Genomic DNA, 57180 nt, shown 5'->3' on the forward strand with positions numbered 1-57180 from the left:
CATCTAAATAAACTAAACCATAGTAAACTAAGCAAAGTTTTCATGTTCATCAACAAAAAACCACCAAAATGTATCTATTTATAAGACTAACAAACAACTTACCGAACCATAGCTGTTTTAAACAAAATGTATACCAGTCTTCCTTAGATCGAAGTTACATCATTCAATACAATTTTCCTTTGTGAAGTTACATATACGAAGTGCAGCATGTGTCCAAACTGCAACTGGTTATCTTCCATGAATTTCCTCCAACCATCAACGGTGTAACGTAACGTACCACCGTTTAACTCAGTCTTTGTTTCGTAAACTTCAACATCACCATTCATGTTTTGCACAGATATAGGTTGCAAGATTTGAGACAGGCCTACTCTATTTACAACCTCAACAGGAAGCCGCTAAATGCGTTGAAAGAAAACAAAACATAAGTGAACAGAAAAAATGAAAAAAATATGACGGTAAATCATGAAAAAAAAAACCTACCAGCCTATGTTCTCCTTTACGACTAAAGTTGAAGAATTCAGGATCCATGCCGACACCGGAAACTTTGCGTGCATTCCTTGTAACCTTCTTACGATGCTTCACCTTTTGAACAGCAGTTGACAGTTTCTTTGGCTTGTTTAAGATAAAAAAATATATAGAGGTAGTTAACACCAAATATAGTGTATATTGTACAATTAAAGTTATCATGTACAAAGAATACTTATGAAATTGGATAACATACTGCTATGGATGGCAAAGAATTTTTTTACTTAAAGAAATTTAGACATAATAAATACACTTTGTACGACTTATAAACAATTTAGAACATTGAATCTAAACGAATTCACTTTTTACTAAATTTATACTCTTTTCATTCTACTCAAACATGAATCTCAACGGATTCAAGATTACCACAAAAGGCTAAAATATCAAAGATTATATAATTTGAATATTAAAAGTGTTATTGACCAACAATTATAAACTTTCTATGAAACCTTATGAATTTGACTAAGCAAATAATGACAATAAAAACGGATATTAGTAAAATTAATAAAAAGAATTTAAATATTTAATACCTTGACGGTTTCAGCAGATGGACGACACAGAATAGAATCAGATTTTGTAGAACGTTTTCGGCCTTTGCTTTCTTTGTTCAAATTCTCGACTGTGTCGGATCCGTCGGCAAAAATTTTAGCTTTTCCTTTTCATTTAACCTGTTGTAAAATAATAGATTTAGCATATCCAATATAACCTCTTATATGTTTTAATAAATTTAAAGCTAAAACTATAGTGCATCATATTTGATATACAAAATATTATATATTTAGAAAAAAACGGCTAGAAACCAACACATACAGACTTTAAATTCGATCTAATCAAGATGCAGTTTATTTTTCTAATATACTAAACTTATTAAATTAATAGTACAATGTCATCAGTACTTAAATACTATTTGATTGGTGGTAAACTTACATCTTGCATTGTCTCTTGAACATGAACATTCTTCGATGTACGTGACAGGACTGTTCCTGGTGGACTTTCATCCTCCTGTATGTCCTATGTCCTGGAAAACATAATTTTGAAAAAAATAAAAGTCGGGTAAACATGGATACAAAATGTATTAATTAATATATACAAACCTTCAAAAGCGTTTTAAAGTAATCGGCCTTAGAGATCTAAAATACATCATCATCATCAGATTCAACTTTCTTGCTCAACCTTATCTCAACCTCATCTCGATACACGGTTAAGCCAAACATAACATCATCAAGTTTTTCAAATACCAGTAAATCATCTTCTTGAACGCCAAGATCATTGCAAAGTTGACTCCAACCTTGTGAAAATACATAGTTTGAATTAAACTTACTGGTTGACATTGTCCACGGAGAACCCTTATAGTTTATTTCATATGAGCCAGCCAATACATTGTCTTCAAAACATTGTTGAACAAAAGAATCTTCAATGATCTACATAATATGAAACATAACACATTGAATGTTCATTTGTACGTTAGATTATAATGTGTGAAAAAACATGTTAACGATAAAATGAAAAGAAAATCAATGAGATTAAGTACCGTAAAACCCAATCTTAGATAACGATTAATTGTAAAATAAGATTGATCACAGACGCCGTTAACATAAGATGAAAGATAGAGACCAAAATGGTTAACTGGAAGAAAGGTCAACAGACAATCCTTTTGAAGTTTGAGTTCTGAAACAACTGTTTGCCAGCCATCAGTTAAGGACTGGCATACATTGTACTCGTTTCAACATTACGACCCATTTTTTCCCACTTGAGTGATATATACGAAGCTTCCGATCGGCCCAATCCTCTCCATAGAATTGAGTAACAAAGATGATCGGGACATCCTGTATATATATTAATATTAACTATATTTAGTATTATAAGTTTCAAACATCAAAATAATAAAAAATATTACTCAAAAAACTTAATTATAGATGACATAAAGAATGCTTACTATACTCAATGATGATGGGTTCAGAAGATACTTTACAAACGAAGTATACATTTTGAAACCTGCAACAATAAATGATTTTCAAATTCTCGTACCTTACCGAACACTACTCTATACAGTATACAAAAAAAAAACACTATAGACAGACCACTGATTGGACAATAAATACTGAAGATTCAAATAATGAAAAAACCAAAGTTATATGGTTAAAAAAAATCAAATTTTCTATGAACTTACAGACAATATTATAACTAACTTTAATGAATCTGAAATTTAAAGTTCTTATACCATTATCTATCAAATTTTAAGTGAATGATTAAATACAGAATCATCATTAAACGTTTATGTCTAAATTAGGATCGGTATATACACACAAGTTGAACATAGCATAACAAAAATAAACTACAAACACTAATTTTCTAACAATTAAAGACTCAATCTTACAAAAAACAACAATATAAACGGTTAAGTTTAGAAGTACATCAATGTAATAGTAAAAAATCAACGATAGAAACGATTAAATCAAAAATTTATGAATTATCACAGGAACTTAAATGTTGTTACCTTTAAGTAAAGTTTCCAAGCCCTAGTTCTGGTGCCGAAAACCTAAAGAAGGATGATTCCGGCGATAATGCGATATGAAGTTTCGGTCGCCGATCTGCTTTCTCCTTGGGATGATAAGAGCGATGATTTGATGGTAGAGTATGGTAAGGAAAATGTCCTTATTTACAACCGCCATAATGAAATGTTACATAAACATCCCCTATAGTTTGAAATTTGACAACAATAAAATGGATTTAACCATAAATTATAACAACGCCCTTTTATGTTCCACTAATGGTTAATAAATATTGAAGAAAGTGTTAAATTATTAGTATTATTAGTACATTAGTACATATGTAATAAATTAGTGAATTCATAAATGTTGTTTAAATTTTTTGTATTCAATTTTCCATTTTTTATATTAAATTTATATAATTAAGTATAATAAAGGGTAACATACAATTATGACAGATGTTAATATAACATCTAGTGTAACCTGTAATATATCAAGAGGGAATAATGAAAGGTTGTTAATCTATTTTATAAACAAAAAATAAATCGAGATATATTAATAATTAAAGAATGTATGAAAGGTGGGTTAATAAACGATAAAAAGGAATGTATGAGTAAATATTGATAAAATTCAATACTAAGGAAACAAATAATTTTCTACTTCATTATGTATCCTAAAACAATTTAAGGAGCACCTTCTTCAATAACTTCTTCTTTACATTCTATTTTAACACGTGCAAGACGACGTTCAGGAATACGGACCAAATCTTCTGTGCCTCTAAAAACCATCATATCAAATTTTGATAACGAAATCATCTCAAAAATAATATAGTGTTCGTATGTAGTTTTCTTGTCTTATTTAATTTGATTCCATCCAGTAGTGAAATACAAATTTTGACCATGCTTCTCCATAAAAACCAACCATGTACGGTTTGGAAAAGCAGTTATAGTAACATGGCTGGTAGGTTCCGTGTTCTTCAACTTATGATGAACAAAAAATCTATTGATAAGGTAGAAGTCAAAAATAAATAATTATGTTAAAAAAAGTTTAATAAAATTAGCCAAAAGCTAATATAGTATCAATATAAAAAAAATAATTACCAAATGCTCTTTATGTTCACAAAACTGTGATGTTTGACAGTATAAGAAATCATCTTGAGCAACTGCCAAATCTTAATAGAAGTGTATGAGTCGAAAAGTTAAACTACATTCATACAAAAATAAAAGCAATGACTTATTTGGTAATAGTAGTGACTGTATCATGTTAAACATTACATCATGAAAAAAATATGAAGACCTTGCTTTTCTAACCATAACAGAAAAAACTATTCGATCAGTCGTGATGATTTGAACCATACAATCAGGAGGTAAGTTGAAATCAGCTACCTAATTGTGGTAATTCCTTGGTAAAATATGTATACAAATAGTAATATAAAAATTAAATATTAAAATTAAATTAATATATATGTTTAGAATAAATTATGGTAACTGTATATAAAAGAAACTAGTTTAAGATCCCGCGAGTTTCGCGGGTGGCTTAACACAAACATATAATATATACTGGTAATGAGATGAACTTTGTAATGAAAGAATTTTTCAATATAAACGTATAAAAATATGATTTTTCTCACTTAGGTAAATATGTTTTGATTCATTTTTATAGGTATTGAGATGTTATTGTACAAATGATTTTATAGCAATTTTTAGAACCCGGATAGATTTCATTTTTTTAATTATTTTTAATAGCTTTGGTTATTTGATATATATTTTCTTAAATAAAGCATTTTAACCAGTTTTGACCTTAACATATATTGAGCAGAACACATATTGACATGATTTGGTTTTTAGAACCCGTTTTGACTGACCCGAACCAAATTGGGATTATTTAAAATCGGTCCATTATGACCAAAACCTATTTTGAGTTTAACCGGTTTTGACCTAAGTCATATTGGACTTGTCTAAAATCAATATGTTCTAACCCATACTTATTTTATTTTGATCATAACCCATTGAGACCAGAACCAAATTGTACCTGTTTTAATGTGACCCCGACCCATTATCCAACCCGCCCGTTTTGCAAATGAAATCAGTTTATTAATACCCTTAGCATGAAAACTTACGAATATTAAAAAACCATTTTATAAGAAGTTGGCCCTTAGAAAATGGATCCCCTAATTTACTCCAAACTTGTCATTATTCATATTCTCATTTCAGTTTTAGATGTGATCTTTCCTGTTAAATCTAGAGTGCTTCCTTTTACTTGAGGTCTAAACCAGATAAATCATACAAAATATGATTATTCCTTCCAAGTTTTATTTCAACATCATATTTAAACACTTTCACTCAAAACACATAAACAAACACCAAAAATTAGCCACTAATAAATATAATTTAGTGAATCTTTATCTTTAAGCTAACAAAAAAAAATATCATTTCCAAAGAATATGCCATTTCCCAGTCTTTGGGGCGTCTGCAACACTCCTAGGTTTACTAATTAAACTAAGGTTACCAGTTGTACGCCGAAACGGTGTCACATTGGCGAGGCGTGAGTATCGAACTGAGATGAACAACTACTTTAGCAAGCTTCTTTTTAAACTTCTCAATCGCATTCGCCACTTTCGCAGGCATAGACTCCTTATCATGCTGAGCCAAAACCTCACTTGCCAAAAAATAACAATCAATACTCCTCACCTTACCGGACAATACTCTTTTTCGGTCACCTCACTTCTAATTCCTCTGTAATCAGCTTCACGAAACCATCAACCATAACATAATGATGTTGCAGTATTTATTTTTAAGCGTCCATTTAAGTTGTAACTATATGTATATGTTTAAATCTATGTCAAAAAAAATATGCTTAGCCATATATGTTTAGCAAGATTTGCTTTTTTTCTAATAGGAATACCTTTTAGAGGCTTGCCTAATAATCAAGGCTGCTGATTATCCTAAATAGGATTGAAAACCTGTGAAGAGTTTCGGGTTGACAACAAAAGAGGCTGCAAAGACTCTTAGATATGATTCTTTTGAGCTACAGTCAAATTTAGGCTAGAATCCACAGAGCAACCAATTTAACTCCCTTGAGACTTCATTCGTATCCACCAAATCCAGTTTGAAAAAATCAATTTGATTAAAAATTAAGATTAAATTAACTTAAAAATCAAATGAGTTTAATTATATTAAAACCAATTAATTAATAAGAGAATTTCTTCATTCTTATTCATGTAAATAGATAAAGTTTTCAGTCATGGAACTAAAAAAGGATTTACAATTCACCTTTAGGTGCTAATACTGCATATTTCAAAGAGTTCAAAAGGATTAATGCATTTGGTTATATTTCAAAGGGTTTTCACCTGTTTGACCCACCCATCCCATTTAGCACATTTCCTTTAGTTATAAATAATTTAGCTCAACTCATTTGACCCAATGAGGTAGAGCATAACATAAACCAACCTATTTGTATATAAACGGGTCAAGACTGCCAAAAAAAATAAAAAAAAAAACTAAACAACCAGCAAATACCAGACCCTTGTATTCTATGCCTGATGATGATATTTAGTAGCTGATTCAAGAAACTTCCCGCAACCAATAACCACCTCCTTTGTGTAATGTGCCACTGTTTCCCGAGCTTTATCAAGATGAGCCTTTGTTGCAGTGGAAATTTGGTCAATGTACAGCTTGGAGACCTTCTTGACAGTCTGTCACCGCATAGTTGTAATAATTAGAACGCATTAAAATGTCTACATAGTCATGCAAACATATAAATAAATACCTCAAAGTGAGTGTAGGATCGTTTTCGACCTGAATGAGTCGGTCGGAAGAGCTCTAGTTCGTTTCAGAGGCGGAAACTAAGAAACGAATGTGAAAAATAGCTGAAAATACACTTTAATACTCTTTTGCATTGATATGACAGTGTTTACAGCGAGAAACAATACCGGCAGCACTTCGGTACAACTTTTCTAACCGTTACAAATGACAAAGACATGAAAGCTATTTATACTAGTTGCCTATCCGTTTGAACCTTTTCAAACGGTCATCTCTTCAAACGACGGAACCTACTGTTCAAACGATCACACCCTCAAACGGAAGTCTTCAAACGGTTACCTTTAATTGGACCATTCAAACGGAAGTCAACATAAATTTCATTTTCATGTGCAATCTTGAATTCACGTGAGTATATTGACTTTGATGTAAACTTGAGATGTCATCTTATTAGACCATATATATTTTGTCTCATATGAGGCTATGCAATGATGATGTCATCATTGTGATGTCATCATCAAAGATGATGACATCATGTTTGATCCAAAACCGCAACGAACCCGAGACTCGATATTAAGACGAAGACGACAGATGACTGCACCAACAGTGAGGGTCTACAAGGGGTTAGGTGCGAAACCGTGAGAGCTCAGGTCAGAACTTCCGTTCAGCAGAGAGATGACGGCTCGACTTTTGGTGTGTCCCCTTTAGAGGATCTTTTAATTACAACAGCAGCGACTATCAATTTTATTGTTTCATCAGCTTGCTGAGGGCGGCGCTTATGTTTCAAAGCTTTGCGGAAAGCATTATCCGGGGACTAGGTCAGTACTTCCATACAGCAGAAGTCCCGGGATAATACCCCAGATATCACTGAGCATAAAGACCTAGTATCTCAGAATAAGGGACCTTTCAAACAAGATTTCAGGGGTTACCTATATATCCAAGTTTGTGTTAACCCACAGAACAAGCAAGTTTGAAATTTAGGTTTATATCTCGTCACAATTTACTAAATGTGTAAAAACCTACTGACATATCCACAGTAAGACTGTTTATCACATTTTATCTTTTCATTTCTTTAGCATGTTGTGACAGCCTACTGATGTACTATCATTTCCTCTTTTCACAACGAAACTCATTTTTGAATTTTATCATGTTTTTGACTTTTTCAAATTTTCTAATGTTTTTGGATTTTCTGAAATTTTCTACTCCCCCTAAAATGCAAACACATTTCAAAGGAAATTTGAAAACTACTAGACTCTTGACCTACTTGAAAACATAGAAAACAACACAAACTGTACAGAAACTTGACAACTGATATTGAATCACATCAAATCTCCATTCACTCGGCATAAACAATCAGAACTCCCCCTTTCAACAAACCATTTTCTCATTTAGATTTCAAAACACTTAAGTTTGTTTTAATCAAAATGATTTTTCCGGAAAATGAGTTTGTGTTTACCATTTTTAAGTTTACCACTTATAAAGCATGGGGATATGGTTCATCATTTTGTTTATCAATCTCATATGAATAATAAATCAAGTACAACTTAATGTCCCTGATTTATCATTTGCAGTTCAAAATCACTGTACCACTTGTAAATGTAAATTCTTCAAGGTATAACCACAAATACCACTTGTAGATTTTACTGTAGGAATGAAACATCTACAGAAACCTCTTTACCACTTGTCAAATTAGACAGAAAGATGCCGATTCCTGCTTCTCAATTACCAACCTGGAAGCTCCGGCGTAGTCCTTTAACCTGCAAAAATTCAAACACTATTCAAAATCTTTCAAACAATCTTTTTAACCACTAGAATGATGCCGATTCCTGATCCACGATACAAACTTGGGATCTCCGGCGTAGTCCTTAGACTATCATGGAAAGCAGACTTCCATCCAAGTCTTCTCAGACTTGATGGATTTCAACTCTTGAGCAGTAGGGTTGTATGTTGCCTTTTTAGTCGCGTAAAAATCTTTAACGCCCTTTGCCCTCCCACTCAACATTTTCCCAAATATCTTTTTAACATTCCCGTTGAATGTTTTCTCGACATCAAAATCTTTTTTCTCATGATAAAACTGATTTGAAATCTCAGTTTTTCCAACTTTCTTTTTAACTTCCTCAAACTTCAGTGATGGAAACTCTTCATCATTCACTGAAATTTTCTCCTCAACCTGTGGCTCTTCTGGCTTTGTGGAACCAGATTCATCGCCGACATTCACATCAACCTTCTTAGCAACCCACTTTTGGTTGTCTTTTTCTTTCTTTTTGTAAAAATTATTCTTCGAACACTCACCAACCTCATATTTTGAATTTTCAAAAATTTTAAGTCTATTGGTTGGTGGTTCAACATCGACAACTTTTTCTTTCAATTTCTGAGAAACTCCCTGTTTTGTTTTTGCATCTTTAGAACAATTCCATGCAATGTGACCAACTTCATTGCATCGGTAACAGGTACGAGTTTCTCTTTGATAACACACTTCAGCTCCATTTTTCTTCTTCTCAGCAAGAAACTCCTGGTTTGACTGTCTCCAGAACGGTTTCTTATGTTCCTCATCTGAGCTTCCACCTGACACAAATTTTGTTTTTGTTTTAGAATTTTTATCATTTTTATTGTTTTCTGGTGGAATGAAACCTAATCCTTTCTTTTTGTAGCTATGATTTTGGTTAGGTTTCTTTCGAAAACCAGGACCAGAATTGTAACCCTTTTTCTTGTTTAGACGTTGTTGAACTCTTGAAGTGTACTTTTTAGGTTTTTCAGTAAGATTTAAGTCTTTTATTTCAGAAATATTGATTTCTGTCATTTTGAAAACCTTTTTGATCATGTCAAAACGAACACTTCTTATTGGAAATTCTTTGTCATAGTATAATTTATCCGTTTTCGTTTTCGAATGAGTCGGTCGGAAGAGCTCTAGTTCGTTTCAAAGGTGGAAACTAAGAAACGAATGTGAAAAACAGCTGAAAATACACTTTAATACTCTTTTGCATTGATATGACAGTGTTTACAGCGAGAAACAATACTGGCAGCACTTCGGTACAACTTTTCTAACCGTTACAAATGACAAAGACATGAAAGCTATTTATACTAGTTGCCTATCCGTTTGAACCTTTTCAAACGGTCATCTCTTCAAACGACGGAACCTACTGTTCAAACGATCACACCCTCAAACGGAAGTCTTCAAACGGTTACCTTTAATTGGACCATCCAAACGGAAGTCAACATAAATTTCATTTTCATGTGCAATCTTGAATTCACGTGAGTATATTGACTTTGATGTAAACTTGAGATGTCATCTTATTGGACCATATATATTTTGTCTCATATGAGGCTATGCAATGATGATGTCATCATTGTGATGTCATCATCAAAGATGATGACATCATGTTTGATCCAAAACCGCAACGAACCCGAGACTCGATATTAAGACGAAGACGACAGATGACTGCACCAACAGTGAGGGTCTACAATTTCCTTAATTTTGATCACAGGTGGAGTTATAGCATTCTTAAACTGAATATAAACCTCTTTGGTCTTCTTGGTTAATGATTGTAGTTGCGGTTCGACGTTAGTTACCACCAACACCCATTGTTCCCTGACAGCTAGGATCCATTTTTGCGTATATTAAGAATTAGAAAATCAAATTGCGTAAAAAATTAAAAAATTAACTGATCGAACAATATGATACTAATGTAATCAGACCTGATACTAATGTAATCAGACCTGATTGTTTAGCTACAAATGGCAAATTTGAGAAAAAAATAAAATAAAATAAACTACCTGAAAACCAGCCAAACGGGCTGCAAGCCAAGGTGGCAGCCATGCACTATGGACCTGAATACAGTTTACAGAACGCAGAATAAGGTTTCTAAAATGCAAGTAAAATCACTGAAATCTATTTAGGAAACATAGTAAAAGAACATGTACATTTGAAAGAGCTAATGATATTGTGGTATAGCTAAGTTTCACTTTCAGGTTTTACCTCAGTCAGTTCTTTAATCTCTTGTACATTTACAAAATAATTTAGTTGAACAGAACCGTCTTTTCGGTACTTAGACCTCAAACCAAGAACCATGACTTCAAGATCTTCCTGTAATTCGGTAAATACCCTTTTATGGGATATTGTTACAAATCAGAATGCATCTAGAAAAACAATACTAAATGTATTAGAATCATACAAACAGATTTGAACATCAGATTCACATTTCATTCAGGCAATTTCACAAACACTTGATATGCGTCCAAAATGTTATCTTTTTTTTCTATTTAAGCACGTGGATCATTTTTATACCTCTCATAGACGGTCACAGCAGAGCAAAGTAGCCTCACATCTATCTGAATCACATCCTTTTCATTTCATCCGCGTCTTTTTCTTTTCATGCCACAGATGCCTGCTTACATTCCCTTAAGAAGAAGCAATAAACAGTCGATAATACATGGTGTAGAAAGTCATAGGATTGTCTTTTACAACCCACAAAACTCGAATCCTAAGACCATATTTTGAGAAAAAATTAAGGGGTTTTTTTTCAAAAATTAAGGGGATTGTCTGTAGGGCGTGAGTATCGAACTGAGATGAATAAAAATAGATATGCAACTTGATACCATTTTTTGTAAAATATAAGGGTTTTTTTTCAAACAAATTTCCAATTACCTGATCTTGCAACTTGCACCAGCTCTGTAGAGATATCGTTCGAGATGAACAACGCCTAACAACTTGCTCAGGATCAACTTGTCGGAAGTATAGCCTTCAACATAAAAAAACTTATAAAAAAGGTTAAATCCAATAACTATGATAAATACACAATAAAAATAATTAAAAAAATACCCTGATGAGGCAACATACCAAAATCCACTCGAAGAAACTACTCCATACGACGTCGTTCGACAATCAACCGCTAATTACGGCATCATTTTCCTCTATCTCTCATCGATTTCTCCATGAATCAATCCCGATGCCAATCCAAACACAAATCCTCAATCGTAATCTCACAAAAACCTAATAATCTTATTGAATCTGATTAAAAAACCAAAAACAACAAAACGACGTAATCTCACAAAAACATAATAATCTTATTGAATCTGATTAAAAAAAGCAAAAACAACAAAACGACACAGAATTAGGTTTAGATCGTCATTACAGATGATCTATTGAGTTGAGATGATAATATTAACGAATCAGAGGGGGTGAATTGTGTATGTATACCTGATGATCTTTCGCATCCTCTTAAAACTTCATCTCTATAATTCTTCGCAAAAGATGGCGGTGGAGAAGAAGACGATTTCAAGAAATAAAAGATCAGTATACAGATTTGAAACCCTAAATCTTACCTTGTTGAGATTAGAGATGGAAGGCAAGGGTTCAGTAAGTTAGGAAACTCCAATTTCATGAAAGAATGGGGATTGGAGAGATGTAGTGATAGAACTTGAGAAAATAAAAGGGAAACGGCTTAAGGGAATTGGCGCTCAATCTCTTTGAGGGGATGGTTTTAAAGTGACAGGTGGCAATAATAGGAGTAAGAATATGCCAAGTGGCATAAGTTTGTTTTGTTTTATTATAAGATATAGATTGATAATGTATTAACTACATTCCTTAAATACATTACATTACATTTATAATTAAATTGAATTTAAAAATGAACCAAAAATTGAATTTTATGTTTTATTTACATATATTATCAAATAATATTAATATTTTAGATAATATAAAAATATCGATTTTTAAATGTTCCAGATTATCGAAATATATATTGGGTCTTATATTTTTAGTAACATTATTTATTTAAAAAACGGATTGTATTTTTTTGATTTTGTATTATTTAAAAAACTTAAAATTTTGTTATCTTATTAGTATGTAATACTTTCTATAACCTGATTAATATATATGTAATTAATAAATTATACGTTTTTTAAATGATGTAGAGTACACAAAATGATATTAGCTCTTATATTTTAAGTAACAATATAAATAATCAAACGATATATTATTACAATGATAGTTAGCAAAAAGAATAATGATGACATATATATAAGAAACAAAAAGTAGAATTAACAAAATCAATTAGCAAAAAACAATTGTTATTCAAAACAAAAAACTAAACCATGAAACAATCATGTTCATATAAAACAACCACACAAGTCAAATCATTGTCAAATTGCAAAAAAAAAACAAAACAAAACAAACAAAAATATCCAAATACTTAAGAAAAAACAAACGATGATATCAAATGTTTGAATTATAGGTGACTAATTTTCTTTCTTTGGAATTAGAAGCACCGCATCGACACCACCATCTTTACGCATTTTTGATGAAGACTGCGAAGAAACATCATCCACGTCATACACGGTATCCAAATTGCGCTTCAAGTCACCTTCGCACATAGTATCCAACTTAGCATCCTTCTGATCAAACGATGTTGTAAAGCCAACTTTAAAAACATTTGAGCAAGGGGTTACATCGTCTCCCGTTTGGGATATAGAATCCTACAAAAATAAAATAATTAAAGATGGATTAGTTATTAATATATATTTAACAAATAATGAGTAAAAATTAAATAATATATAAACTAAAAGATAGTAAACCTTAACAGGCCAATCGACATTACGATTTGAATCGGATGGTTCGACATTGACGGCTTCCTCATCAATAGGCTGATTTTATTTTAAAAAGGTAAAAAAAAAATTATAATAATTATAAGTTAAACATTGTTGGAAAATTGTAATAATAGTATAAAGGTGATATGGAATAAATATACCTGAATAGTGTCAAAATGTTTATCAAGCTCAGACAAAATCACCGGGTTATCAGTCATCTTGGAGACTGAGTAGCCATCAGACTTCTTGCTAATGTTAAATGAAGAAACAGCAATCTTGAACGCAAACTTCATATTAAGTAAAGAATTTAGCTCATTTGGAAAGTTTCCGTCGTTTGCTAACCGATGAAAAACATAATATACTTCAATGTTGTATAATAACCAAACATATGATAAAAGCAATTATTTATTACATACTTCAATGTTGTTGTCTAACAACTGATTCGCATTAACCTTCAAAAGCTTTGTCACCTCATGCTCAAACAATGTCAGAGTCACAATGCCAGTACAATCTTGGACACGTATAGAAAGCCTAATTCTGAATAATATATTAATAAGATTTAGTTTTTTTGAAAAACAAAGCTTAATATGGATAATATTTACCTTGGAATTGATGAAACGGTCCTTGTATTACAAACATCAGTCTTGCATTCCAAGACAGTAACCTCTTCAAAACCATCAGTACCATCCTGCTTATCTTTAACAACAGTAATAGTTGAAACCTTTTTGTTGCAGGTTGTGCACGCGTTGTAAAACCACTCATTGTTCGATGCAAAACTCTTTATAGTCCCAAGAATGACAACAAACTTCGTCTATGAATAAGGAATAGATAATGTATAAAAAGAAAGATAAAGGAAAACATATTAAAACAATTTCAATCCGTGTTACCGTATCTATTGCGTTTAATGACCCAATGGGATAAAAAGTCAAGTCAGAAAGGAACTCATCAGTTGCAGACTTCACAACAGAAGAACTTAAGCCAGAATAACTGGAAGAAATTTCGGGAGAAAGTTTCTCGATAAACCTAATCAAACATGAAATATAAGTCATTACACTCACAAAGCTGTATACATAATTATAAAAAAAAAAATTATGATAGTGCACCTTTTTTTAAACTCAGAAACTTCATCAATATCACTATTGATTAGGACTCGAGTGACGGTATACAAATTAGAAACAGACAAATGTCCAGTACATAATAATAAAAAATATTTATGATTATTTTAAACAAATATTAAAATTTGTGACAACTCGTATTTCCGAACCTATTTTTGTGCTTTGATATAACGTATGTGAACGATATGAATGTTATGTGATATGTGCTCTTATTGAATGAATGTATGACATGTGTTACATGATCCGATCGCACAACAACCCACACACCCACTCGACCGCACAAGCCCATTTGGGCCGTAATTGCTTGTACTCGGACATATGGGCAAGCCCATGTGTAGGTTCGGCCCATTCTCCTCTTACACGCATACAAGCAATCACCCCTAGGGTGTTACTCCTCATTTGTTACTAAACACCCACACACACAAAACCCTAGCTCTCCCTCTCTCCCTCAAACCCGACAGCAAGCATCCCCCTTCTCGCGAAGATCGTTCCTTGAATCGGATCACCTTTTGTTAATCGGTTAGTGTTTAATATTGATGTTGTGTTGAATGATGTTACGTGTTCTTGGATTGTTTGCATCTTGGTTTGGATAGTAAGTTTGTAATCGGCTCACACATGTACATCGAGCATATTCATGATAATCGGGTATGCATATTACGAATTTAAAACTCAATGTCTGTTAATCGGTTGATGTGTGTTCTTAAAATCGGTTTGTATGTGTGTATTAGAATAGGTTCATATTAATCGGATGTTATGCCATAGATCTAGATTCATGTATTAAAAACTAATCGGCTATGAAGTTGTTAAGTGTAGGGTTGATCCGATTGATTGTTGATGAGTATGCTATTGTTCATGAATGTTTTGATTAGGGTTCATGAGAAACCGGTTGATAATTGCCTGTTTGATCGATGTTATGTTAACCGAATGAATAGATATTATGTTGATTGACTGATGTAAAATTGGAAACTGTTAGATAATTGTAACCGATTCGCATAACATCCGGAATGTGTAAACAATCGCACAAGTTCAAATTATACAAAATCAGATCACACAAATCTGATCCGAACGCACAAGAGACCCACACTCGCACAAGGGTACTGGACCGCACAAGTGGCAATGTTGTTATGCTGTTGGACCGAATGGCCCAACTCAGTCGCACAAAGCCATCCGGATCGTACAAGGCTTTTGCATGGGCCGAGTATGTTATGTTTGGATTTCCTCTATGTTGGACTAGTCTGATCGCACAAATCCAACAGATCGCACAAGATAGATATTTACTTTTGGGCCGTATATGCTTGGACTATTTACTTATGTTGTTGGGCCGGGTGTTATGTTGGGTTGGGCTGGGCTGGTTTGGGACGCACAACCCAAAGGATTCGCACAAGACCTAGGTGTTAATTAATTGGGCCGGGTATTGTTTGGGCCTAGATTTATATCGCACAAGATGGTTGGCTCGCACAAGCTCAACGGCCCAACCTTCCGAGTCGCACAAGTTTGAAAGTGTTATGATTTGACTGTTAATATGAGATTCTGTGCTTGCCATGATATATACGTGTTAGTAACGTGTTAACTTATATGATACATACGTGCACTGTTTGAGTTAAAACCTGACTTGTATAATAACCATGATAGGACGTGGTTGATCACATTGTAGCTTAACTGAACCTTTTCGTGTATCATACCGAGCAACCCCAGGTGAGTTCATTGCATTTTCTCAAGCATGCGTCCCGGTGGTTTGGGACAACTGGTAAACATTTGGAAGGGAAACTTGGGGTAAACAACTGGAACATAGAAACAATCATCTACCGGATTGCCTGTAAGGTAATGGGGTAATTAGTTGATAGCGCTATTAGGTTTGGCACTCTCACACCGGGCCGTAAGGACGGGCGTGAACTAATTACTGGGACAACTTGTGAATACAACGCGGATATAAGACCTCCTACAGCTTGTCAAGGTTGTTTGATACCTTGACTTTGACCAATGACTGGTTATGGGCATTGGGGTTAGGCATTCCCATCATTGACGCTGCATACGGTACAATAATCAAATCGGTCGTTAAGGGGTACCCACTCCCCGGATACATATGGGCACACTCCCTAGGGTATCTAACGTGAACAACATCGTAACGCAACATTGAATCGCATTAACATACATCTGGTAACTCAACACGTTAACAAAACCTTGAACTCACCAGCGTAGTCTGACACACTTGTTTGCATGCTTGTAGGTCGTTAACATTTGGAACATGGACTTGTTATCTGGGAGTGCTGGAGTGGTCATGGATCGAGGCTTTCGGATTATCTTATATTGATACTTTGGTTTAAGTGTTATTACGAAACATTTGCTAAACAATTTATTATATGCTTCCGCTACACAACTTTTGAGAATTGATATCATGTTGACTTCTTATTTTAGTAATTAATGTCATGACTTATTTAAATATTTATCATTGGTTCAATGTGATTGGTGGCTCGAACTCTGATGCGTAACACGCCTCGCGGGGTTTCCGCAGGTGGAATTTTGGGGGTGTTACAGTTGGTATCAGAGCCACTGGTTATAGTGAACTAGGTTTTAAAACGTTTTTTTGTAAAACCAGACTATAACCGAACACCTTCGAAAATCGATCATGACACTCAGCTCCAGATTGCAAGGTTCGTCTTTCGTATACTCATTGTACTACGTAACTAGTGGACACTTACATATGATATTGCATGCTGGTGCACGTTAAACACGATAGTATGAACTTACGTATCCCTTGCACGTGTTATATGACTGATAGGGTGGTAATTCCCTAAACATTTGTGACTTAAGTTATGTGATGCTCTTTGTTTGCTATTCGAGTTGGGGGAACCATTCGACATGAGTTAGGAGGAGCTGATATGAGCATGCAAATCACAATATTGTTGTGGGTGCACACATAATAATAGTGTGGGGTGCATGCGAGTCCCAGTGAGGCTTAACAAGTGAAGGAGGGGTTCCGCTCTGTTAATTGATCAGTGTGAAACGTAACAAACTAATAGGAGTCATAACAGTGATCGTCTCCTACTCGAATGTGACTTTCTCACCTCTCTTTGAATCCTTTTGAAATCGCAATGCTATCGAGTATTACTTGAACGTCCCTTTGAACGCCTAGCGAACTAAGTAGAATGCTAGGTGCTTGTACGAACGTCCCTGAGTGGATGTTGCAGCGTCCATGATTGGTTTATACCCCTTTTCTTTCCCCCTCACTCCTCTTTGTTGTTGGAACTCAATATACTCACATCTCAGACCCTGAAGGGCGGTCACACCTGCAACACTCTGGAAACCTACAGTGCTTTACCCAGTCAACTTGTAAGAACGATGGGCATAAGGGTAAATTTAGTACTCTACCGACTTCAGCATTTGAACGACTCCAATTATTGACAATGAACATCAACGATTTGACTCCAAACGAATCCTTAATTCTAGTCAGCAACTTATGGGAGCCGACTTTTATGAATCAATCGAAACGTAAACGATGACAATCGACCAGGATGTGGACTGTGTAACTTCCAACCCAACGAGTAGCACTCTGGAACTTAGCACGAAATATGAAGAGATGGACATTGTTGGTGAAGGATCGTAGAGTCCTGTTTCGAGCAACAACATTAGAAGCAACAACTATCGTGACATCAAGGTACTTGTAATAGTAGCTTATAGTATGGAAATGAAGGTGCCTACGGCATGTAATGGCAGTTGATAATTCAAGACGACAACAACCAAGGGAGCGATGACAGTATGGTAGAAATCCGTGTGATTGTAACAATAACACCGGCAGTGGTGCTCGCGAAAGGGTATTTAGGATTGACGTGGGCGACGACAGGACAATAACAACATGGTAGTTTGGATGGATAGCCAATCGCTTCGGCTCGATTCCGTTTAACCCTGATGCTTCTTGAAACCAAACCTGTTATGAAACCGGCTGATGGCAGGTCAGCGGAAACCGCATACGTTAGTTGGGATGCAAACTCGATATTGCGGGGGACAGACATTCGACACCGGTGTTACCTCTGCTATCCTTGGCAGTTACGGCGCAATAGTTAGTGTTGGTGGGTTATTAGGACATATCGCCCGAACGTACCCTGTGAGAAGAAATTTAGCGTCACTATATGCTCTAAAGTACCAGAGTGGTGAAAAGATTAGCATCATGTCAGTAATGACAGCCTCGAAAGCGCCTATGGAAGGAGGACCTCACTGTATTAGCAACTATATCTAAGGATCAGACTAAGTAAGATAGGATCGAGGACCCACCGATTGTTATGACTCATCTCAAAGTGCAATTGGAGGAGCTTTCAGGTCTACTACCACAACTATCAGTCAGAAACTCAGTGATCTCGCGATTAGAGGGAGCTCCGAATACTCATACTCGTACCGTCTTACACCAGGAGGGTTGCAAGAACTGTGTAATCTATTGCGAGAACTGTTGAACAGGAGTTTGTCGGACCTAATTCTCACGTTGGGAAGCCCAGTTATATCCGTGAAGATAAGCCTTTTTGTGTGTACGTACCAATTATCGAGCACTCATCAAGACGACAGTTGAGGACCGTTTGCCGCGGCCATGTATCGAAAACCGATCGACTAGTTACAAGAGACGAGCTTTCATTCGAGGATTAAATTACGAGCGCATTATTATCAGATGGAAATCCGAGGGAAGAAAGTTCCTAAAGAAGCCTACCAGACACAAAACGACCATGCGACTCTGCAATCCATGACTGTTAGAATGATCATCACACCAGCAGCTTCATGGATCATGTGAACCGACCATGCCATTGAGTGATATTTCGAATCCCTTCCAAGAGGAAAGAACAGCACGGACAACTTTTTATCCTATTTGAGAGCTCCTGAGGGAGGAGCCACACCGCGCGAAGTCTTGATAAAAGTAACTTCTGAATGCGAGATGTACCCTTTTTGGGTCATATAACCAACGAAGTGGGAATGCACGTAAATCTCGCCAAGATGCATCCTATTAGAAACTGACCGACACCAAAGGTTCCTTCGGGGACGCAGCAACTCCTTGACCTTGCTAGATACTATCGCAGCTTACTCACCGGATATTCGAAGGTTGCACAGCTTAAATCTCTTTAGTGCAGCAGGGTGTTGCGTTTGTGAAAGGCAAAACAGCAAGGCGTCTTTTCAGCTTTTGAATTCCAACCCTACAACTCACCGAGCATCATCTTTACCCGAGGGTGCGGGTGATTCAGTGGTATACCACGATGGTCCGAATCAGAGTCCCAGTTACACGACGACGCAACACGAGAGAGTAACGACTTACGTACTGAAATTACAAAGAAGAACTGCAAGACACACAACTGGTGGTGGAAACCGTGGTCTTTGGAGTTACACGGAGGCATTACTTGGACGGTACCAAATGCGTTACTTAGACCGATCACAAGGGTCTTCCGTATACTCTGGTTTCGAAAGAGCTAAATCAGTAAATGGCATCGTAGGATGGAACTTCTGGGTGGATTACAACTGTGGAACCTGAACGTGCATGGACTTTGCAGCTCTCCATCGACTCTAACCCACCTGACCCAACTCGTTCTGTACAAACTAGGGAACTAACGGGAGAGAATTTTTAAGTTGGGTCCATGCGGGGCATGGAAGAGCAACCTTGGTGAAACGAACGATATTCATTAACTCATAGAACGATTATATAAATCTCATTTCACAGCAACGGTAGGGAAGTTGTGGTTAGCAAAACACACCGGCTTCGAAAATTCTATTCAACTGGATTTTAAAGAAAGACGTTTGGACATGTAAATCTTGTACTGATGATTGGGCATGAAAACCCGTCTAACAATGTATGGGTATAACTTTTGACTTTGGGAAAAGTCAAGGCGAAGTATAAGAAACTGGCAACACTTATGTGGAAGATGGGAGCAGACTGCTATGAATGCTGCCACTAGTCTATTTACAACTCGAAATGGAAACACAAACAGTAACAATCGTTGATCACTGAATGTGACCAGCACACCTCCTTGCAGACAAGGGAACTGATGAGTCTTCTCAGCTTGTGAAAATTTCTCTGGAAGAGACGGATATTAGGCATGAGATGCCAACTCCTATTACCGATTGGACCATACCTAATTTAAGGCGGGCATGGCGCACACCTTTGACTCACGTCTTGACATGAACATTGCTTATTACTGTAGGACAATCGAGCAAAGTGACGAACCATCTGAGCACACGGAGGCATGTTGTAAGTATGTGCATAACTGACTTTAGTAAACGTTTGGGAAGGACACTTATCTTGGGGAGAAACTCTAATGCAGCTGCACCATGATAGTATGCATACAGCCCATGCTGAGGCATAACCTAGACAGTAACTCTAATCTCCTTGTTGGACTAATGTAGTTGACAACGTAATCGCAGGTCCAGGACTTGAGCTCAAAACTCTCGAACATTGCTTAGATCGGAAATTGTTTGATGGCAGCGCATGAGCGCTAGGAAAGCTGATTAGCTTAGAGAACACTGGGGGTTTGTTGTAGACAAACGTGTCATAATCGAAAGCATCACCCTGGGGGGGTGCGGTATGCTATAGAAAGCATGGCAAGCTTACTTTACGACGCGTGAGACATTCGGATTACTGGAACAAACGGTGACTTGGCTCACAAACTCAGGCTAATTGATGAAACGGGATAACTATCGTAATGGTACGTATGCCCTAGGTTTAAGGCAGTGGTTGCCCGATGAAACCCTGGTGATACCCTTACCGGAATGTGAGGTCATCGGATCAGTTGTATATATCAGGGAGTCTATCGAAAACATGGGCTAAGAAGTCAAGGTTCGCTAGCATGAGTCATATGACAATCGTGAGGGCTTGTTAAACTTCAATACGTGGACTGAAGTTCACATAGGAACGGAAGGATATGTTAAAACTTCAATGTTCTCAATTGTGCACGGGATTGAACCAACTCTTGATATCACTGGTGAATTTCGGGACGAAATTTCTTTCAAGTTGGGGAGGATGTGACACCCCAGGAAAACCAGCAAACGATATAACTTACCTAGCTTTAACTTATCTAGCTTTCTCAGTGAGTGCGTACCAAATTTCGGGACGAAATTTCTTTTTAGTTGGGGATACTGTGACAACTCGTATTTCCGAACCTATTTTTATGCTTTGATGTAACGTATGTGAACGATATGAATGTTATGTGATATGTGCTCTTATTGAATGAATGTATGACATGTGTTACATGATCCGATCGCACAACAACCCACACACCCACTCGACCGCACAAGCCCATTTGGGCCGTAATTGCTTGTACTCGGACATATGGGCAAGCCCATGTGTAGGTTCGGCCCATTCTCCTCTTACACGCATACAAGCAATCACCCCTAGGGTGCTACTCCTCATTTGTTACTAAACACCCACACACACAAAACCCTAGCTCTCCCTCTCTCCCTCAAACCCGATGGCAAGCATCCCCCTTCTCGCGAAGATCGTTCCTTGAATCGGATCACCTTTTGTCAATCGGTTAGTGTTTAATATTGATGTTGTGTTGAATGATGTTACGTGTTCTTGGATTGTTTGCATCTTGGTTTGGATAGTAAGTTTGTAATCGGCTCACACATGTACATCGAGCATATTCATGATAATCGGGTATGCATATTACGAATTTAAAACTCAATGTCTGTTAATCGGTTGATGTGTGTTCTTAAAATCGGTTTGTATGTGTGTATTAGAATAGGTTCATATTAATCGGATGTTATGCCATAGATCTAGATTCATGTATTAAAAACTAATCGGCTATGAAGTTGTTAAGTGTAGGGTTGATCCGATTGATTGTTGATGAGTATGCTATTGTTCATGAATGTTTTGATTAGGGTTCATGAGAAACCGGTTGATAATTGCCTGTTTGATCGATGTTATGTTAACCGAATGAATAGATATTATGTTGATTGACTGGTGTAAAATTGGAAACTGTTAGATAATTGTAACCGATTCGCATAACATCCGGAATGTGTAAACAATCGCACAAGTTCAAATTAAACAAAATCAGATCAAACAAATCTGATCCGAACGCACAAGAGACCCACACTCGCACAAGGGTACTGGACCGCACAAGTGGCAATGTTGTTATGCTGTTGGACCGAATGGCCCAACTCAGTCGCACAAAGCCATCCGGATCGTACAAGGCTTTTGTATGGGCCGAGTATGTTATGTTTGGATTTCCTCTATGTTGGACTAGTCTGATCGCACAAATCCAACGGATCGCACAAGATAGATATTTACTTTTGGGCCGTATATGCTTGGACTATTTACTTATGTTGTTGGGCCGGGTGTTATGTTGGGTCGGGCTGGTTTGGGACGCACAACCCAAACGATTCGCACAAGACCTAGGTGTTAATTAATTGGGTCGGGTATTGTTTGGGCCTAGATTTATATCGCACAAGATGGTTGGGCTCGCACAAGCTCAACGGCCCAACCTTCCGAGTCGCACAAGTTTGAAAGTGTTATGATTTGACTGTTAATATGAGATTTTGTGCTTGCCATGATATATACGTGTTAGTAACGTGTTAACTTATATGATACATACGTGCACTGTTTGAGTTAAAACCTGACTTGTATAATAACCATGATAGGACGTGGTTGATCACATTGTAGCTTAACTGAACCTTTTCGTGTATCATACCGAGCAACCCCAGGTGAGTTCATTGCATTTTCTCAAGCATGCGTCCCGGTGGTTTGGGACAACTGGTAAACATTTGGAAGGGAAACTTGGGGTAAACAACTGGAACATAGAAACAATCATCTACCGGATTGCCTGTAAGGCAATGGGGTAATTAGTTGATAGCGCTATTAGGTTTGGCACCCTCACACCGGGCCGTAAGGACGGGCGTGAACTAATTACTGGGATAACTTGTGAATACAACGCGGATATAAGACCTCCTACAGCTTGTCAAGGTTGTTTGATACCTTGACTTTGACCAATGCCTGGTTATGGGCATTGGGGTTAGGCATTCCCATCATTGACGCTGCATACGGTACAATAATCAAATCGGTCGTTAAGGGGTACCCACTCCCCGGATACATATGGGCACACTCCCTAGGGTATCTAACGTGAACAACATCGTAACGCAACATTGAATCGCATTAACATACATCTGGTAACTCAACACGTTAACAAAACCTTGAACTCACCAGCGTAGTCTGACACACTTGTTTGCATGCTTGTAGGTCGTTAACATTTGGAACATGGACTTGCTATCTGGGAGTGCTGGAGTGGTCATGGATCGAGGCTTTCGGATTATCTTATATTGATACTTTGGTTTAAGTGTTATTACGAAACATTTGCTAAACAATTTATTATATGCTTCCGCTACACAACTTTTGAGAATTGATATCATGTTGACTTCTTATTTTAGTAATTAATGTCATGACTTATTTAAATATTTATCATTGGTTCAATGTGATTGGTGGCTCGAACTCTGATGCGTAACACGCCTCGCGGGGTTTCCGCAGGTGGAATTTTGGGGGTGTTACAAAATTGATACAGTAAATAAAATACATAATAGATTTAAAGTAGTTATATACCTCCCCAGAATTTGTATTTTCCAAACTGAATGATTACGACCACGTTTTTTTCACCTCGATTGCTGCTCTCATACTCCATTATTTGATCAGCATAACCGTCCCAAAGTGTCACAAAAATCTGCTTATTGCTGAACATTAAAGGTAGTTAAAAATAAAATTATTAGTGTATAAAATATAACATAACAAAGATAATAGTATCAGGAATAAAAGTGGAAAAAATTAAATAAATACTTCAAGTCTTCAAGCATAAACGTGACTTTCTTCTGGTTCTTTCCATTATTAGTTTCCATGTCTACCTCGAAGGGAAAACTTTTGACCACAAATCCAATTACATCTGAGGAAAATATAAATGGTGTCATAAAAATAAATATGTGTTATGTTGCATGGATATAGTGTATAATGTATATGATACCAATTGGACTTTTAAAAAACTTGTTGTCATCTGTGGGATCCTCCACAACAGAATCAAACGAAGTAAAATCAAAACCCCATTCAGAACCAATAGCCTCGTGGCATTCCTCGACAACGGTGTTCTTGTTAAAGTTAATCTTCAAACCACCGTGAGCGTATTTGACCTTCTAACGATTCTCACCCAAGGAAGGATTTCAAATCGTCAAACAACGCTTTTCTTCTAAAAGATGTTGATATTCAGTTGCGTTTTTAGCTAAAACAAAAGCTTGCATTTTTGTTCCCTGTCAAAAAAAAAGAATTATTCTCAACAAATAATAGGTACTTTAAAAATTAATTTTAAATTAAAACATAAGTCTATGAACGCTTACCTCACTGTCCATTACTATCATAGCAATAAACTTTTCTAGCGTTATTGAAATCAGCTCTTGTCCACAAACGAACAATGCGAATTCTGATGGTGTAGTTATCAACGTTGAGGTCCAAATTATTCAACAGAGTTATTGCAGGTGGTTCCATTTATGCATAAAATACAAAGGAAAAATTAGTAAAACAAACACAACAATATATACTAACACATTATAATATATAACCAACCAATCTCTTAAAAAACAGTCAATGATATTCTTACCTATGGTAATGAAAATTGATAGACACTTTTCTGATAAAAGAAGAATGAAGTCAACTTGAAATGTTTAAAGAATATTTATAATTAGGTAGGAAATGTTAATTAAAGAAACAATGAAAATTAACCAAAAATATAATACATAAAAAATCAATTATAAACGCAATTAAACATGGAAATATGAGAAAGAATGGCATTTTCTAAAAATACAGTCAATCAGATTAAATATCCATAAATAGATTAAGTTAAACATTCATAAAGATTCTCATATAATCAATAAAATTCGTAATTAAAAGTATAAAAAGAGGAAAAAAACTTACTTATTATTTGCAACTGAATATCAATGAAATTGATATCTATTGATTTCACGTATGAACATAAGACTTTTTTATCGGCATTTATTTTATGTTGTAAAATGCATATGGAATGTATTGCGGAAATATTAAATCTCAAGAATATCTTCACATCCGAATCCTACAACTACTATCACATAAAGTTTAAGGTTAAAACATAAAAAGTTAAGAAGATTAAAGGGTTCTGATAAAAAAATGTTATATACTATACAACAGTATTCTGCTAATTTTTTCTTTAGTAAACAAATCAACCGGACAAAAAGGGAGGATATTACATCAATGGATGTAGTAAAGGTTGTCCAATTGTTAAATTCAAGAATGACCTATAACATCGATAACAAAAAAATAATAATAAAGTTAGTTTAAATATCAAAAAAAGAACAACAATAATACGTTAAGATAGATAAAAGTAAGAAAATAATTTACATAAAAATGAGATGATCCATGGTGATCAAAACTGAATGGATCATTTTTAAAAAACAAACAAATAATAATTGAATCTTGATGTAACAACACATACAGGGTCAGTCAACACAGTTGAGATGATACAGGTTCAGGTAACAAAAAGAAATCCTCTGTTGTAGAAGCAGCCAGTGAGAGAGATTTGATGGAATTTTTAAGAGGGGTCGGTGACATTGTCGAGGAGTGTAAGGAAATGATATCACTTAGCATTTACTGACGCTCCTCGACGACATCACCGACACATCCATGTTTCCAGCAAAACACTCTCACTGGTTGCTTCTCCAACAGAGCATTTCTTCTTATTACCTTGAACATGTATCATCTAAAATGTATTTGACACATCTTTTGTGTCTTCCTCTCTTCCTTAATAGCTAAAAACATGACACGTAGGCAAATCGAGATCATCCCGTAATCTCCCTTAATAGATAGTATAGATTCCGAAAACACTACATGGAATTAAAATCCACAAATTAGAAATGTAAATTTCAAAATTACTACAAAAAGGTAGTAACATTATATAAAACTGAATACTTATAATTAGATAAAACATTAAACTCATTCAAATTGTACCACAAATAGCAACGGAGTCATATCCAAATTACTTTGTAGTCATCAGAAATCAGGATAACATTAAAATAACTAAATTTATATTAATATCAAAACATAGCATGAGCATCCACAAAACAAATCAGTAGATTAAAAGGGTTTTAAATATGGATCCATTAATATCAAACATACCATTAGCTTCCACAAGTGTTTGTAATTGACATATAAAAAATGAGTTTTAATAAAAATTGATAAACAATACATATTAAACATTTTACACATTGGGTTTTTAATAATATGATATTATCATATAGATTGCAATTATAGTGGTTCAAATATAACTTAAGATATCATAAAATGTACTATCTTGATATTGAAAACAATAACAATGTTAAAAACCAAAAACCATTTAAGAAGTAATTATCTAACTGATCAAAAAGGAAAAAACAAAAACCATGTCAAAAAAAACTATTTACTACTCATAACATAAGGTACAACCTTTTCAACACTTAGCACTTGCTCATTTTCGTCAAAAGAAAAGTCAACGGTGTCACGGGCCTTAATTCCATCAATTTTCATGAACTCCGACCATCGACTTAAAGCATATCGAAAACCTTCACGTTTCCATTCACGTCTAGTACCGTTGGTAAACTGCACTGTGGGATCCCGATTCAAAAGTCTGACAGTTATTTCTTTTAAACCAAGATCAAGTTTGGCCATTTCAGAAACACGATCGGGAAGCATCTGTATTGTTAAAAAAATATAATTAATAATAAAAATAAAAATAAAAAATATATTAACAGTTAAATTATTGTAGTTTATAAAATGATATTAGAACTTACAAAATCGGTATCAGCCATACGGGAAAACCGATGAACAGGACCATGTGGTTCTTCATAAATTTCATTTACAACATCAATAGGTGCAACTGAAGGCTGGAAATTAAATAGAACATTTATTAGATGAAAAAATATATAAAAATATATAGAAGTACCCAAATGTATACTTACCACCAAGGTTTTGAAAACCGGACCGGACCGGCCGGTCCGGCCGGTTTAACCGGAGACCGGTGGTTTCAGCGGTCCGGTCACCCCATTTGAACCGTTTGTGCACGAACCGCCCGGCCGGATCGGTGGCCGGTAGTTGAACCGGAAAACCGGTGTAAAAAAGGTTGGGCCGGCATCTCTTTTTTGGTTCTGACGAGTCGGGAAAACTAGATATGGGTTGATAATATGGCATCAATTATCAAAAAAGTTCTTACAAAAGTAGAGGTGAAGAAGAACGTGAAGAGTGAAGACTAAAAGTAAAAGATATCTGAACCGTTTTTTTCTGGGGTCCGGCGATGAGGGTCCGGCGACGAGGGCTTCAATAGCTGCAATTGGTAACTTTGAACATAGAAGAAAGATGAATAATGTATTTTGGTTAAAAGGATTAGTGGGAGGTGTTGAAAGTCAAACTATAACACTTACCAATAAAAGCTGCAAAAAGTTGTCATAATGGAGTGTAAGGTCATTTATCAAATTATTTTATATAAAAAAAAATGTTATTTCAAACTCTACGTATGTTTATTCTCATTTAATATATATCATTTGTATATTTTAAACCATTAAAATCTAAAACATCCTATATATTCTTTTGTTAGTTCCATATTATATTAATTTAATTACGTGTATATATATAGAATAGTCCGGTTTTTTAACCCGGTCCGACCGGTTAGACCGGTCCGACCAATGGACCGGTAAAGACACCGGTTCGATGTCCGGTCCGTAGGGGTGTTCATCGGGTTTTTTCTTCGGGTTTCGGGTTTTTCGGGTCGGGTTGTTCGGGTTTTTCTCTGAGAAAAATTGACCCGATAACCAACCCATTTAAAGTTCGGGTTAGTCGGGTTTGGGTTATTCGGGTTCGGGTTAGTTCGGGTAGGGTTATTCGGTTTTCGGGTTTAGATGTAAAATGAAAATAAATGTTTTCTTTTTACAAAATATCATCAAAATTCATATTGTTACATTATAAATATCATCAAAATTCAAAGATTAATTGACAATATGCTATTATAATATTTAAAAAACCCAAAACTTAGTGTTCCATCTGTTATAATATTCGGTTTTTGGGTTTAGATGTAAAATGAAAATAAAGGTTTTTTTTTTCAGGTTTCGTGTTTCGGGTCGGGTTGTTCGGGTTTTTGGCCTGGAAAAAGTGACCCCATAACCGAACCATTTAAATTTCAGGTTGGTCGGGTTCGGGTTTCTCAGGTTTGGGTTTTTCGGGTATTCGCTAATTCGGGTTCGGGTGGCTTTGAATTCGGGTCGGGTTTCGGGTTTTGGATAAAAATGAACAGCCCTACCGGTCCGGCCATAAAAACATTGCTTACCACATTGACATCTACATGAAAAAAGTTCTTTTCAACACCGTTTTTTCCAAAAACTTTTAAATTAAAATAATTACCAAAATATTTTGTAAATATCAAAAAACAACCAGGCTCTAACTGCAATAGCCTAACAATAACGTCAATACCAACGGTAAACCCAAATTTACCGTCAGCTGTTTCAATCATAACGTGAAAAGTTTTGTTCTCTATCATTATAGTGGATATTACATCAATGGATGTATTAAAGGTTTTCGGCATAATAACTTCAGGAATGACCTATAAAACAGATAACAAAACAAATAATTATGTTAGTTTTAATATCAATAAATAACAACAAAAATACTTTAAGATGGATAAAAGTAAAAAATAACTTACATAAAAATGTGATGACGTATGTAGCAGACATGTCCAAAAAGAGCTACCACTAACACCATCAAGGAAATATGATACTTTAAAAGTAGTACAATCTAGGGGATTGAATACTACCAAACATCCTTTGGATAGTCCCAAATGTTGGGTTACATTGGACCATCCTTGGAAAAAGAACAAATTTTCTTTAGATTCGCTTAACCAAACATTAAAAATCCGGCCATCATCAGTATGTATCATAACATTTGCAGGGGCTTTATCCACTCCCCACAGTTTGCAAGCAGCATCAGAAGGAATAGACTAACAAACCAAAACAGTGGAACATGAATTATAATTACATAAAAAATACAAAAATAAATTATAAAAAATCTGATTTAATGATAACAACAAAAAAAAACAGAAGTATGACATGTAATGTAATAATATATAAATTACCAGAATAACTTCGTCTGCTTTATTCATATGCCTACAGAAACAGGGTTCTCTGAAACTAATTTTAAAAAAAAAATAAGTTAGTTAACATTAAAATTTAATTGTTCGAAACAAATGATAAAGAAGGAAAACAAAAGCAACAAACAATAAAAGATTGAAGTTGATTTAATCATAACATACAGATGGTATAAAATAACAGAATAATCAAAAAAATGAAAAGAAATTTCACAAATAACATATGATAAACAATAAGATAAATATAGTTTTAATAAACACATTAAACATAAAGGTATAAAAAAAACAGTTAAAAAAACAAAGAATAAGATAATGATCAAAACTTCATACATAATGTACATACTGTCAACATAATTTCAAAGATATAATACAATAAGTTAGTGAATAATAAAAACAAAAGATACCTTAATGAAGAAGATCCAGGCATATTGCAAACCTACAGAAAAAGGTTTGAATGACAGCAAAATAAATCCGGATTGATAATGGAAATCATCCGTAATGTTAATACTCAAAAATCAACTTATCTTGAATAAAAATCAGTTTCAATCAAAAAAAAAAAACATAAACAAATAGAGTTCAAAGAATACATATTCAATCAAAATTAAACATTTTTTAAATGAAAATCAGATTTAGGGATTTGCATAAAAATATTTTCTTGTAACAAAATTATTCGAAAAAAAAAATTCACTATTACAATCTGATTTATGACTATGAGTAAACATCAAATTCAATAACAATAACATAATGTTAATAAAGATAAAATAAAGATCTGGAACTACAATCGGACTTAGGGTTTCTACAACAGAACAATATTTTTTCAAAAAAATAATCAAAAACAGAACAAAAGTTATTATACACACGTATATGGATAGATAAAATTAACATATGAAATAAAAGTTATTATACATTACAATCAGTTTACAGCTATGAGTAAACATCAAAATCTATAACAAAAACATAAAGATAATACACATAAACAACATATCTAGAATGACATTCTGAGCTACGGTTTGTTGAACAAAAAATCAGATTTAAGGATTTGCATAACAATCTATCTCTTATACTAAAGCAAAATAATGGTTTAGGGATTTGCATAACAATCTATCTCTTATACAACAGAACAATATTTCTTCAAAAAATTTATCAAAAACAAACCAAAAGTTATTATACACACATATATGGATAGATAACATTAACATATGAAATAAAAGTTATTGTACATTACAATCGGTTTACGGCTATGAGTAAACATCAAAATCTATAACAAAAACATAAAAAAATAAACATGAACAACATATCTAGAATGACGATCTGAGCTACAGTTTCTTGAACATAAAAAAACAGATTTAGGGATTTGCATAACAATATTTTCTTTTAACAAAATTATTTGAAATAACACTCTTTTCAACATTAAAATCGGATTCATGACTATGAGTAAACATCAAATTCTATAATAATAACATAATGGTATTAGAATCGGAGTTAGGGTTTGTATAACATAACAATATTTCTTCAAAAAATTTATCAAAAACAGAAGAAAAGTTATTATACACACATATATGGATAGATAACATTAAGATACGAAATAAAAGATATTATACATTACAATCGATTTAGGGCTATGAGTAAACATTAAATCTACAACAAAAACATAAAGATAATAAACATAAACAACAGATCTATAATGACAATCGGATCTAGGGTTTCTTGAACAGAAAGATAGTTCTTCAAAAAGTAAATCAAAATCGGAACAAAAAAAGGATGATTAAACTACGAAATTAACAATCTACACTTACAGCTTTCGATATGGATCAAATAATAATTGCAGAAATCGAGTGAAGAAGATGAAGAAAAGGACGAAGTAGATGTTGAAGAGAGAAGGCGGTGGTATTCAAAATAATTGAAGATAGAAGGCGGTGAAGGTTTTGGAGAATTTAATACATTGAATGAAATCGAAGGAAATATGTAGAATAGAGAATGCCGCCCAAAAATCACAATTCTCTGGCCAAAGAGAATAGCCACATCAAGGTCAAAAAGTCAACCACTATTTTGCTTTAGTATAAGAGATAGATTAACATAACTATTAAATTTAATGTTTGTAACTAGATAACTAATGTGACATATTTAAAATATTACCTTATATACTAAGTCTAGAAATCCTTTGACATCCAATATTTATAATCAAGTCCAAAATATCAAATACTAAGTCTAGAAATCCTTTAACATACAATATTTATAATCTAGTCCAAAATATCAAATTCAAAGTCTAAAATTGTGAAAATAAAATAGCAAGGCTAGATAATAACAAATTTATGTTACTATATTTCAAAATTATCGATTCTAACAAAGATTTTATATATATATATATATATTTGGATCACAAAAGACTGGTCTTTGGTCTTCAGCCTTTTACTTTGGTTGACTTGACTCTTGACCACCTTTTTTTATGATCAGCAGCACATATTCTCTTTATTCTTAAAGGTTGTATTTTAACTTTAGGGCAGCACATGGTCTTTGGGGTAGGTCTTTTATGATCAACACATGGTCTTTGGGGCAGCTGTTTTGTGAAGCTTTCAAAGGGAGAGAAACTGCTGGATTTAAAGATTGTATTTTAACTTATTCAGGGAAGGATGATGAATCCTTTGGATTTTGGCTTTCATCATCAACAGCTCTTATGTAACCCAACATTCTCCCCCTAGATCTGCTGATGCCAAAACACACTTATTTGGGCCTGTCTTTTATTCTTTTATTTTGTTGATGAAGAGTCCTTTGAAGGGATTTATTCCAGCGGTGAACAAGGACAGTTTGTTTATCTTCATCTTAGTAAACCATCTTTAACTTTACAGAGAAAAGTTCTTTGTCTTTACACCTTTTAATCTGTGAGTAGCTTCTTATCTTTGAACTCTAAGTTAGGAAATATCAAAAATTGCTACCCTTTGGATCTCTAAAGACCGGCAGGCACTCCTTTCTTCTGAGAGGTGTGGCATTATTGAACATCATCCTTTGGAGAATCCTCCAAAGCTACTATGTATGGGCCAACCTTTTGATCTTTTTCTATTCTGACACACGTGTTGTGTCTGGCATACATGTCACAAGTAGTGTTTTTTCTTCTTCATCAAGGTCTACAATCCAATTGGCATAACCATGTTTTTCTTTCAGATTGTTCAAGTAATTCTCCATTATTCTTGGATTGTAAGAGGAGATTTCTCGGGGCTTGAAAGGAACACCAGCAAACTCCTTTTGAGCAAGGTAGCTCTCTGTGTTATCCCAGGTTGGCCTAGGTGGGAATTGTTCTGTATTTTTCTTTCTTGCATCCATGTAATCCATGAATTCCTTTGACATTGTTGTGTCCTTCCACCTTGATATTGAGATCTTTACAGCCGATTCAACCATTATTAGCTCCTGATTCATCTTGAAGATCTTAGTAGCCTCTTCTAGTGTTGGCTTTCTCTTACTGTCAAACTTCCAGTTTGGAGATGTGACCTTCACTGTTGGATTAGCTAGAAACTTTTTTACCCTGGCCACTTCTCCCAATTGATTTTGTGCATCCCAGTTTTGGAACACATAAAAATTCTTGATAGGATAGGGAGCATTCTTCTTGAGCCATTCAATGTTTTCCTGTTTTGAAGCATTGACTGCAGACTGTGGCTTGAATGGAGGAATCTTTAAGAGTTCTTGTGATTTTTGAAACATGTGCTACTCATAATTTCTGATCTCCCTCATCCTCCTATCCATGATGTACGGAGCATTTCTGTATGTCATCTTCCCTTGATTTTTAGTGAATTTTCTGACAGTTTCTTCTTCCATAATTACATAGGTGATACCAAGTTACAATTTTTAAACTCGGATGATCCTTATCACTAACCAATGTTAAGTTTTTCCAGTCAAGTCTCTGGTACATGACCAAAATGCCCCTAATTATTAAAATAATTAATTAAAACAATAATCTTTGTGGGTCCCACCCCACTTCTTCTTCTACCCCAAACCACCACCCAACCCCACCTCCTTCACAAACGCTTCTCCTCCTTCACAAACGCTTCTGGCCACCACAACCATCCATTCTGGCCACCACACAAGCACAATGCTTTGACCGGAGTTGCCTCTCGCCGGTTTTGCAGAGAATCTGAGTCGGAGATAATGCGAATGAGGACTAAAACGACAGAGTTGACCTACGCAAAAGGAAGCTCCAACGTCAAAGACGGCGGCAGAGACAAAATGGAGGTCTGGCCAGGAGGAATGCTGGTTCAGAAGCAAGACCCGGATGAGGCACTGAACTGGGTTCATCCCCCTACTATAAGAGTTCGGGTCAATATACCACGAGATGATTATTAACTCTACAGCTACATTTGGTAACCAGTTCATAATTAGATCCCAAATTGCAAACATTTGGTAACCAGTTCATAACTGGATCCCAAATCGTCAAACTACGCGTATAATGCCGTTTTGAGTTTATCTTATGGAATGGCTGATGAATAAGAATACAATAGAATATGTATATGACAAGTTGTTTGTTAAGAGCGTGCTACATTAACAATGTCTTGACTCTTGAACTCAACCCTACTAACCCCCACCCCATTCTCGTAACAACTTTTTTTCTAAACCTTTCTTCTACATTCATTGTAAAGGTTTGAAAAAAACTAGTCGGTGAACACCCCTTTTAAATCGGCTTCAAATCTTCATATGGTATCGACAAAATAAACTACAAAACCTGGAAGGCCATTGTGGCGTTCTGTTAAAAGCCTTCCTTAATCACACTTGATGTTTCGGTAAATCCGTCTCACAAAGAGATTAGAGCCCAGATACCCCACAGCTCCTGAGAATTCCAAAGGATTCAGTTAGTAAAATGGGATTTCCAGAACATAAAAAAGCCCAATTCGGTTGTGTACCATCATGCCATTATTCAGATAGACCATTTTTCTCAAATGGGTCATCTACGAGTCGGATCAAGTTCACATGCACACAATTTTTTTCATCTTTAATAAATAATTTATATGGTAAAATATTATTGCAAAAATAAACTATTATAATGATAATAAGTTTTGAATAAATCAGTTTGACCGGTTGCCTCACTATTTTATATTTGACCCATATGAGAAAATATGACCCCAAAGTGACCCATTCAAAACTAAACGGGTCAAAATTGCCACCTCTACAAAAAGAAAGTACGTAGCAAGTGAAATGACAACTGTTTGAAACCGACAACGCATGTAACAAAATAATTGAAATTATGGAATGTAAATTACCACAAAGAATTCCTAAACCAAAGCAGAACATTGCAGTGTATCCGAAGTAGAAGCTGGTTTGGAAAAAGCCCGACATCTTGGTCTTGACATAATAGTAATATATCGAATACAAGTAGACATAAATAGCGGTAGAGGCTGCAGAGAAGAAGGAAGTCCATTGCCAGTGGTAATTCTCGGCATTTAGCAGAAAATACGTTCCCACAATTGTAACGCACACGGTCACGATGATGAGAATCAGAAAAACAAGTAGCATAAACCCATAAACATAGTACACCTGCCAACAAACATTTAATACAGATTTGAGCTCAGTAAGCCAAGTTGAGTGACATTATAGCAATTGAACTAAAACTTTGAAAACCAATAAATTGAATGGCAATGACAGAGGCTTTGTTGATTGTACTCTTCTCACTGACAACTGCTAGTCAGGGATACTGAACAATATTAATGGTTGCAAAATAGGCGGTCGGGTTGACCGTTGACCCACAAACCCTTTTTTGTCCCCTTTTCAATAGAAAAAACTAAAGTGTTATGAATGGCTACACAAAATATATACGTAAAGCAATAATCTAAAATTTCCAAATAGAACAATTTAGAACGTTTTATGCATTAAAAACTATACTATGAGAATTTGGACCCGTTTGACTACTTCTTTACCTATGTTACTTATTTGATCCAACTGTGACATATAGGGCTGCAAACGAACTGAACGCAGCGAACAATTCGTGAACCGTTCGTTTAATAAATGAACGAACACAAACAAGAAATTTCGGTTGTTTAGTTAAATGAACGAACATGAAGAGAGGCCGCGTTCATTCCTTTATGTTCGGTAACGTGTTCGTTTATGTTAGTGTGTGTTCGATAGCTCATTAGTTTTGCACTTTGCAGTTTTATATTTTATTTAAAATACCTCTAAATTCCGACAAATAAAATATTTAATATCAATGTATTATATATTATGTTCATGAACGCTTGTTTGTGTTCATTTGATTTCATTGTGTTAATGAACATTAGTTTGTGTTCATGATCATTCGTTTGCGTTCGTTACCAAAAATTAACAAACGAACACAAACATGTTCATTCCCTTAACGAACGAACAGGAACAGAAAATCTCATTATGCCTCGGTAAAAAACATCAATTGCCCCTATGTTCTTATTGTATGAAGTATTATTCTAATATATATGAATCTACTTTATCATTACTAAAGGAGCCATGTTATCAAAAATATAAGATGTAACGAAAAATACAAGCATTTGAAGAAAAGATACCTTGTAGTTCCAAAACGATGTGAAGACAAAGTACATTTCGATGAAAATACTGCCGAAAGGTAGCAGTCCTCCCATTACGGAGACTACAGACGGTGTGAGATACCACTTCTTGTCGGGAATAGGGCGAGGAATGGTTTTTACACGACAAGGGTTGCTTGGGGCCCCACTCCAGTTCCTTCCAACAACTGTACCGAGAAGAGCAAGAGGGAAAGAGATAAACGCCCATATAACAAAAACAACCACCATTGTGCCAAACGGAATTGCTGCTAGAGACCCGTAAAATATAGCAATCGTGTTCAGAACAAAGCCGATCCCAAAGCACAAAAATGGGAAAAGCGATGCGGTCAGGATCATCGACTTTATCCAGTTTTTACCTGTACACGAAACGAAATAAATTCTCAATCTGAGTATGTTTTCAGTATTTAAAAGGGAGATAGAAGTATAGAACCGTTAACTCGGGGTCCTTACCACCATGGCGTGAATACATGCCGCCACTCACGTATCCAGAGACAAATGACGTCAGGGCATAGCAGACAATGAACGTAGTGACAATTGCTCCTCGCCTATAAACAATAAAAAAAATAGGATCACTGAAGTGAGAATTTTCCAGATCAATACAGATAGCAAAACTAGATGGGTTGGGTAACGGGTCAAAACATGTTTGTTTGGTTGAGACTGAGGGGCAAAATACACTTTTGCCCAACTATTTGTACTTTTTACAAATAATATGCGCATTGAATATGATTTCGAAGAAAAAAAAAGACATATCATTACAACAGAGTTAAGTACACGGATGGTCCCGGTGGTTTACCAAATTTTGGATTTCATCCGTAGCTTTCCAAAAGTACACAGATGGTCCCCGTGGTTTGCACTTTGTAATGCATTTAGTCCCCAGCTTTTTTCCAAAAGTACATGGATGGTCCTTGTGGTTTGCACTTTGTAACACATTTAGTCCTTGGCTTGGACATGCTAGAACCTTTAGATTTGTTGGCTAGGGACTAAATGCATTACAAATTGCAAACCACTGGGACCATCCATGTACTTTTGGAAAGTTAGGGACCAAATCCAAAATTGTGGTAAACTACAGGGACCATCCGTGTACTTTACTCTTACAATAATAATCTAGTTTTTACAAGAATGTGATTTAGTAGGTTGTATGTGATAAAAGTACACTCGGGCCGCTTTATACCCGTTTCATTGCTCATTTTTCTTTAGCTATTTGGCCCTAAAAATAAAACACACCCCAAATTGACCCGTTGGGTCAAAATTGCCACCTCTATTAAGATGACGGTTTATTAAAAATTATATGAGAATTTGAAAATCTGCTAAAACATAACATACCCAATGTACAACGTTGCAACAATTGCAAACAAAATGACAAGAAGAATCAGTAGAGCCAACTGAGCACCCGTTCCAACCACTGCCGACAATAAAGCCAAATTACGCGGTGGTCGGAATACATCCCCATGCACAAGCTTCCAACCGGATTCTTCACTTACATCTCTTTCCTGAAAAGCATACATCTCGCTAAGTGGTAATCGGATTGTTACATCTTATGACTCGCGTTAAGTATGTGCGCCACTTACCAGACTGTCTAGATCATCGTCTTCGCGAGCGTACTTAGCATAATCATTTCTAAGAGTCCGCATCAAAATCATTGAAACCAACCCGGTGAGGAAGATAACCATCATAAACGAGTTAAAAATAGAAAACCAATGAATCTGCACGATGCAAAAGACAGTTGTAACCTCATGAGTGCAGTTTAAAAGTATCTTGTATAGCAAAGAAAAAAAACATTCCTAACAAAGGAATCACTAGTGACATACCTGATGCTCAAAAAAATGGTAATCCAAGTAAACATCAAAACGGCGTGCAAAAGTGATATTAGTTTCAGTCCACGTGACGGAGTAAGTCATGTCTAGGGTTTTCCCAGCTTCCAGTGGTCTTGGGTTCTCTTGAGTGAGATTAACATGAATGATCTATAATAATAACCCATTGTATAAGAAAACAGTTACGACGAAAACCAATTTACCACTGTACAAGCTCGTGTAAGAATAAAAGTTGGGGACCTGATCTTTGTTGTAATGTATGGTAATATTCTTATGGGTGAATAGCATATGCTTGCTATCGCTATTCCTATCAGTATGTAGCTCCCCAACGAAACCTACATGAACAACAGTCGAGCAATAAAATAAACATTAATAAGATATACTAGCGGGACATTCAAATATATAATCGATTGAAAAAAACGACGTTTGATAGATGCATACCCCAGAACGGCAGATCGTCTGAGTTTGGATTCCACACGGCATTTAGACCAAAAACAAAATCATATCAGAAAGAAGAAGATGAAAAGATAAACATGTATGACAAAAAAGAAAAAAAAAACTCTGATTAGAGTATAGTGCAATGTTTTGAAAACCAGACGGTGAACCAGGGATCTAGCCCGGTCCGGTTCACCCAATTAGACCCGTTTTGAGTCGAACCAGCCACCGCGAACCGGCGGTCGAACCGGAGAAACCGTGGGGGTTGAACCGGATTTTGATTGGCCCGACCAGTGGACCGGTAAGTAGAGCGGTTCGACATCCAGTCCGGTCTTGAAAACAGTTATGTAACAAGGAAACTAAAAAGCATACCCATGAAAAATTCAAACCAATAGTTATTCTCGATGGCTTCTTTAAACTGGTTAACCTTTGATTCATCAAGTTGAAGTTCACAAATTGTAGCCTTCTCCACGTTCTCTGCAAAAGGATACGTGTCATGTACCGTTTGATTACATAAGCTAAGTTTAAAAATTACAAGAAACGGTGACCAACATACTTTGAAACTTGATGTCAAATTGACTATCAATAAGTTCATTTCCACCCAATACTTCACCCAGGCCACCCCACTTATGCCCAGGGTTACTAGGTTTACGACAAAACGGAAGGCTGTAGTAGTTATATGTTTCCTGTGGGTTATTGTAAGGCCCAACTTTGTTTACCCAAAGTTTAACTGCTTCATCTGGTTGATACTGCAAAACAAATCACCATGTTTAGAATAAAAACAAAAAAAAAAGCAGAAGTAGAATCAATACAGTTGAAAAATACATATCACATTACTCATAACCATACAACCTTGTCATATTTTCAAAGCTCAACCCTACTCCTAACTCTTCCACTATAAAGTGCACAACTTTTGAAACAAATGACCCTATATATGTTTTCATGTACCAACCAGTTCAAGTATATGAATCTGTTTGTTAAACTTTTAGCACATTGCCGACATAGGCTTGAGAACAGAAGGGCCATAAAATCATCTTATACAGCCCCAAAGGATCTATTATAATTCGTATGCTGCAAAACATAAATCCTCACACAACCATAGACAAAACGAAAAGTAAACTTTCTTAGCTTAACCTATAACCATTTTCACTCCAATGTATGAATCACAACCACCCTTTCCTGCCATGTCAATAAACACATAGGGGCTGTTTGGCAACATCTGAATGGTTAAGTGTTGAACCAGTAAGAGATCTGAACCATTAAGTGATGAACCAGTAAGAGGTCTGAACCATTATAATTATAAGTTAGTATAATGTTTAACCGTTCAGAGGCAAATGTCTGACCATTTCAGATTAGAGGTCTTAACCATTCAGACTTAGTATAATGCTTAACCATTCAGAGGCAAATGTCTGAACCATTCAGACATTTATTTGCGAAACAAACAGTCTGAACCATTAAGTGTTGAATGAACCAGTAAAGTAAGAGGTCTGAACCATTAAACAAACAGCCCCATACACAACCAATCTCTAATGTATTAATCTGTCTTTTATCCAACTATTATTATTCTTATAAGGTCATTTAAATTGTAAATATCAAATAAGGGAGCTAAATTGCACCTAATTTGCTGCATCTTACAAAAATGAAAACCCCTAACATAAACCAGTAACGATCTAAACCCTAGAAAAAAAACTACAAACCTGAAATGTTGAGCTAAATTCCTTGCATAAAACAAAAGATATAGGAAGAAATTGTAAAATAGTGAGATTGAAGATGTAGGAAATTGAATAAAATTAGAAAGAAATAGGTATAGTTAAGAAGCTACCTTGTGATCATACTCTGAAGCGAAGACCGGTGAGGAGATAAGAAGAAAGGAAGCGGTGAGGAGGAGGAGGAGGAGGAGAGAAGACGGCATGACGGAATGGATTTGGATCTGAAGACGATTGATCGGAAAAAGGGGAATTTTTATGGATCGGTTAGTGGTTACTGTTAGTTCTCCATCCCAGTCAACAATACAATATATATGAGGGGAGAGAAGAAATAACACTTCTACTCAAATCCAACTAACCACCCCCGCGTTACGGAGGGGCGAACACCAATGTCATACTACTGACAACGATCACCAACACTAAAGTCGCTAAAGTTGCGGCGTGTTAATGCGAAGAAAATTAAATCGAAACGTAAAACATATAAAAGAATAACTAAGTCGATCTAGGACCCGCGCGTTACGATGAAGCTGTCAAACGGAAAAAAATAGACAATTGGTAAAAATGTTTAACCACACACGCACGTTGCGCCGTGTTAACTCACAAAATTTAGGATGGAACGTAAAGCGAAAATTTTGCGAAAAATAAAAAGTATAGAGGAACAAAGTTGAAAATAAAAAAGCTGTAAGGTTAAATTGTAAAAGATGATGTACAATAGTTTAATGTATACAAGTGTTACAAATTATATCTATACTAGGAGCCACATGAGAGGAGCTTGAAGTTCAAGCCCTAGTACACATGATCTTATGCTTGCTACAAACTCACGCATTATCATGGGGCACCCTACGCAATAATTACTTGTACTTTCTTGTGGCTCAAAGTTGTAAACCCACATTGGGTACAACCATAAAATGCATAATACATCTACTAAGCTTGATGTACAAGCTTTAATGCAACAAAATGTCTATAAAGCTTGATGTACAAGCTTTAATGCAACAAAATGTTGCAAATTATATATAACTAGGGTTAAGACCCGCCCGCGTTGCGGCGCGGGTACATCGTAAATAGTGAATGGATTAGTCCAAACGTTGTACGATGCATTAACCATATGAAAACACACATTTCAACGTATCCAGTTGAACTCAGTGTAACATGTATTAACATTGTGATTGGATCAAACGTAAAGTAAATGGAATTCATATCGAACAATCATAACGTATTATATGTGACCCAACTTATACAAAGAAAACGTAACGGGTACGAAGGAAAATATGCACATGTAATCGAAAGAGATTAGTTAGAGCTTTCGGAAAAAAAAAAGGAAGAAAAAGAAACCATTATTTGACTCCACTCGGTTTGAAACAAACTTTACGAAACATACTTAAAATAAACATGATGGGGTACGGTATTAGACCCGACCCAAGCGGTCGGACTTCCCGTTACTTGTTGCTTTTATATTAATTATTTATTATTGTTGCTTACTAACCCAACCGCGAGGCCCAACGCGATGTAGTTTACACTACTTTGGGCTGGGGCTTGTAGCGATAACCCCTAACTGGGCCTGGCCCATTGAGGTTAGGGGAGGCCCATATCCCCTATATAAAGAGGTGTTCACCTCATTATTAGGGAGAAGAGATGGAGCCGCCACACTTTTTGTAGCTGGAAATAGGAGAATCTTCTTCTACCGGCAATCTCTACAGCTCCACTTTCTTCTCTTCTCCATTGCAGATCTAGGTTCAAGAGGAAGAACAAGGTGCGATTCTTCACCCTCTAGAGAAAGCGGTCCAATCATCCCGGCGGTGATTCCGTGTTTCTTCATTGGCGCCCACCGAATATTTTATACATTTGTTGATCACATCTGGTTCTCTCCTCTGCTCTTCAGATCTGTATGCTTGAAATCACACTCTCGATCTTCAAATCGAGAAACCCCACAGGTGTGTTCATTTAAACTTTAAAATATGTGATAACAATCCGCTCATTCTAATTTTACACACAATATTTTGTCAAAAAAAACCCAAGATTTGGGTTTCCCTCAAGATCTGGGTTTTGTTTTTTCGGTTGAACCCTTTTTTCTGTACGAAAATGCAAATCCAGAGATTACCTTTTCATCTCCCTACCTATTTCAATTATCAGATGTAGTTGAATAACTTAGGCATTATTCTCAAAGATGTTTTTGTTGAATAAAAAATTTGAAAAGCTTGAGATACATTGCGTATCATATGGATGAACATTAAATCCATTTTTTATTAAAAAAAAGGTGTTTTTACAGTTGTAAACATTTCCAAACAAAACGTGCACTAGGCTTTTAGAAAGTAATTTGCAGTGGGAAAAGTTACAATTAATACTGCACAAGGTATTATCCTATTGCACATAAAATTGGGTGAAGGGAACACATCCTGACATGTGGCAGGAAAAGTGTACTATGTGTTCACAATGGTACATCTTCACACCCACCATTTGTCATCATGCAAATTTTCAATGCGCTCCAAACATCCTCCATTAATGGTGGATAACCATCCTGCTCAAGCAACTTCTGGCCTACAATCCCCATTATGCGACGTCGAGCATCAACAACCACCATGTGCGTCGGGATATATCTCTGCACCGCGCGCACGCAGACACCTCATGATGACAACCGCGCATCCTCAAAGTTGAACTGCCTCCGCCACTGCGCAGATACGGCATGACTGCCCGCCACTATGCGCATGCGGATATCTCAAGGAGACGCTCGCGCATCATCATCAGAGCATTATCCCACGTCGTCGCAGGTATCGAAGACACCAATTCGGCTAGGAAGCATTACAACTTACCGCCAACATGCGGCGCAAGTAAGCTTTACACAAGGTACAACCTTTGCCTTCATCTTTGATATATGTCTATGTATAACATACTCATACAAATATATGCGCTCACGTTATACTTGGAAATGCCCATACACTGGTGGATGTGTAGATCTAGTGTAGAGCATAGAATTAAGTATCCAAACACACAGGGTCCCTGCGCCACTTCAAAAAGTTTTACAACTTACCTTTTCGTGCACCTGCGCATGTAACACACACTCTGTCACCCGGGCGCCGGAGGCACCTGCTTGTTGGAGTCTCGCGCACCCCGGAAAGATCCAACTCCCCGCGAACAACTCCACATTGTCGGTAAAGCTCCACTCGCGGACACATTGCGCATGCGCACGGTTCCGCCATGTTTTCTAAACACAACACTATAACAACCCTTATATTTTTTATCGGCAAATTTCTGATAAATTTCAGACTATTAACATCATGTAACAGTTCTGAGTGGGAGCTTTAAAATTTAGATGTCTCATCTTACATCAAACAAGTGAAGTAAAGCATGCACTGAACCTTGCATGCCAACTGCAATTAAAAGCTTTTGGAAATTCATGACATTCTCACCAGAATATAATTACCACTTTTCCGAGACACCTGTCATCAAAAATGAGTTTTACAATTTTGTTGGATAAAAACCTACTTACAATTTTGTTAAATAGAGCTGTCATTTTCATTAAAAAGGATATTGTCGTTTTGTACAATCCGTCAAAACACAAACGTGTCCCGCCCTTGCCAGACCAGCAACGTCCAGCCAGAAGTCTATGTGTCAACGACACCCATGGTGCTCCCTGTTTGTATAACTTGCGCTTCAAACACCCGGCAACAACCACGTCGCGCGCAACCACCTGCCACCTCCGGTATTAACCACGTCACGCGCAACAATCAACCTGCCATCTCCCGCACCAACCAAGTCGCACGCATCAAAATCTGTCATCTACAGCATCAATCAGGTCGCACGCAACAAATCACATGTCATCTCCGGCATCAACTACGCCGCGCGCATTAGTCACCTGCGCATGCAGTCATGAACTCGAGTCACGCAACAAGGATATACCTCCTCCACCACGCGGACACGTTCCGACCACCACCTCCAGCCCGCCAACCTTCACATCATCTAATGATTAAGGCTCATGGTACGTAGTAATTTTCACCCCTCGATCATATGGCGTTAGTAGTCTTCAAACAAGGTACAGTTTTGCCTTCATCTATATTATGTCTCAAACAAGGTATAACTCCCACCGCCGCGCGAGCAAGTTCTTCACACGCGGACACGGTCCTGCCGCATGAGCAAGTTCTGCATGCGCGGGCACGGCCCCGCCGCGTGAGCAAGTTCTACATGCGCAGGCACGATCCCTCCGCATGAGCAAGTTCTTCATGCGCGGACAAGATCCCGCCGCATGAGCAAGTTCTTCATGCGCTAGTACGATCCCGTTGGCGGACACTCTCTGCTACGCGGACATGCTTTGTCTGCCTTAACGCATTATCAAACAAGTGTAAACTGTCCTGTGAGAAGGCGCCACCGCCTGCAAGCAAAGTCCCGCGCCGCACATGCAGGGTAGTCAACCGTATTTCACAAAGCAATATCATAAACAATCCTAGTGTGGTCGTCGTCTTGCCGCAAGAAGTCACCTTTTTCCCCGCCAGTAGAAACCTCGCGGGCTCATTGCTTCACAAACAATATTTTAATATTCAAATGAATTTGAGACTGTTCTCTAAAACTTTCGTTTTCTACAAAGTTTGCAGCAAATCATTTAATTAAATGAAAAGACAAGTCAAGATACTTGCTATTATCCTTATCCAGCTCATTGTTTTTACTTTTTACTTAAGCAAAGTGCTTGTCATCATGATGTCACTAGTACCTGCCATCCTATACACATTTTCAAAACCAATTTAATAAATCCAATTATATAATAACTATGTTAAATAAAAGACCATTTGCAAAAAGTTTTTGCCCTTCTTTGTTGTGTTTCTACTTTGACAAAAAAGTGATAAAGTGCATTATATCTATATATTATGCTCGTATTGGTTATGCACAACCAATATTTTAACATAACGCTACTAACATTTTATTTAGTAGCAATAAAATAAAAAAAAACTAGCATATCGTAACATCCTTATGAGGGTCAAAATTGTTTTCACATATTACGGAATAGGGATACTTAGAACAAGCTCCTTATAAGGACAACGTTTCGGTACAATCCTTTCCATATATAAAACCCGTTGTTACAATCTATCTTGTCAACTTATGCTAACATTAGGCAGGGTGCCTCATAATACACCCGCATTCGATAATGACATTTGCAGATTTGGCCATACATTAAATCGGGAAAACGCGGCGAGCAATCCTACGCACACCGATGAAGGATTAAAAAGGTGCAAGACATATGAGCACGAAAGTCGCCACGCGCGCATGCTCATTTACATACGAGCACGCCGGTCTCCATACGACTCTGCTGCTCTACATACGAGCATCTCAGCCTCCATGCGAGCTTGCTGCTCTACATACGAGCACGTAAGTCGCCATCCGCGCATGCTTCTTTACATTTGAGCACGTAAGTCGCCATCCACGCATGCTTCTTTACATTTGAGCACGTAAGTCGCTTTACGCGCATGCTCCTTTACTTATGAGCACGTTAGTCGCTTTACGCGCATGCTCCTTTACATATGAGCACGTAAGTCGCCATACGCGCATGCTCCTTTACATACGAGCACGCCAGTCGCCATACGCGCATGCTCACGCCAATCTCCGTGCAAGACTGACTGCTTCTCTACATGTGAGCACGTAAGTCGCCACGCGCGCATGCTCCTTTACATTCGAGCACGTAAGTCGCCACGCGCGCATGTTCATTTACTTACAAGCAAGCACGTATGTCGCCATAAGTCGCCACGCGCGCATGCTCCTTTACTTACGAGCACGTAAGTCGCCATACGCATATGCTCTTTTACTTATGAGCACGTAAGTCGCCATACGCGCATACTCTTTTACATATGAGCACGCCAGTCTCCAGGCGAGCTTGCTGCTACACATGCAAGCACGCTAATCTCCATGCGGCCCTGCTGCTTTACATACGAGCATGTGTGTCGCCCGCGCGCATGCTTAGCCATATATGAAAACGCTTACAAAACGTAAACTGTGCTACAAATGCACGTACCACTTTGGGTATACGCAAAAACACATAGGCTAAAATAAAGTTTCGCTTACACCTACAATCTTCAAGACAAGCCACATCTCCTTGCTTCACGCCACATTGTTGTTGTGGCACAACGGAGGATTAGCGCAGGCTTGGGTTTCCACTTCATTATCCTGACGCAACTTTATGCCAATTCTCATTCGCGATAACCTGCTCAAAGTGGATTAACACGTGCAAATATTGTAGACAACAATTTACACAGATTCAAAAACTATATATATACGTATGCTTCATGGCCTAAGACACCCGCACCATGCGAAGTCACCAAAAGGTGAATATTTTATAGTAGCCACACGAGTGTGTGCGCACTGCTAAAGTTGGGCCACACGAGTGTGTGCACGTAAAAAATAGTTTTTAAGTAAAGGAAGTATAGGGATAAACCGAAACAAAAAATTAGTAAATAATATAATAGGATAAAAATGTTCGTAAAACCGTGCCAAGTAGCACCAATGCCACAGCCACATCGACTCTCAACATCGTAAAAATAAAATAGATAAAATGGTAAAAATTACACTGAACGAAAAGCAGACTAAAATCGTTGAACCACGCACACCCGTTACAGTGTCTTAATGCGAAAAAATTAACCAGAAACGTAAAACGTAGAAAATAATAACTTAGTCGATCAACGACCCGCCCGTTGCGGCGAACTTTTCAAAAGGGGAAAAATGGACGCGTTGCAACGGGTCTGTCAAATATGAAAAAATAGAGCAAAAACGTTGAACCTCACATGCACGTTACGACATGTTAACTCGCAAAATTTAGAACGAAAAACTTGCGAAAGATAAAAAGTATGGGGACGAAAGTCGTAAATAATAAAGTATTGTGTTAAATTATAAAAGATGGAAAACTTTGGGTTAAAAGTAAAAAAAAATGAAAAGGGGTTAAAATATAAAATATGAAATGTTTAGGTTAAAAGTGAAAAATGAAGTTATTTTTTTGAAACACTCCCCAAGCACAAGGTACAAGTCATGATGCACATATAACTTGCTTATTTATATATGGAATAATATAATATAATTTTAACACACTTTTATATATTTTTCGCAAAAATTCGGCAAGTAGAACTTGGATTGTTGACGAAGACATAGCTTTGGTCACCTCTTAGATTAACGTGTTTGAGAAAATGCAATTAGGAACTGCGTTGTTTGGAAGAGCCGTGTTTTAAGAATTCCGTCAACGTGTAGGCAAAACGAAACGAATCGTTCTTCGGGCCAAGCTATTTCAAGGTTTAGGGATTTGAAAAAGAAGTTTTTCACATTTAACAAACTCTCAATATTGTGATGGCCTGTGATGACGGTGGAACGGGGGTGGAAGCGGTTGTCACACCCTCAAATTCCATATGCGGAGTATTACCGCGAGGCGTGCAACTACCCAGGATCCAGCCACTAATTATTTTGAACCGTTTGCAAAAAGTGTAAGTTATTTCAAATAATAATACAATTAGTTACTTAATTTAAAATTTTCAAAAATATAATTTGCAGCGGAAATGTAACTTAAAACTTTTTACAGTTAGAAACCACAATTTAGATGAATGTACAAAACGTATAAATTACACACTCATCCGTTTGCATTGTCCGTTCTAAGTTGTATCGAGCAACCTGCAAAGCATGCAGTAGGGTGGAGTTCACAAATTATCCAGTTTTAAATTTTGAAAATGTAAGTTGTTTAGATAAAACATTTATAATCACGTTATAGGGAGCTACCCCATCTGTAAGCTCGCTAAACTGTAAATACCGAATACTGAGACGTTGTGTTGTTGTGCCCCAAGTCAATGTCTATCATAATTGACCAAGTTTCAAGGCCTACTAGTTCACGCCCGATCCGCCCAGTCACAGTGTGAGGTTTGTTAAACCTAATAGCGCTATCAACTAATATCTCGTTCGCCCCCGGCGACTAATCAGTATCGTAAAGTGGGGACTTCATGATAGAGTTTCGCTTAGTTCGCTAAAACATGATTTATAAATAATATCCAAATGTATTCCCCCTGCGAATAGCAGTTTAAAAGTATCCTTCCCCAGGATAGTAGTTCGTCCGTGTCCCCGGGACGCATGCTTTTAGTGTGTGTGAACTCACCTTTGCTTTGCTTAGTAGATAAAGCGTTTGTCCTAAGTTGGTCAACCACGTCCATATTCGTCTCAGACCCGACACTGTCGCACTGTCGCCATTCCTGTGACAACTCGAGTTTCCGAGATTCCACTTTCGCATTTACTGCATGTTCACTATTCGTTTAGTTGTTTACTTGCACAATTGGTTTGCTTTGTAATTGTATACGTTTTGGTTCAATAAAGTGTATTGTGATTGTGCATGGTTATGTGTTAAAGATTTGACAAATACATGAACTTGGTGATGAAACTGTAAATTATATTGTGATGGGTGTTTTATGTAAAAGATGATACTTAGGGGGTGAGTAGAGTAGTTAGTGAAATCTTAATCACTCTTAACCCTAATCCCCTTCACTAATCATCTCACAAAAATCAGTATACGTACTTTCACATCCTCCAATCCTCTCCTACAATCATCTTCTTCATCATTGGCACAAACTCTCAATCATCACTCTTGATTCCTCTCTCTATCTAGAATCAATCCAAGGTAATTGTTTAATGGTTATTTGTTGCTAATCATTGATTGTTTGATTCATGCAAAAACCCTAGTTCTACATACAATAGTTCTGTGTTTATTGATTGATTCTGATTATTGTGAAATGGTTATGATTGTTGTGTAATCATTTGCCTGATGATTAAGATGCATGATATGTTAGCAATGTTGATTGTTAATTTGATTGCTGCGCTGTGAATATATGAAATTAGGGTTTTGATCGTAGTCTTCTGCAAACGTAACTGTTCCATTGATTCTGTGAAACAATTTTTAGAATTCACGCATGTTGAAAACTCTGAGTTTTGCCCTAGTCCGACCTTTGAATGATATGTTTCATATGTCCGAGTTTTGTTACTTGATGCTATCTGAGTTTTGTTTAATTGATGTTGTCCGAATTTTTATTGTATACCCTTGTCCGAATTTTTATTGTATACCCTTGTCCGAATTTTAGATAACAAATCACATGGTCCGAACTTTATATATGAAAATAAGGTGTCCGAATTTTATATATGGGTTGATGGTCCGAGTTTTTGAACAACACATGAGGTCCGACCTTTTAAGGGTTTTAGGGGGAATGATGTTGTCCGAATTCTTTTAAAGCTTATGATCTAGTCCGACTTTTTAAATGATGGGGATGTTTGTCCGAATTTTATAAGGGGAGGGGGAATAGGTCCGAACTTTATACATATATGGTAAGTCCGAATTTTGTAAGCATGTTAGTCAGAGTTTTGTGAAATGCTCTCTTGTCCGACTTTTTGAATGGCATAAGGTCCGACCTTTGTGATGTTTATGTGAGGTCCGAAGTTGGTTCATCACATAGGGTCCGAGTTTTGGGCCATGGGGTCTTGTCCGAATTTTTATATATAACACACTTGGTCTGACTTTTATATGTAAACATGTGGTCCGACCTTTTACTAGATACATGTGTAGTCTGAGCTTTGTTAATGGTTATACAGTCCGAGTATGTTGAGTTGTTAACAGAATCAAGCAATTGTTGAATGAAAAACACCTATTCTGCCACCACTGTATGTATGTTATTGTAGATGTATGTTACTGCATGATGCTGTTTGTTACTGGATACTGTATGTATGAACATTCTATCTGATATCATTCTGTACACAATTATCACACAGAACACAGTTGCTTGAATACCAAAGACTTGTAAACCCTAATTGAAAATAAACACTTACATCGAGTTATGTGCAATGTACCCTAGGTCGTGTGTAAAGGACCTAACTATTAATTAACACTAGGAGCAATAACATACCGAGCAAACCAAGGTGAGTTCACACTCTTACCAAGGCATGGGATTCCCGGGGTTTGGGAATGGGATTGAATGAATGAGGTTGAATAGATACTTGTACTTACACCGTTACTAGACTATCTACCATCGTCCTCGGATGCGCAGGACGCATACGTAAAGCCTACGTATACTTGTACTCATCACTGTCCTCAGGTTGCGAAGGACACTCACGTAAGACCTACGTGAACTTATACTCACTACTGCCTCGGTTGTGTCAGGCACTTACGTAAAACCTACGTAAACCCCCGCGTACCCCTGTCCTCGGTTGTGAAGGACACTTACGTAAAACCTACGTAAACTTTGTACGTACTACTGTTCTCGGTAAGAAGAACACATATGGTTACAAATAGTCTAGTGTATATACAACTATGGGAAACCCCCACCAGTAGAATATACTATCGGCCCAGTAGAGCCTCACGTTACGAAAGGAACTTACTGTTACAAACTTACTTACTTTGAACTCGCTCAACTAGTTGTTGACTCTCTGTTACATGCCTTGCAGGTCGTTAGGTATACATGGAGCTTGCACAGGGAGGCGCGGTTGTTGTGGACAAGGATTGTGAATGTTTGATTTAAACATTAAGACATTACATACTTTATTTGTGAATGGGCTTTTACTCATACGCTTCCGCTAAACTTTGTTATTATACTTATGTTTTGGAACACCTTTCATATGGATTGGTTTGGTCTAATTACATTTACTTTTACTATTTACATCGTTCTATATGATTGGTGGCTTGATCCTGGTCAGTCACACCTCCAAGCGGTGATACTCCGCGTGTGGATTTTGGGGGTGTGACAATTCCAGCCGTCATCTCAGCAGCTACTGCTCTTAGACGACCACCATCACCTATTCAGTTGCATCATCATCATCATTTTTGTGGCTAACCGGAGCTCTGCCGGAAGCTCAGTCCGTTGTCGGAGCTCCCCAGTTTATCGGAGAAACGGCATTCTGCCGTCATCATCACCGTCGGGCCACCACCGCACCACCGCAGAAGGGTGGTCGGCATTAACTTTTTCCGTCATCTCTCTCTCTCTCTACTGTTTTGGCAAGGTGGGTGTGAGTGGGATTGAGATAAGGGGAAAGGGGTTGTCGTTGGGGCTGTGGTGTGGCTGGGATTTGTCACCGGCCGAAGAGTGTTCTGCGGTGATCGGAGATTAGAAAGAGGAAACGGGGGAGAAGGGTAGGGTGTGGGTGTGTGGCTGGGGAGGGATATTAGGGTTTTAACTTTTTAAAAATGAGGGGTGAAGTGAAAGATAGGATGATTATATAGTCTAGGGTTTAGGGATTTAGATGAGTTGGATTGGGCTAGGGCCCGTGCATATGGATCCACCCAAGATTATATGTCTCGCTCACTATTTCGTTCGTTTTACATTTTTCGAATAATTATATTAATATATATACGTGTGGGTTAAATTAAATACGCGTTGTTTCGAGTTGTTAGCTAAACAGTTCGTTTTCTCGTCGCGAATTATTATCATTTAATAAATAATAATAATATAAAATAATAATACTAAGATACGCTTCTCTCGATGATGGGGATTGGGAATACGGGTTGTCACATTCTCCCCATGTTACAGGAATTTCGTCCTCGAAATTTAAGCTAAGATATACGTTACGCTCTTATTTATAAATTCGTTAATAACTTATTGTTATACGTTAATACACGTAATTTCACGAAAGTTCACAAAATGAACCGTGTAAGGCACATAGCACATCACATAGCATGTAAAGTCACATAATTCACCTAACATGAAAATTCACATAGTTTATACTTATTTCACAGAGCATGGAATTTCACATAATTTATATATATTTGCTCAAGAATATTGTGTCGTGATTGTATGTGAAATTTTTTAGATACACGATTTACCTGAAGTTAAACGCAATGTCTCAGTGGATGTCTACATTAACGGGGTTTGTGTTCATTCTGTGAGAGCCGGGTGTCACATCTTTCCCTAGTTGAAAGAATATTTGTCTCGAAAATTTAAATTACATTTCTAGAATGATGCTCGATCTATAGGTAACTTACTACGCTTGAGGGTTAGGGTCTCACGTGGTTCCTTAAGTTGGGCTTATCAATTAACATTGAAATTAAACCAAAACATTGAAAAGCATTCCTCCCAAGAATAGTAGTTTGGAATGTATTCCTCCCAGGAATAGTAGTTTGTTTATCCCCCCCGGGACGCCTGCTCGCGAAATAGTAGTGAATCTCGCTTTAGAGCGCGTGTTATATCAAAAGTTTTGTGTCAACGATACGAACTTGCATAGCAACAATGTTTGCACATCCTAAGTGTCACGGCCCTAGCCCCAGTTTGACCCGGTCCAGAGCCGCGGAACAGGAACCCTGTGGTATTTCATTTAGTCGACAACGGAAGTCTTTAATACAGGACCTTTTAATACTAAAAATGCCCGTTTAATTTATTACATAATTTAGGGATAAAACCCTGTAATTTACAACAAAGTGATTTCACTGGGAAATCTTTATTTTACAAAACATGTTTCTTTATTTATTTATTTATATTGAGCCACTTCCTTAAGCTTGTAGTGCTTCACTGCACTTTTCCTGGATCACATCAGATCACCTGAAACATGTTTGAAAAAGGTTTTGTCAGCGGGGAAATACTGAGTGAATCATTCTTTTGTTTAAAACGATGCATTGTTATAATTTACAGTATTAAGAGCGATTACAATGTTTCTACATGTCAACCATATACCCACGGTATTTGTCACTCGACCACCCATTGGCTATCTCGTTGTCCAATGGTGTCTGTGACTATGGTCATATCACCCCTTGGCTATCTCGTTATCCAATGGTGATGGATTAACAAGTAATGTATACAAAACCCCACATACCGGCTGTAATGAAGACTACAAAGACTTAATCCCTGTAATTATAACTTTGAAAACAAACATGATTTTGAAAGCAAGTTTGGTAAAAAAGAGAATGACTCACATTGCAGATTTATGCGGGCGGAGTTTAATCTACTGATTAGCCTGTTTAACCTAATTTAAATAACAATGCACACGAACTGGGTTAGTAACTAATACAGCATTTACGACAATTCACGAGATTAAACCCTCACAACAAATGACAAAGTGCGATACTTAAACATCCATCGAATTAACGACGAATGACAAAGTATAAACCCAATTTGAGCAGCACTTAAACATTCGTTGGATAGTTTCAATCGATCGGACGTTGAATCGTAATAGCGATCGAGTAAATACCCGGTATCGTAGCAGCACCTCGCTATTATGAAATTATAGCTTTAACAGTGAGAATTCGTTTATAAATGAAAGTGTTTCGACAACAGAATGAAAGCTCCTGTGTAACACCTCGAAAAATTTCGTCCAATAATGTCTTGACACGTGTCATAAGGTTCCGGTATGTGAAAACATACTTTAGAAGGACTAAAAGTGACAAACAGTGAAAACTATGGAACATAAGGGTCCAAAGTGTCAACAATGGATAAATAGGCTCTATGATAACCCCACATAATGTTTATAACCTTAAACGGATGGTTCATGGATCATACGACGCGGAAATTGCACAAAAGTGAAGTATTGTAAACTATAGGGGCCAAAAGTGTCAACATGTTGAATTTATACCTCTGAGTGAACTTTTGGCAGACCCGAAGCTTTGTAAAGCTAAAATATACTCACTAGAATATGTGGTAAAAATTTCATGAAGTTTCGTCAACGTATGAGAAAGTTATGGCCAAAACCGTACTTAAGGGACTAAAAGCGTCAACGTCGAATTTCATGGCTTTTCGGTTGAGCGCAAAGTTATCCGAGGACATTACCATGTTGGTAAATGTCCTAAGGTTCTTAAAAACCAAGTTTGGGGGTTTACGGGTCGAGAAAAGTAGCCGAAACATCGCGTACAAGCTCAGGGACCAATTCTGCCAAGTTTGAAACTTGTTGGGCTGAACCAGGGGTCAGGCGACCCGCCTGGGAAAGCCCAAGCGGGCCGCGTGGGGCTGCCAGCGACAGAAAACTCATTTTGGGTCGATTTGGGTCCGATTTTGGGTTTGTTACAGCTGGTTCTTGCCTCCTTTTGCACCAATTAGAAGCCATGCATGGCTACTACAACAGTAACCTCGAATTTGTGGCTTTAAATCAGATTTGATCAATGTTCTTGGCACTTGCATTTGTAAACAAAAGCTCTCTCTATCAAGAACCTTCAAGGCAAGACTTCTGGAGCTAATCTGATCAACAAGGCCGACTTCTAGTGTTCTCTAAACACCTATAGGACCCTTGTAAGCTTTCAATTCGTTCTTTAATCCGTTCTTGTTGTGATTATTGATAAAAGTCAAACTGGGTGTTCATAACCTTTGACTTTCCGATTAAACGGATTTCTTTCAGTCATTTCTCGAATTGAAACTTGTTATAGATTGGTATTTATGTGGGAAACAAACCCTCTAAAGGGTACTCTCTGATTCCCACTACATGCATGCTAAATGTCGAGTCAAACCTATTTCTAAAAAGTCAACAGAAGCAATTTTTGTGAAAAATGACATAAATAATGATATAGATGACATGCAATCTGTTTGATCTTCATAGAAAGCTTTATTATGAATATAAGAATGTATTTTACCACGATCAACTCGACGATCTTTAGTGTAAACCCGGATTGGAACCGAAAGTCTTAATAATCGACTTTTTCGTAAACTATCGGTTCGGATCCGTGCATGCATGTTCGAGATCTGTATTGGAAAGTATTTTTGACTATTTTTATTTTGTTAAACTTTCTGGAATTTTCGTTGATTGAGTCTACGCCTAGCCTATTCGAATGCATGTTTCCGATTTATGCATAAAGTTGACTATCTTGCCCTTTTTGTTATAAAACGTGATTTTTGGAAAAGTGAAAGAGTAGAAATCTTTATTTTTAATATATAAACTTGCACCGAAAATTTCGGATCAGTTGGTGGTCCAGATTGTGAGTTATGGCCGTTAGCGTAAAACTATATTATAAATTTACATAAACGGCCCTTTTCGTGTAGAACCCGTTTCTGGCCACGTTTTGATGCAAAACTTTTTACCAACTGATGTATTATAATATTCTGGGAATTTTGATGATTTTTAATAAATTTTTGGCTGAACGGATCCTAGATCGCCTAGTTATTTCGGGTTATGTCGGTTTTGACCGTTTAAGCCATAAAATGAGTTTTACACATCCTTTTGACCCGAAACCTTTTTCTACTGATTTTAAATGTTAAATAAATTATTTTAAGTATTCTGGAAATATAAAAATCTCAGATTTATTGTGAAAACCCGAAAACGCCCTTAAATCGCATTTTTAGCGTTTTTAACGCATAGTAAGCGTTATACTTATTTTTAACATATAAGACTTATACCTACTGATGTAGTTAGCATATTTTCATATAATAACAGTAAGTATAAGTATATAAACTCAGACTTCCAGTTTTGGCAGTTTTAGCCCTTGTGAAATTACTAAAATACCCCTACGGTGCATAGTTTGGTTTTAAATGATAAATCTGATATATGGGTCATACCCTACTGATATAATATGTTATATTAAGTATATTTACTGTATGAACCAGACCCGAAACTCAGATTTCTAAATTTACTCTTTTATGATCTTTTGAATGACCAAAATACCCTTTTAAGGCGTAAATTGGGTTTAAAATTATTCCGGGCAATATAGGACATAACTTACTGATATTATATCATAATTAAAGCATATTATATCAGGGAACTTGCATTTGAATCATTTGACTACCCGTATCGCCCTTTTTGCGTTCGGTTCGGTTTACGTAACTAGTTTGCGTAGATTGACCGAAACGGGTCAAACGTTATCATTTTTGTCTCAAAATCCAGAATGTATTTAGTATACCCATATTATACAAGTAATTGAACTTGTCGGGTCTAAATAACGTTCTATCCGGTCTTCGCTTAATCGTGCGCTTGAACCATATATTTCCTTAAAACTAACCGGTCTAAGCTTAGGCTTAATTAAAGACCCGTTAGTAATCTAATTGGTTATTTATACCATCGTTCCAGACTAGAGCCTTCCGGTAAATTGTACCTACGCTTACTTAAGTGAATACGGCTGAGTTATTATAATTCTTGCCATTTAAGACAGGAGCTAGCTCAGGTAAATACTCTTAACTTATTTTCCCTATTACGGGCTTGGGATACGGTAATATAAATACCGCATGGTCAGGTATGGGATTCAAAGACCAATGTGTCGGGAAATCCAAATAACCTGTTTTTAATTCGTATTGCTTGACTGAAACATTGGGGATTAATGCGACCGTGTCCTGGATATCCTTGACTCATTAATTGCAATGGCCACGACCTAAGCACGGGGTGTAGGCATACACCTGACAGATGCTTCATGCTTATTATTTGATTATACCCAATAAGGGATTCCCAATAAGGGAATAGTGGTGTGTCGGTTAATCTTGAACCGGCATAGGACCGGGCCCCGCATGTAGAGCAAGTTATGTAAAACTGATAACATGAGATATAGTTTGTCCCAAGTATAAAAGATTAATCTTGCCTTGTGCATTTTAATCAAGTGTCAAAATAGTTTTGTGCCTTGTGCGCCTAAACCAATTTTCATAAACTCTTTTCAAATGAGTCAGTTGAGTGTATTTACCAGTGAAAACTGACGTATTTTCCAAAGTCTAAGTGACAGGTACAAGTACGTAATAGGCTGGAAGCTGCTCAGGGCGTTAGTAAGGAATCTTGCAAGTTCTAGGCGTCTAAAGTCTGTTGAACATTTATCTTATTTTATTTGATCCGCCTGTGGATCCGTTTCAACTACTTGTGATATTAAACATTACGTTTATGAAAAGTTGAAATGAATCTATTTCTGCTTCCGCTGTGCATTTATATATTGTGTTGTTTGACTATGATGTTATCAACTACGTCACGTTACCCCCACCGGGCCCACCGGTGACACGTGGAAATTCGGGGTGTGACAGGTTGGTATCAGAGCCAACATTGAGTGAATTAAACACTAGCCCTTAGTGTTTAATCTCAATGACACAATAGCACATTCATTAACCTTCTGAGTCTAGACTTAACATAGGAATACTCCCGATTCTAATCTGTATTTTACTGCTTCCAATTATTTTATATATTGGATACGTCGCCAAGCGAAGGAGCCGTAATAGGAGTTCTCCACACCGGAGTC

The 57180-nt window shown here is 36.6% G+C and overlaps 1 protein-coding gene and 3 long non-coding RNA genes across 4 annotated transcripts; all 4 read right to left on the reverse strand.

Moving 5' to 3' along the window:
• Positions 1–10227: 10227 nt before the first annotated feature.
• Positions 10228–12223, reverse strand: LOC118488096. Its single transcript, XR_004883693.1, has 4 exons — positions 11418–12223; positions 11058–11170; positions 10547–10600; positions 10228–10368 (listed from the first exon to the last, which is right to left on the reverse strand). It is a non-coding gene; the product is annotated as an uncharacterized LOC118488096 (long non-coding RNA).
• Positions 12224–23971: 11748 nt separating this feature from the next.
• LOC110918118 lies at positions 23972–25009 on the reverse strand. Its single transcript, XR_004883694.1, has 3 exons — positions 24808–25009; positions 24260–24720; positions 23972–24156 (listed from the first exon to the last, which is right to left on the reverse strand). It is a non-coding gene; the product is annotated as an uncharacterized LOC110918118 (long non-coding RNA).
• A 1768-nt stretch (positions 25010–26777) lies between these two features.
• On the reverse strand, positions 26778–27844 carry LOC110916528. The gene is made up of 3 exons (XR_002579821.2): positions 27433–27844; positions 27265–27357; positions 26778–27166 (listed from the first exon to the last, which is right to left on the reverse strand). It is a non-coding gene; the product is annotated as an uncharacterized LOC110916528 (long non-coding RNA).
• Positions 27845–34039: 6195 nt separating this feature from the next.
• Positions 34040–40381, reverse strand: LOC110918059 (transmembrane 9 superfamily member 1). The gene is made up of 12 exons (XM_022162446.2): positions 40199–40381; positions 38933–39125; positions 38749–38853; positions 38383–38400; positions 38182–38276; positions 37939–38091; positions 37699–37833; positions 37454–37620; positions 36581–36675; positions 36113–36486; positions 34847–35120; positions 34040–34416 (listed from the first exon to the last, which is right to left on the reverse strand). The coding sequence occupies exons 1-12, from the start codon at positions 40286–40288 to the stop codon at positions 34349–34351; spliced, it is 1767 nt and encodes a 588-aa protein (XP_022018138.1). The 5' UTR covers positions 40289–40381; the 3' UTR covers positions 34040–34348.
• Between the last annotated feature and the right edge of the window lie 16799 nt (positions 40382–57180).

This window comes from Helianthus annuus, chromosome 16, assembly GCF_002127325.2.
Source record: "Helianthus annuus cultivar XRQ/B chromosome 16, HanXRQr2.0-SUNRISE, whole genome shotgun sequence".
In the NCBI taxonomy this organism is placed as follows: Eukaryota; Viridiplantae; Streptophyta; class Magnoliopsida; order Asterales; family Asteraceae; genus Helianthus; species Helianthus annuus.

What these genes read in the sequence shown, in the direction of transcription:
- LOC110918059 (XM_022162446.2), bottom strand. Translation starts at nt 40,288, where the DNA reads ATGCCGTCTTCTCTCCTCCTCCTCCTCCTCCTCACCGCTTCCTTTCTT. An exon ending in ATTTGACATCAAGTTTCAAA is followed by an intron (nt 38,854 to 38,932) that starts GTATGTTGGTCA and finishes ATCCTTTTGCAG; the next exon opens with AGAACGTGGAGAAGGCTACA. An exon ending in GTTGCAACGTTGTACATTGG is followed by an intron (nt 36,676 to 37,453) that starts GTATGTTATGTT and finishes TATTGTTTATAG; the next exon opens with GCGAGGAGCAATTGTCACTA.